The following is a 72089-nucleotide window of genomic DNA, read 5'->3' on the forward strand; positions in this document are numbered from 1 at the left end:
CAAAATAAGCATGCAACTCAATTCAGATAACCATGCAATTTAAATCAAATCATATAAGCATGCTGTCATAACTGAAAGCAATAAACATGGGTTTCATAGTCTATGAAACTACAACCATAAACGCATGCAGTTCTAGTCAAATCATGTCTAGACTCGACTCAACTATAACTCTAGGGATCCCGGGGTGAATAAGACGTCACTGTCTGTCACCTACCCTCCCAATCGAGGTGACGTACGTCTTATTCCTAGACTTCGGTCATATCTGTATCGAATAATCTACAGTAGGAGGGTGTCTGCTCCTATGTAACGATACCCCGAACGTCTAGAAGTCTGACTATCTGTCAAACTTTTCTATCTCAAATGCAATGTATAACAATCTGTAAACAACGCATGTTCATTTCACAAGATTTGAATATAAAGTCTATAAACAAATCATAATCATATCAGAAGATAAACAATAATCAAGTATGTGATTTTATTGGGAAACTCAAATGAAATCTAATTTGAGTTATATCTTCCCAGATATCACATGAATTATACCTTTGTCGTCCCGGTCTGACGAAGACGAAGTCTCGAAGTCAAATCTGTCCATATCAATCTGATAATGACAAATCACATAAATACAATATCAGTATATATCTCAGTTCAGAATCTGTTCTGATAAATACTCAACTCGGTATATAATCTGATCCAAGTCAACAATATAACAATGAATCTCAATCAATATCATATCTGATCAATCTAAATCAATACTGATGTTTCGATGGCATAACAATACAATCTGAATAACTCCGTCAATTCTGAACATCACAGATATAAATCTAGAACCCGTAATCTGTGTCAATACAATTCATAATCTAAATATTAACGCAATTCTGATATAGAATCTCAGTCAATATCTTTCAAAAATCATAACAATTACAGAAACAGTCTGTTCTTTAATCTGACTTCAGTTCTATAATGTCTACGATAGCAGAAACATCATATCCGAATCACATGCAATTCTAGCAACATCATATTTCCAAAACATCTCAAAACGTAATAAAACTTACGTCCTTGTGTATCTCGTGTCGAGAGGAGCACGGTACTGCGTTCGGATTCGAATTCTGATGCACGGATTCTTCGAAACCTCAAATCTAAAAGGCGTAAGGATTTTCTCTCCAAAAGCTTCGACCCTTTGATGAATTCTGAGAGAAAACACGTGTAACTATCATATATATACTGCATGCAACCATATAAAACGTGGCATAGCTTTTCTTGTTGCACGTAAGACCGCGGGTGCGGTAACTCAATGAGCGCGGGTGCGCCATGCTCTCGGCAGCACTACCCATTTTCTAGAATCGTCGACCGCAGGTGCGGTCTTGGTTAATACCGCGGGTGCGGTCACCCCACTGTAGCTGCACCGCGGGTGCGGTCCTTCTAGCACCGCGGGTGCGGTGTCGCTACGGCCTTGCTTACAAAATTCCACAATTGTATGACCGCGGGTGCACTCTTGTTCTGAGCGCGGGTGCAGTCTTGCAACACCCAACTTTCTCATGTCTTTTCTTCCCTCATTGCATGTCATGCATTCTCATATCTTCCGAGTCTTACGTTAACGAAGATTAATACTCTTGGTTTATCAATTCTATAATTCTTGGGCCTTACATTTCTCCCCCTCTTAGATCTGAGTTCGTCCTCGAACTCACAAGCAATCAATTCTGATATACTAGAAGAAATGTATAATAGAGTTTAACATCCAAACTCATCTCACTAACATCATTCTGAGGTATATTTCTTCAATCAATCTCTGATTCTAGTCTGGAATCAGAATTCACTAGGTATAATATCCGAATACTTTACATAATAATTCTGACAGAATCAATCTCACATTACTGGTTATACAACATCCGTATATGCCCATCTATAGTTCATAACAAAGCAATACCAGTATTTGTTATCAAATTTGTTTATCCCAATCAAGGACGGTTCTATCTTCGGTATTAAATACCAATCATCATCATCCGATGTTGGTTGTCTTAAATCTGTCCATTCTGAACTGTCTTGCTAGCTATTATCGGATAGTAATTCGTACAATGACCATAAGTCATATCAGCTAGTGTTACCATTCACACCAAAGCTTTACCAATATCTCCCAATATCTGGATAATACACTCTGACTATTTGTCAATCTGTATAACAATCAAAGAGAGAGCTCAGGATCTACTCTGTCACAAGTGCCAAATAATTCAACAATCATGACCCGATATACTCTATTGCAATCTTCTCGTCAATCTGACCATGCTTTGACATCAATCTGTGTCATTTGCTCATGTTTGTACATCATCTTGTACAAACTGATAGATATAGATTGAACAATCTGTCAATCATAATTATATTCTCTTACCATCTGAAGAAAATGGCGGTAATGTCATTACTAAATCCATAGAAAAGTACTCCCATTTCCATTCAGAAGTATACAAATTCTGTAATAATTCTTCTGATTTCTGTCTTTCTATCTTTTCTGTTAGCGATTTCGACATATCAGTACAATTTCTGTACAAATTCTGTCACGACTGATCTAATCTGTTTATATCATATCTGTTTGTTCAGATCTCATACATTCTCAATCAGCAAAATGAACACTGAATCCACTACAATGCATTTCTGACACTATCTGTAATTTCAGATTCAAACTATTCGGTATAAACAAATCCGTTAATAATAAAATTTAAAGAAAAATACCTACCTGGTATTCGGCTCTGATTATAAATATTAACTCTGTTATACAATTCTGAAACATTCTGATATCATAACACAATCAGTCTAATACAAAATACCAAATCACCTATCTGTTTTTATGACCGATACTCTGCTCTGATTATCGAAATACTGTTCTGACCACTTTGATCACGTTTCTGAACTGCTGAAATTCTCGAATTCATTCCTGATACAAGCTGAACTGTATATACTCTCAATGGTTCATAAAATCTGTATCAATACTGATTCAGAATAACCATACTCTATACTAATCTAGTAAATATATATAGAATTGTAGATTCTAACAATACTATCGATTCTGGCAAATCAATCAGATCTTCATGCCATTCTGATCAACTGTTATATATCATCTGCAAATATAATATGCTCCCCAAACAATACAATCTGTATAAAATACTGATCTAGAAGCAATAATTCTCAAGCAGTTCAAAACACAATCATATCAGATAATCTGTCAACTCATATAATATCAATATCTGACAATTCTGACATTTCTGACTTTCTGATCTTTCTGATATCGGTATCTGATCAGTCACTGATCACAATATCAATGGTCTCAAAATCAATCAGTATACTAACATTAGATATCATTTATTCTGAACACAATCTGTTTCAAACACAATACATATCTGAACAATTTCTGTATACAGGAATCATAATTCTCAGAATATTTAATATGATATTTCAAATATTCTTTCAGTTCATTTGTATCATTCTGTACACTCAATATCATTTTGTGCTGAATTCTAAAACAACAATCAGTATCTGATCTGAATTCAATTCTGAAATCTATCTTTCTGATATCAAGCAAATCTAATATCTTATCTAGGCAAACATCAACCAACTCATACATTATTGGCAAATCTGCCAATTCTAGGCTCGATTTCAGTGGATCTACTGAATACATAAGGATGCAATCTGCTCCTTTCTGTACTAATCGAGTCATATATAATACAGATATCAAAGGAATTCCAAATCTAGAATCTTTACTAGGGTATCTCCGCTGATTAGTCAGTCCTCTCTGGTCTGAATCTTACCATTTCTGGAACAATTCTACAATATATCTGTACTTGTTCAGCATATACATATCAATAATGCGTTCAAATCAGAAAACACCAGTACATCATAATCTATCTCTATCTCTATTTCATTCTCATCTTACTGTAGTATACCATATATACAGAAATCTCTGATATCAACATTTCCTCAACAAGCTAGGAAATCAATACTACAGTACAACTAGACCCAAATCAGATACAACATATCTCCATGCTACTCCATCAGATATATTCATATGAAATGCATTAGTATATATCAATACATATGCAATAGAATCATAAAGAATAGTACCTGTCACTATATCTGGGTCTGTTCCAAAATCAGTGTCATCAGATGATTCTGTTCCCTAAAACCTTCGGGAATCTCTTTGAGGACAAACTCTCGCAAAATGTCCCGACTGTTTACAGACATTGCATCTACTAAGTACTCCTTGGCAGTATTCTGTGGAATGTCTTCCTCCGCAAGTCCTGCAGTATACTCCAGTATAACTCGGACTGGAAACACTGGAGCTAGATGAACTACTCTGTCCACCTCCTAACTTCTTAAACTGTTTCTTTTCGATCTTCAATGGTTCTTTCTTTTTACCACTGTTGCTGCCAATCTCAACTCTGGAAGGCAGTTGTTGTGGATTCGATGCTGGAAGATCATACGATGCTCCATGTTGTCCTATCAGAACCGTTTATGCTCTTTTGGTTCTGTTCAATGTATCAGCAAAACTACTCGATTGCTTCACATTTACCAATGTACGTATCTCAGGATTCAATCCCTGAATGAACTGGCTAGACATCGCATCATCATTCCTAGCCACAAGAGGGGCAAAACGTAATAATGTGAAGAACTGTGCCAGATACTCATCAATACTCATCTGACCCTGTCTCAAGTTAGTAAACTCTGCACTTCTGTCCTGTCTATATGATGTAGGGAAGAATCTTTGATAAAATTCAAATTTAAAGATCTTCCACGATATTACTGAACAACTCTGTTCTAAAGTTCCTTTGGTTAGTAACCACCATCTTCTTGCAGTCTCTTGCAATTGGTTCTCAATCAAGTTATCTCTACACTCATCTGTGAGACCAAGAAATTCAAATACCATTTCTGTCTCCTCAAGCCAATTCTCACAATCTGCTGGTGTCTCAGTTCCCTTCAGAATCGGCGGTCGAAACGACTGAAACCTCTTCATCTGTGTTTCTATCTGATTCTCTGATATATCTATCTGTTCAGTCGAAGTACTGCCCTTTTTTTGAAATTCTCCGAGGCGGTATATCTGAATATCAAACCGGTTAGTACACAGTCTACACAATCTGTCTCAGCCCTCCTCTGATCATATACCTCTGATCGAGACTCAGTTCTGATTCAGGCTTAACAATTACATGCAGTAATCAACTCCGATACAAACAACATGTAATAGGGAAAACAGTAAATCATGCTAGCACCCATAATGTAATTCAACATTATAATAAATCTCATGCTAGCAATCATATGCAAGGAAGAAAGTTCAATCAACCCCGCTCCTTCTCTACTATCTCAGTCTAAAAGATCTATCAGTTCTGACTATCTCAATCTAAAGGATCTATCGCTCTGATACCACCTGTTGTGGGGACCCGGACGCTAATCATTTTCTTAATCATCTTTGGGATTCAATTATCAATTCTGATAAACAGGGTCTAAAAATTTTTCTTTTTGGAATATAAATGCGGAAGGTAATGGAATCTAACAATATACATTTCTGTATAAAAACAACTACATTTCAGTATAAAAGTAAAATACTGTACTATTTAATTCTAAGGTTCAGTTACTAAGTTCAAGTAATAAACCAAGTCTGTTACAAGTCCGGAATCACCACGCTAACTCGTCTTCTCTCATCATCCTCATGACCCTGAACCAGCCCCACCTGTTGTCATGCACACATACAAAACAAGACAACAGCCGGATAACTCCGGTGAGAATAAATCCCAGTATAAAACATGGTAAGCATGTATAGAAACAATCTAAATCTTAAAACATGCTATCATGATCATATTCAAAAGTAATAGATTTCATACTCTATGAAATCAACTCAAAATAAGCATGCAACTCAATTCAGATAACCATGCAATTTAAATCAAATCATATAAGCATGCTGTCATAACTGAAAGCAATAAACATGGGTTACATAGTCTATGAAACCACAACCATAAACGCATGCAGTTCTAGTCAAATCATGTCTAGACTCGACTCAACTATAACTCTAGGGATCCCGGGGTGAATAAGACGTCACTGTCTGTCACCTACCCTCCCAATCGAGGTGACGTACGTCTTATTCCTAGACTTCGGTCATATCTGTATCGAATAATCTACAGTAGGAGGGTGTCTGCTCCTATGTAACGTTACCCCGAACGTCTAGAAGTCTGACTATCTGTCAAACTTTTCTATCTCAAATGCAATGTATAACAATCTGTAAACAACGCATGTTCATTTCACAAGATTTGAATATAAAGTCTATAAACAAATCATAATCATATCAGAAGATAAACAATAATCAAGTATGTGATTTTATTGGGAAACTCAAATGAGATCTAATTTGAGTTATATCTTCCCAGATATCACATGAATTATACCTTTGTCGTCCCGGTCTGACGAAGACGAAGTCTCGAAGTCAAATCTGTCCATATCAATCTGATAATGACAAATCACATAAATACAATATCAGTATATCTCAGTTCAGAATCTGTTCTGATAAATACTCAACTCGGTATACAATCTGATCCAAGTCAACAATATAACAATGAATCTCAATCAATATCATATCTGATCAATCTAAATCAATACTGATGTTTCGATGGCATAACAATACAATCTGAATAACTCCGTCAATTCTGAACATCACAGATATAAATCTAGAACCCGTAATCTGTGTAAATACAATTCATAATCTGAATATTAACGCAATTCTGATATAGAATCTCAGTCAATATCTTTCAAAAATCATAACAATTACAGAAACAGTCTGTTCTTTAATCTGACTTCAGTTCTATAATGTCTACGATAGCAGAAACATCATATCCGAATCACATGCAATTCTAGCAACATCATATTTCCAAAACATCTCAAAACATAATAAAACTTACGTCCTTGTGTATCTCGTGTCGAGAGGAGCACGGTACTGCGTTCGGATTCGAATTCTGATGCACGGATTCTTCGAAACCTCAAATCTAAAAGGCGTAAGGATTTTCTCTCCAAAAGCTTCGACCCTTTGATGAATTCTGAGAGAAAACACGTGTAACTATCATATATATACTGCATGCAACCATATAAAACGTGGCATAGCTTTTCTTGTTGCACGTAAGACCGTGGGTGCGGTAACTCAATGAGCGCGGGTGCGCCATGCTCTCGGCAGCACTACCCATTTTCTAGAATCGTCGACCGCAGGTGCGGTCTTGGTTAATACCGCGGGTGCGGTCACCCCACTGTAGCTGCACCGCGGGTGCGGTCCTTCTAGCACCGCGGGTGCGGTGTCGCTACGGCCTTGCTTACAAAATTCCACAATTGTATGACCGCGGGTGCACTCTTGTTCTGAGCGCGGATGCAGTCTTGCAACACCCAACTTTCTCATGTCTTTTCTTCCCTCATTGCATGTCATGCATTCTCATATCTTCCGAGTCTTACGTTAACGAAGATTAATACTCTTGATTTATCAATTCTATAATTCTTGGGCCTTACATTTCTCTCCCTCTTAGATCTGAGTTCGTCCTCGAACTCACAAGCAATCAATTCTGATATACTAGAAGAAATGTATAATAGAGTTTAACATCCAAACTCATCTCACTAACATCATTCTGAGGTATATTTCTTCAATCAATCTCTGATTCTAGTCTGGAATTAGAATTCACTAGGTATAATATCCGAATACTTTACATAATAATTCTGACAGAATCAATCTCACATTACTGGTTATACAACATCCGTATATGCCCATCTATAGTTCATAACAAAGCAATACCAGTATTTGTTATCAAATTTGTTTATCCCAATCAAGGACGGTTCTATCTTCGGTATTAAATACCAATCATCATCATCCGATGTTGGTTGTCTTAAATCTTTCCATTCTGAACTGTCTTGCTAGCTATTATCGGATAGTAATTCGTACAATGACCATAAGTCATATCAGCTAGTGTTACCATTCACACCAAAGCTTTACCAATATCTCCCAATATCTGGATAATACACTCTGACTATCTGTCAATCTGTATAACAATCAAAGAGAGAGCTCAGGATCTACTCTGTCACAAGTGCCAAATAATTCAACAATCATGACCCGATATACTCTATTGCAATCTTCTCGTCAATCTGACCATGCTTTGACATCAATCTGTGTCATTTGCTCATGTTTGTACATCATCTTGTACAAACTGATAGATATAGATTGAACAATCTGTCAATCATAATTATATTCTCTTACCATCTGAAGAAAATGGCGGTAATGTCATTACTAAATCCATAGAAAAGTACTCCCATTTCCATTCAGAAGTATACAAATTCTGTAATAATTCTTCTGATTTCTGTCTTTCTATCTTTTCTGTTAGCGATTTCGACATATCAGTACAATTTCTGTACAAATTCTGTCACGACTGATCTAATCTGTTTATATCATATCTGTTTGTTCAGATCTCATACATTCTCAATCAGCAAAATGAACACTGAATCCACTACAATGCATTTCTGACACTATCTGTAATTTCATATTCAAACTATTCGGTATAAAAAAATCCGTTAATAATAAAATTTAAAGAAAAATACCTACCTGGTATTCGTCTCTGATTATAAATATTAACTTTGTTATACAATTCTGAAACATTCTGATATCATAACACAATCAGTCTAATACAAAATACCAAATCACCTATCTGTTTTTATGACCGATACTCTGCTCTGATTATCGAAATACTGTTCTGACCACTCTGATCACGTTTCTGAACTGCTGAAATTCTCGAATTCATTCCTGATACAAGCTGAACTGTATATACTCTCAATGGTTCATAAAATCTGTATCAATACTGATTCAGAATAACCATACTCTATACTAATCTAGTAAATATATATAGAATTGTAGATTCTAACAATACTATCGATTCTGGCAAATCAATCAGATCTTCATGCCATTCTGATCAACTGCTATATATCATCTGCAAATATAATATGCTCCCCAAACAATACAATCTGTATAAAATACTGATCTAGAAGCAATAATTCTCAAGCAGTTCAAAACACAATCATATCAGATAATCTGTCAACTCATATAATATCAATATCTGACAATTCTGACATTTCTGACTTTCTGATCTTTCTGATATCGGTATCTGATCAGTCACTGATCACAATATCAATGGTCTCAAAATCAATCAGTATACTAACATTAGATATCATTTATTCTGAACACAATCTGTTTCAAACAAAATACATATCTGAACAATTTCTGTATACAGGAATCATAATTCTCAGAATATTTAATATGATATTTCAAATATTCTTTCAGTTCATTTGTATCATTCTGTACACTCAATATCATTTTGTGCTGAATTCTAAAACAACAATCAGTATCTGATCTGAATTCAATTCTGAAATCTATCTTTCTGATATCAAGCAAATCTAATATCTTATCTAGGCAAACATCAACCAACTCATACATTATTGGCAAATCTGCCAATTCTAGGCTCGATTTCAGTGGATCTACTGAATACATAAGGATGCAATCTACTCCTTTCTGTACTAATCGAGTCATATATAATACAGATATCAAAGGAATTCCAAATCTAGAATCCTTACTAGGGTATCTCCGCTGATTAGTCAGTCCTCTCTGGTCTGAATCTTACCATTTCTGGAACAATTCTACAATATATCTGTACTTGTTCAGCATATACATATCAATAATGCGTTCAAATCAGAAAACACCAGTACATCATAATCTATCTCTATCTCTATTTCATTCTCATCTTACTGTAGTATACCATATATACAGAAATCTCTGATATCAACATTTCCTCAACAAGCTAGGAAATCAATACTACAGTACAACTAGACCCAAATCAGATACAACATATCTCCATGCTACTCCATCAGATATATTCATATGAAATGCATTAGTATATATCAATACATATGCAATAGAATCATAAAGAATAGTACATGTCACTATATCTGGGTCTGTTCCAAAATCAGTGTCATCAGATGATTCTGTTCCCTAAAACCTTCGGGAATCTCTTTGAGGACAAACTCTCGCAAAATGTCCCGACTGTTTACAGACATTGCATCTACTAAGTACTCCTTGGCAGTATTCTGTGGAATGTCTTCCTCCGCAAGTCCTGCAGTATACTCCAGTATAACTCGGACTGGAAACACTGGAGCTAGATGAACTACTCTGTCCACCTCCTAACTTCTTAAACTGTTTCTTTTCGATCTTCAATGGTTCTTTCTTTTTACCACTGTTGCTGCCAATCTCAACTCTGGAAGGCAGTTGTTGTGGATTCGATGCTGGAAGATCATACGATGCTCCCTGTTGTCCTATCAGAACCGTTTATGCTCTTTTGGTTCTGTTCAATGTATCAGCAAAACTACTCGATTGCTTCACATTTACCAATGTACGTATCTCAGGATTCAATCCCTGAATGAACTGTCTAGACATCGCATCATCATTCCTAGCCACAAGAGGGGCAAAACGTAATAATGTGAAGAACTGTGCCAGATACTCATCAATACTCATCTGACCCTGTCTCAAGTTAGTAAACTCTGCACTTCTGTCCTGTCTATATGATGTAGGGAAGAATCTTTGATAAAATTCAAATTTAAAGATCTTCCACGATATTACTGAACAACTCTGTTCTAAAGTTCCTTTGGTTAGTAACCACCATCTTCTTGCAGTCTCTTGCAATTGGTTCTCAATCAAGTTATCTCTACACTCATCTGTGAGACCAAGAAATTCAAATACCATTTCTGTCTCCTCAAGCCAATTCTCACAATCTGCTGGCGTCTCAGTTCCCTTCAGAATCGGCGGTCGAAACGACTGAAACCTCTTCATCTGTGTTTCTATCTGATTCTCTGATATATCTATCTGTTCAGTCGAAGTACTGCCCTTTTTTTGAAATTCTCCGAGGCGGTATATCTGAATATCAAACCGGTTAGTACACAGTCTACACAATCTGTCTCAGCCCTCCTCTGATCATATACCTCTGATCGAGACTCAGTTCTGATTCAGGCTTAACAATTACATGCAGTAATCAACTCCGATACAAACAACATGTAATAGGGAAAACAGTAAATCATGCTAGCACCCATAATGTAATTCAACATTATAATAAATCTCATGCTAGCAATCATATGCAAGGAAGAAAGTTCAATCTACCCCGCTCCTTCTCTACTATCTCAGTCTAAAAGATGTATCAGTTCTGACTATCTCAATCTAAAGGATTTATCGCTCTGATACCACCTGTTGTGGGGACCCGGACGCTAATCATTTTCTTAATCATCTTTGGGATTCAATTATCAATTCTGATAAACAGGGTCTAAAAATTTTTCTTTTTGGAATATAAATGCGGAAGGTAATGGAATCTAACAATATACATTTCTGTATAAAAACAACTACATTTCAGTATAAAAGTAAAATACTGTACTATTTAATTCTAAGGTTCAGTTACTAAGTTCAAGTAATAAACCAAGTCTGTTACAAGTCCGGAATCACCACGCTAACTCGTCTTCTCTCATCATCCTCATGACCCTGAACCAGCCCCACCTGTTGTCATGCACACATACAAAACAAGACAACAGCCGGATAACTCCGGTGAGAATAAATCCCAGTATAAAACATGGTAAGCATGTATAGAAACAATCTAAATCTTAAAACATGCTATCATGATCATATTCAAAAGTAATAGATTTCATACTCTATGAAATCAACTCAAAATAAGCATGCAACTCAATTCAGATAACCATGCAATTTAAATCAAATCATATAAGCATGCTGTCATAACTGAAAGCAATAAACATGGGTTTCATAGTCTATGAAACCACAACCATAAACGCATGCAGTTCTAGTCAAATCATGTCTAGACTCGACTCAACTATAACTCTAGGGATCCCGGGGTGAATAAGACGTCACTGTCTGTCACCTACCCTCCCAATCGAGGTGACGTACGTCTTATTCCTAGACTTCGGTCATATCTGTATCGAATAATCTACAGTAGGAGGGTGTCTGCTCCTATGTAACGTTACCCCGAACGTCTAGAAGTCTGACTATCTGTCAAACTTTTCTATCTCAAATGCAATGTATAACAATCTGTAAACAACGCATGTTCATTTCACAAGATTTGAATATAAAGTCTATAAACAAATCATAATCATATCAGAAGATAAACAATAATCAAGTATGTGATTTTATTGGGAAACTCAAATGAGATCTAATTTGAGTTATATCTTCCCAGATATCACATGAATTATACCTTTGTCGTCCCAGTCTGACAAAGACGAAGTCTCGAAGTCAAATCTGTCCATATCAATCTGATAATGACAAATCACATAAATACAATATCAGTAGTTCAGAATCTGTTCTGATAAATACTCAACTCGGTATACAATCTGATCCAAGTCAACAATATAACAATGAATCTCAATCAATATCATATCTGATCAATCTAAATCAATACTGATGTTTCGATGGCATAACAATACAATCTGAATAACTCCGTCAATTCTGAACATCACAGATATAAATCTAGAACCCGTAATCAGTGTCAATACAATTCATAATCTGAATATTAACGCAATTCTGATTTAGAATCTCAGTCAATATCTTTCAAAAATCATAACAATTACAGAAACAGTCTGTTCTTTAATCTGACTTCAGTTCTATAATGTCTACGATAGCAGAAACATCATATCCGAATCACATGCAATTCTAGCAACATCATATTTCCAAAACATCTCAAAACGTAATAAAACTTACGTCCTTGTGTATCTCGTGTCGAGAGGAGCACGGTACTGCGTTCGGATTCGAATTCTGATGCACGGATTCTTCGAAACCTCAAATCTAAAAGGCGTAAGGATTTTCTCTCCAAAAGCTTCGACCCTTTGATGAATTCTGAGAGAAAACACGTGTAACTATCATATATATACTGCATGCAACCATATAAAACGTGGCATAGCTTTTCTTGTTGCACGTAAGACCGCGGGTGCGGTAACTCAATGAGCGCGGGTGCGCCATGCTCTCGGCAGCACTACCCATTTTCTAGAATCGTCGACCGCAGGTGCGGTCTTGGTTAATACCGTGGGTGCGGTCACCCCACTGTAGCTGCACCGCGGGTGCGGTCCTTCTAGCACCGCGGGTGCGGTGTCGCTACGGCCTTGCTTACAAAATTCCACAATTGTATGACCGCGGGTGCACTCTTGTTCTGAGCGCGGGTGCAGTCTTGCAACACCCAACTTTCTCATGTCTTTTCTTCCCTCATTGCATGTCATGCATTCTCATATCTTCCGAGTCTTACGTTAACGAAGATTAATACTCTTGGTTTATCAACTCTATAATTCTTGGGCCTTACAGATATTCAGACAGGTTAGTACACAATCTATTCAAGCTGTCTCAGCCCTCCTCTGATCTTATACCTCTGATCCAGAATTGGTTCTGATTCAGTATTTGCGAATACATGCTGTAAATCAATTCAGATAACAATACAACATGTAATAGGGAAATCAATAAATCATGCTAGCATATCAAAAGTAAGGAAGATGACTCGATCTACCACGCTCTTTCTAACTATCTCAATCTACAGAACCTACTTGTAACGAACCGTACTTTTTACCATTCAAAATTTGCGGAAAAATTAAAATTTTTCTTTAATATAAAATAATCTTCAATATTTTCCATAAAATACCACAACCAAATCCCCCATAAGAAAAGGTTGTCAAAAGAGTCGTTCATAAAATATTTGAAATTCAACATCACCAATAAAATCTGCTAACAAAATACTTGCTCAAAACATCTCTCATCACATCATATAAATCAGAGTAATTTTAAACTTTGCATATAAACGTAAACATGGCGGTCCTCGGGTTTAGCCTCCCGCTCAGTCCAAGCCTGCCACTTGGTCGCCACCTCCTGTCTCCTCATCAACATAAGCACCTGCATCGATCAAGTCTAGTGAGTCTAAAGACTCAACACGTATAAACTGGGAATAACGAGTATTATATAATAAAACCACATACAACTTCAAAATATAACATATATACTTGAAACTTAAACTTTGCGTAATAAACTTGAACTCTTAATAAACTTAAACTTTCATAATAACTTTGAACTCTCATAAACTTCTTTGAACTTGAACATACATACTTTGAAACTTGAACTTGCATAATAACTTTGAACTCTCATAAACTTCTTTGAACTTGAACATACATACTTTGAAACTTGAACTTGCATAATAACTTGAACTTTCATAAACTTGAGCTTTGCATAAACTTTGAACATACATGCATACATAATATGACGTGCCATCACATAAACTTTTCTTTAAACATGCTTTCATACTTCAACATACTTAACTTCATCATTTTGCGTAGAGGATGTTTCAAAGCAAGTGACCCATAACATAATAAATATCTGATCAGACAAACCACAGTACTGGGCTGACAGGGACGTATTCACTGCCACATACATGAGATCCCTGTTCATAATTTAACAGGCCAGTTGATCCACGTTCATAATTTAACGCTTCACAACCACGATCTAACCCGTTCATAATTTAACGGGCGCTTTGGTCCCCGTTCATAATTTAACGCTTTCCAATCCTAACTTCAAACCCGTTCATAATTTAACGGGGTGGAGAGGTCCTCGGCCACGTTCACCGACTTCCAAACCCATTCACTTTTGGTCACAAGACATTTAGCATACCTCAAAAACTTCAAATATTTTCTTTGCACGTCATACATACTTACTTTGCATTGAGGGATTCGTTGGATGTCAATCGGGTCGTTGCTGCAACATACTAATATGAAGACATAAACTTAACTTGTACAACTTAAACGTAAATGTCATGCTTAATCCCAAGTTAAATAAATTCTTAGGACATTCTATAATTTCCCATGACATAACCTTGTAAAACATCATATTAAACCATAGCATAAAACCTCAAATCAAACCTTAAATAATAAAAGAATATACCTAAAATCTGAAGGTACACGGATCCCGTCCCTAAGTCCGTATCATGGTCCGTGTCCGTGCGCTTAAAAATTGTTGTGACGAAATAAGAAGGTACGAACACCGTTCCTACCTCCGTGTCCGGGTCCGTGTCCGCTCTGTTCGACGAATTATTATTATTTTTTTTTTTGAAAATTTTGCGACATGTCTATTATCCCAATTAACACATAAGGCATCAAGATTCATCACTATGAGACCATTCTAGGACACCATAACAATGAACTAAACTTTTATAATCACCTTACAATTCATACGACCCAAAATATTGTCATTTATATTAAAGTTTATTTCTTACGACTTCATAATAATTCAAGCTCTTAACGACATGAATCGAAACCTCAAAAATACTCTAAATATCATTACTAACTTTCTTATATGCAGCAACGATCACCCATCGATTCTCAACCAAGCCTGCAACATAAAAACTTCAAGAACACATTAAAATTCATAACTTTCTTGAAACACGATTTGAGCAGTCATACGAAAAATATCATAACTCACTCGTTTTTAATCCAAATAACTCGAATTTTATATCAAATCGAACGTATTGAAAAGATCTACGTTTTTGTAGTTAAAGGTTTTCTCAAAATCTTTACTGAAAAATCGCACTATTTTTCAGAACAACAAAAACGTTTCTAAAAAAATGCAGTTTGAGCAGTCCTACGAAAAACATCATAACTCACTCGTTTTAATCCAAATAACTCGAATTTTATATCAAATCGAACATATCAAAAAGATCTACGTTTTTGTAGTTGAAAGTTTTCTCAAAATCTTTACTGAAAAATCGCAGTATTTTTCAGAACAACAAAAACGTGAATTTGGTGATCCAAAATTGTTTCAAACTTGATCTAGACGTGATTGCTCAAACTTCTACGCATCGCACATATAATTTTCGCATAAATAACAACACAACACATAATATGACATGATCGATGCAGCAAGAACAGAATATACGTGCCTTTTGATATTTAAAAATACCGTAACGACGATACCGAAGCGGAGACGGAGCGAAAGTTGATTCCGGATGATCGTGGCTTGATTTTCTTTGAAGAAAACTCACTAAAAATGTGCTGGAAAATTGCAAGGCTTGGACGTGCTTGTTGAAGGGAAAAAGGAAAAGAATTAATGGAGATTATTGAGAGGGAAGAGTTTTAAAAACACTTCCTTCTCTTAGTCAAAAGATGGATAGAAAATTTTGTTTTATGTTTTGTTTGGTGTGTGTTTGTGTGTGTTACGTGTAGTTGTGTGTGTAAAGTGTGAGTCAATGTGCAAGTTTAATTATTTAAAGGAATATAATATGCTAAATTAATAATTAAAAATACTATTAAAATTTAATCTTTTCTATTTTACAAAATCCTCAAATTTAACAAAAGAAGTAGGAGAAACGTGTGGGTGTGTCTAATTAGATATCATTTGTGCTAACTAATAAATAAAATACTAATAAAAATGCTAACCCAATTTAATTTAAAATAAACTCTTCAATTAAAATAACACACACAAAAATACAAATTTTAAAAATCTTAAACTTTTAAAATTACTAATTAAATGATTTAGGTTTAAAATTACTAAACCTAAACAAATCATTTAAATTGCCCCTATCTCAACTTAAAATAAAATGTCACAATTAGAATCACTAAAATCCACATTTGATAAACTTTTAAAATTTAAACTCCTAAAATAACTTAATATTTAAATTAGGCTTTTAAAAATATTAAAACTTCATAAATCATTTAAAATGTCTCATACCTAACTTAAAATAAAATACCACATTAAAATTTACTAAAAATCATCACGGTCTCCTTTCCTCGATCTCGCCTCGAATAATCGTCTGAAACATAAAACTCAAGAAACATGTTAACATACATTAAATAAAATAAATAATTAAAATAATAAATTTCATAAATTAAATGAAAGCATACATTAAAATCATTTAATAAAATACATAAGAAATTTAATAACTTGCACTCACGTGGTTCATGTGGACTTCTAATTTTCGAGACATCACAATCTATCCCCCTTAATTTGAATTTCGTCCTCGAAATTTGCTTATCCTCGGTAATCCAAAAGTTTAGATTCTTAATTCTAGTATCCCAACAATCCATGCTACCGCTGCGCTACTCTGATAAATTAAGTTTTATGTTGTCCTTACGTCTCTTCAATCCGAATTAAATTTCCTACCAAAAACCTCATTTTCGATTCACAACTTATGGTAACTTAGTTTACTTTACTAAAATCCCGAATTCTGACTTTTCTCGTCGTTCTCAATATTAGAAATGGAGGTTCAACCTTATCGTATCTTACCTTCTTTATACTATACTTGTAATGTCAACGACCTATTACATTAGCATTTATGCAGTCCATCTTAAGAATTCTTTGCACCAAAAAAATTTACTGATCAACTCCTATCCTCGGCAATACACTTATAAGTTGAACATTTTTCTTACCTCATAATAATTTTGGCCTACAACTCTTGAATCAATTCTTTACCTTACAATACCACCGGATGTAACTTAGTTATTTACAAATACGTCCCAAATATAAAATTTTTGCCAACCTTTAATTTCGAGTAAGGGATACGACAAGTATAAAAGTCTATAAGATTTTTAAACAAAATAAATTATGACATCTCATTATAATAATGAGATATGATATACATAATTATTTAAACATATCTAATATTATATACACCATATTTTTACCATAAAATAATACAAATACATACATATACCAACGGTCATAAAACGGTAACAAACGGCTAGTTTTTTTTTCTCTCTCTATAAATACCATCTCACAAATACATTCAATCACTCCAACTTTCTCTTCTCTTCCAAAACTTATTCTTCATCAAAAATTTTTTTTTCTCGAAGAAAAAGAAGATGGCTTTTGCAAAGTTATTTTCAATTATTTTAGTTATTATATTTGCGATTCTTGTATTTATCGGAGAATATCCTCCTCATGTTTTTTCTTTATTTTTACGATTACTTGTAATTGTTGTTTATCCATTACTTTGTATTGCAATATTCATTAATTAATAAAATGCATCGTGATTTGTCGTACCACCATGGCAAACTTTTAGATTTCTTACTCAATAAAAATCTTAATATTCATTGATTGATAATTTATGTTGAACACCACTAATTCTCTTTTGTATTTATTTCACCCACAAAAATTTCTGTATGAACAGAAATCATCTAAATTTGAAATTCAAACTCACTCAACCCAAATAGTTTGGATAATATAATTCCAACACACATATTCACTTATTCCCAAGTTTTCTTAATAACTTACAAAAAAAATTTCTTAAGACCAGATGTCTACTTAAATCTTTTCATACATCTATCGAGTAACCTAACCATCGATCATACTTAACTTTCTAGAAAATAAAATTCCAACAAAAGTATAGTCTTAGCTGTTAAGATCATTGATAAAAACTTATAATACATAAATCTTAAGTTCCCAAAAATTTTGTTAACTCATTGTCTACTCTTATAACTTAGTTAATTGAGCAACTTTTACCTCAAATCGTTATCATTCTAAATTCTTAATTTGCCGCAACATTAATTCACTAGCGCCTAACTTTCGAGCCAAATATCAATTCATCTTACAACTCCCTTGATTACCATTTCTTATAATATTATAACCCAAATACTTCAAGGTTCTAATAATTCCTTTGAGCTTAAATCCTCGAGAATTCCTATCATTTAAACCATTCAGTTATCACTTACCAATAAACTAGTTCTCCCAATTTCTTAAAATTGTAGCATAAATTCTTAATTTCCTCGAAAATTATACAATTTGTCCTAGTTTCAAAAATTCCACATTTACTCATAAGTTCTTGGAGTTCTTAATTCCATTGAATATATTTCTCACAACGTAAAATTCAAAAATTTTAAGCTTATTATACCCAAATTCAATTCTCATAGCTTCGAAATTTACTGATTTAACCCAAGTGTTCCTCAAAGATTCGAATTTAATTCCCAAAAATTTTGCAGACTTTAAAATTTGACCCTTAAAATTCTCGAAAATTATCATTTTGGCCCTACAACTACACGAAATTTGTATTTTTGTCTTCATAAAATTTTCGATTTAACCCCATTAACCTTGAAATTCTCAAACTCAAAAAAAAAAATATTAAATCCCAAATTTAGTAAATTCAAAAATAATCTCTTAGAATTTTTTGTTTTGCACTTAGGTCCTGAAATTATTGGTCAATAAAACTAGATCTTTAAAATTCTCGATTCGTGCAATTCAATCCTTAAATCCAACTGGGAAGACATGCATCCTAAATAAATTCTACGTCTTTATATTTCTAAAGATCGTCGTAGTCCCGAACCATTAATCCTTTAATGGAGTTCTAAAAGAATCAACTCAGCTAACAACCATGAATCATCAGAAATTTCTTATAAAATCTACAAGTCCCAAAATCATTCATCATTGTCAAGTTTAACTTATGACCCACAAGTATAACATCAGTACTACTAACCAAAAATTAATATAGAAAAATCATTTTCAACTTTTCCTGATGTCCAAAAGAAAAATTCTTACTCATGTCCAATTCTACCACACTAGCGTGCAAGGAAATTAAATAGTTTGTCATTTCATGTCGTAACATGCATAGAGATTTTAAAGATTCAATCTCGAATCATAACGACAGGTCAGCCTGTAAGGCTCGAGAATTATCAGTTTCCATTGATGCTAGAATCATAGAGGTAAGAATGCATGAAGTTTAAATGAGATTTTTGAAGGCATGGCCGAAGCCACACCGCCCCTGCGGTGCTAGGACTACCGCCCCCGCGGTGTAGGTGATAGAAAATTGAGGGAAATGTGCGAAGCAACACCGCACCCGCGGTGCGTGCAAGACCGCACCCGCGGTGGTGAGACCGCACCCGCGGTGATGCAAGCGCCGCACCCGCGGTCAGTGAATTTCAGGAAATAAAATGTCGCCGTGAGCACAGCGCACCCGCGCTCCTGAACTAGCGCACCCGCGGTCTGCATGCGAGATTGCCACTTTTGAATTTCGTGATGACACATGGCATGCTATATAAATACCTTGCATTGACACTTCATCCCTTCATTTCCATCAGCAGAATCGAGAGCACCTTGGGAGGAAAGTTTCATTCTTTTGATCTTTAACTTGAGAGTTTGAATGATTTAGCCATCCGATTTATATTCCGAGTTAAGATTTGTGATCCTTGCATCGTTGGCTACGAAAGGATGTAAGTTTTATATAATTCCAGCATGATTCGAAATTCATATGTTGGGGAAATTATGTTTTGAGTTGAGAAATGTGTTCTTGATATTATGAGCATCGTAGAAACGTTACCGGATTGATTTTCGGATATTGTATGCTATGGGTTCGAATTTCCAGCATATGTGGATCGAGTAGATACAGATTTCAGTATGTATATTGATGTGTTGATGAGATTAGAAATGAATTATGATAGATTATTATTGTTTGAGTTGATCGGTATCGCGAAACTACGCCGTTACGCCGTCGAATTGTATTGAAACCGATTTCAGCTATGTTTATTGAGTTGTTTGAGATGTATATTGATAGAGTGCACCTCGACTATGCCATTTCAGATTTGTGTTGGCTATTGTGAACTCGAGACTTCGACGACGACACCGACGATTCGGCAAGAAAGGTATAATTCATGTGGTCTTGGGATTGCACAACTCGATTCAGATTTGATACGAGTTTCCCTAAATCACATACTAGATTGTTATTACATTGATTATGTAATGTTTCGTTTATTGATTTATATTCGAGTCCTGAGATAGGAGATATTGGCAGACTTGCCAAAACTAGACGTTTCGGTGTATCGTCGCATAGGAGCAGATTTGCTATATGTGTAGACCCTCGATACAGAGTTGACCGAAGTCTAGGAATAAGACGTACCGTTGCCCCGAGTGGTTGGGTAGGTGACAGACCGTCTTATTCACACCAGGATCCCTAGATTAGAAAAGAGTCGAGTCAAGATTTAAATGTTGAATACAGATTTGTATTCTCTTACATGTTTAGATTTCATTCATGTTACTTGATTTATGCTATGCATTTGAACATGATTTATGACATTGCATGCATCCATGTTTTATACTGGGATATGTTCTCACCGGAGTTATCCGGCTGTTGTCGTGTCTGTATGTGTGCATGGCAACAGGTGGGGCAGGATCAGGGTCACGACGAGGACGAGAGAGTTGATAGCGTGGTGATGCCGGGTGTAGCAGCAGACTTTTTATGTTGTACTAGTAGTTGTATGTTGATACTAGAGATGTTATGTTGTTCTTATGACATGTATAACAAGTAAAGCTACTAGATCACGACATGTAATGTTTGTGGACTGATGTTTGTTTAAATAAAAATGAAACGCTTTATGTTAACATTCGATTTAATGTTAGAAAGCGAAAATTTGACCCACATTTTATTAATAAGATCCAATTAAATCCCAAAAGAATCGAGTTAGAGCCCGGGTCACCACAACAGGTGGTATCAGAGCTGTAGGTTCTGTAGACTGAGATAGAATAGAATGAGCGGGGTAGATCGAGTTATCTTCCTTGCTTTTGGGATGCTAGCATGCTTTATTGCTTTCCCTATTTTATGTTGTGTATTATCTGAATTGATTTACAGCATTTCAAGGCCTGAATCAGAACCGATTCTCGATCAGAGGTATATGATCAGAGGAGGGCTGAGACAGATGATATTGATTATGTACTAATCAGTTTGATAATCAGATTTATGCCGCCTAGACGAGTACCACAGCCAGAGCAGGGTAGCACATCAGGTGCACAGATGGATGTCACCGCTACGCCGATGGAGACCTTACTGAAGAGATTCCAGTCTTTCCATCCGCCTACCCTGAAGGGTACAGAGAGTGCAGTAGAGTGCGAGAGTTGGCTGGATGATATCGAGATGTTGTTTGAGTCTTTGGCTTATACTGATGAGCGACGTGTGAAGCTGATAGGCCATCAGATGCAAGAGGTTGCAAAGAGCTGGTGGTTGACTACGAAGAGAGCCTTGGAGCACCGAGGCATTGACATTAAGTGGAAAGTCTTCAAGGATGAGTTCTATCAGCGCTTCTTCCCCGTCTCCTACCGGAAAGATAAGGGAGCTGAATTTGCGAATCTGAAGCAAGGACAGTGGAACATCGAGGAGTATGTCGCTAAATTTTCTGCCTTGCTACGATTTGCACCTCATGTGGCCGGGAACGACGAGGCAGTGGCCGATCAGTTCATCAACGGATTGAATCCGGATGTTTTTACTTTGGTGAACACGGGACGGCCTAACACTTTTTCAGAGGCACTGAACCGAGCGAAGGGAGCAGAGGCTGGCTTGATCAGGCAGCGCGGAGCTTCTTACGGTGTTCAGGGGCAGAGACCGCCACAGCCTATCACCGTGCAGTTTCCACCACCTCCTCCTCGTTTTGACAGTGGAGCTAGTGGTAGTGGCAAGAAGGAATTTCTAAAGGCTAAAGGCAAACAATTTAAGAAATCTGGGAGTAGTTCATCGAGTTCGAGTGGATCTCGACAGCGAGGTCAGGGGTCAGAGTATAGTGGTGCATACTGTGGTTCATGCGGAGGGCGACATGCGACGGAGCAGTGTCAAGGAGTTCTGGGACGCTGCAACATCTGCAGACAGCAGGGGCATTTCGCCAGAGTGTGCCCACAGAGGAGTTCTCAGCGATTCCAGAGTGCAGGATCGTCTGCTGCAGTGCCTCAGATGGAGAGACAGGCATCTTCTGTACACTCCTTTCAGCCACCCTCTACACAGACCCAGCAGAGACCCGGAGGTAGTCAGACGGTGAGTCAGCCTCCTCGACAGCAGGCACGTGTTTTTGCCCTGACAGAGGAGCAGGCGCAGGAGGCGCCAGATGACGTCATTGCAGGTAACTGTTTTCTTTGCGGTTATCCTGCATATGTGTTGATAGACACAGGGGCATCTCATACATTCATATCTGAACATTTTGCATTGAGACATGCATTGCCTGTTGAGTCGTTGTCGACAGTAGTGTCTATAGCTTCTCCGTTGGGAAGTGGTTTGATATCTGTGACTACTGTTAGACATTGTATGCTTCAGTTTGAGGGGCATGAGATTGATCTTGATTGTGTCGTACTTGGTTTAGCTGATTTTGATTGTATAGTTGGTATAGACATGTTGACCAAGTACAGGGCCACGGTAGATTGTTTCCACAAGATTGTCAGATTCAGACCCGAACTGACAGGCGAGTGGAAATTCTACGGCAAGGGTTCCAGATCTCGGATTCCCTTAGTATCTGCTCTGACTATGAGTAGATTGCTTCAGAGAGGAGCAGAGGGCTTTCTCGTATATTCAGTAGATCTACTGAAGACGAGCCCAGCATTGGCAGATCTGCCAGTGGTTTGCGAGTTTGCAGATGTTTTTCCTGACGAGATCCCAGGGTTGCCTCCGGTTCGAGAGGTTGATTTCAGCATAGATCTTATGCCCGGTTCTGTTCCTATTTCGAGAGCTCCATATAGGATGGCACCGATAGAACTGAAAGAGCTGAAAGCACAGTTGGAAGATCTTCTGTCCAAGGGATATATCAGACCCAGTGTATCTCCTTGGGGTGCTCCGGTGCTTTTTGTCAGAAAGAAAGATGGCTCGATGCGACTGTGTATTGATTATAGGCAGTTGAACAAGGCGACCGTGAAGAACAAGTATCCGTTGCCTCGCATCGACGATTTGTTTGATCAGTTACAGGGATCTTCGGTATACTCGAAGATTGATTTGAGATCAGGGTATCATCAACTCCGAGTTAGAGATGTTGATATTCCGAAGACTGCATTCCGAACCAGGTATGGACACTACGAGTTTGTTGTTATGCCTTTCGGTTTGACGAATGCACCTGCGGTGTTTATGAGTTTGATGAACCGCATTTTTCAGAGATATTTAGATGATTTTGTGATTGTGTCTATTGACGATATTTTGGTGTATTCGAAGAATTTGATTGAGCATGCAGATCATCTGAGAATCGTACTGAAGACCTTGCGACATGAGCAGTTGTATGCCAAACTGTCCAAGTGCGAATTCTGGTTGAAACAGGTTGTCTTCTTGGGGCACATCATATCTGGAGATGGTATTGCAGTAGATCAGAGTAAAGTTGAGGCTGTTATCAGTTGGCCGAGACCGACTTCAGTGCCTGAGATACGCAGTTTCATGGGTCTAGCCGGGTATTATCGTCGTTTTATCCGAGATTTCTCCAGTATAGCGAAACCTATTACCCAGTTGACACAGAAGAACATGCCATTTGTGTGGTCGGAAGATTGTGAGGCCAGTTTTGTTGAGCTGAAGAAGAAGCTGACTAGTGCGCCTGTCTTGACGATTCCTTCAGGTACAGGTGAGTTCGTTGTATATTGTGATGCATCTCACAGAGGGCTAGGGTGTGTTCTTATGCAGCGAGGACACGTGATAGCGTACGCCTCTAGACAGTTGAAGCCGCACGAGACCCGTTATCCGATTCATGACCTTGAATTGGCGGCGATTGTCTTTGCACTCAAGATCTGGCGTCATTATCTGTATGGCGAGAAATTCGAGATCTATTCTGACCATAAGAGCTTGAAGTATCTCTTTTCTCAGTCAGAATTGAACATGAGGCAGAGACGATGGCTTGATCTGCTGAAAGATTTTGATTGCGAGATCAAGTACTACCCAGGGAAGTCGAATGCAGCGGCAGACGCCTTGAGTCGAAAGGTATGTTCGTTGTCCTTGTCGACTGTAGGTGTATCGAGTTTAGTAGAAGATTGTTGCTTGTCTGGATTGACATTTGATACAGAGAGTAGACCGTTGCGACTTGCTGCGATTCAGATTGAGCCAGATTTGATTTTAAGGGTCAAAGAAGCACAAAGAACTGATCCGAGTGTGCAGAGATCAATTGATATGGTCAGAGCTGGTCATATCTCAGAATATCAGGTCAGAGATTCTGTTCTGTATGTGAATAACCGTCTAGTGGTGCCAGATGTTTCAGATTTGAGACGACAGATTATGTCAGAGGCACACTGTAGTCGGTTCAGCATTCATCCTGGTGGCAGGAAGATGTACAACGACTTGAAGACACAATTCTGGTGGAAGCAGATGAAGACAGACATTGCAGAATTTGTGTCTAGATGTCTGAATTGCCAACAGGTGAAGGCCGAGAGGAAGAAACCCGGAGGTTTACTTCAGAGTTTGTCTGTTCCTGAATGGAAGTGGGACCACATTTCCATGGATTTCGTGACGAAGTTACCTCGATCTTCGCGGGGCTGTGATTCGATTTGGGTCATCATTGACAGATTGACCAAATCTGCCTGTTTCATTCCGTACAAGATGACCTATCGACACGATCAGATGGCAGAGTTGTATGTCAGAGAGGTCGTCAGATTGCACGGTGTGCCGAAGTCGATCGTATCAGATCGTGATCCACGATTCACTTCTCATTTCTGGCACAGCTTGCAGCAGGCTTTGGGTACGACGTTACACCTGAGCACTGCTTATCATCCCCAGACAGATGGACAGTCAGAGCGGACTATCCAGACTTTAGAGGATATGCTGAGAGCTGTAGTACTAGATTTTGGTACTAGTTGGCAAGATTCATTGCCGTTGTGTGAGTTTTCATACAACAACAGCTATCAGACGAGCATAGAGATGGCACCGTTCGAAGCTTTATACGGAAAGAAATGCAGATCTCCGTTATACTGGGATGATATCTCTGAGGTACCAGAGTTAGGGCCTGATATGATTCGTGAGATGACCGATAAAGTGAAGATCATTCAGAAGAGAATGAAGACGGCACAGGATAGGCAAGCGAAATACGCCAATATCAGACGCAGACCGTTAGTATTCGAACAGGGAGACAGAGTATTTTTGAAGATTTCACCTTTCAGAGGCGTTGTCAGATTTGGCAAGCGTGGGAAGTTGTCTCCTAGATACGTCGGTCCGTACGAGATCCTTGAGAAGATTGGCGATCGAGCTTACAGACTTGCTCTTCCTCCTTCACTGTCCGGTATACATGACGTTTTTCATGTATCGATGTTGCGCAGATACATGCCGGATGATTCTCATGTCATTCAGCCTGACGAAACCGAGTTAGATCAGACTTTGAGCTACGTCGAGCAACCGATACAGATTTTGGATCGGAAGGAAAAGAAGCTTAGAACCAAGACCATTCCACTTGTGAAAGTGCAGTGGAGTCGTCATGGCATCGAGGAAGCGACTTGGGAGACAGAGTCTGAAATGAGACAGAGACATCCCGAGTTATTCTTATGATGTGAGTCTTTCTTCCCATTGTGACTTTACAGTTTTGTATATAATTGCATGATTACTTGCTTATGAGTTCGAGGACGAACTCTTGTCTAAGAGGGGGAGAAATGTAAGGCTCGAGAATTATCAGTTTCCATTGATGCTAGAATCATAGAGGTAAGAATGCATGAAGTTTAAATGAGATTTTTGAAGGCATGGCCGAAGCCACACCGCCCCTGCGGTGCTAGGACTACCGCCCCCGCGGTGTAGGTGATAGAAAATTGAGGGAAATGTGCGAAGCAACACCGCACCCGCGGTGCGTGCAAGACCGCACCCGCGGTGGTGAGACCGCACCCGCGGTGATGCAAGCGCCGCACCCGCGGTCAGTGAATTTCAGGAAATAAAATGTCGCCGTGAGCACAGCGCACCCGCGCTCCTGAACTAGCGCACCCGCGGTCTGCATGCGAGATTGCCACTTTTGAATTTCGTGATGACACATGGCATGCTATATAAATACCTTGCATTGACACTTCATCCCTTCATTTCCATCAGCAGAATCGAGAGCACCTTGGGAGGAAAGTTTCATTCTTTTGATCTTTAACTTGAGAGTTTGAATGATTTAGCCATCCGATTTATATTCCGAGTTAAGATTTGTGATCCTTGCATCGTTGGCTACGAAAGGATGTAAGTTTTATATAATTCCAGCATGATTCGAAATTCATATGTTGGGGAAATTATGTTTTGAGTTGAGAAATGTGTTCTTGATATTATGAGCATCGTAGAAACGTTACCGGATTGATTTTCGGATATTGTATGCTATGGGTTCGAATTTCCAGCATATGTGGATCGAGTAGATACAGATTTCAGTATGTATATTGATGTGTTGATGAGATTAGAAATGAATTATGATAGATTATTATTGTTTGAGTTGATCGGTATCGCGAAACTACGCCGTTACGCCGTCGAATTGTATTGAAACCGATTTCAGCTATGTTTATTGAGTTGTTTGAGATGTATATTGATAGAGTGCACCTCGACTATGCCATTTCAGATTTGTGTTGGCTATTGTGAACTCGAGACTTCGACGACGACACCGACGATTCGGCAAGAAAGGTATAATTCATGTGGTCTTGGGATTGCACAACTCGATTCAGATTTGATACGAGTTTCCCTAAATCACATACTAGATTGTTATTACATTGATTATGTAATGTTTCGTTTATTGATTTATATTCGAGTCCTGAGATAGGAGATATTGGCAGACTTGCCAAAACTAGACGTTTCGGTGTATCGTCGCATAGGAGCAGATTTGCTATATGTGTAGACCCTCGATACAGAGTTGACCGAAGTCTAGGAATAAGACGTACCGTTGCCCCGAGTGGTTGGGTAGGTGACAGACCGTCTTATTCACACCGGGATCCCTAGATTAGAAAAGAGTCGAGTCAAGATTTAAATGTTGAATACAGATTTGTATTCTCTTACATGTTTAGATTTCATTCATGTTACTTGATTTATGCTATGCATTTGAACATGATTTATGACATTGCATGCATCCATGTTTTATACTGGGATATGTTCTCACCGGAGTTATCCGGCTGTTGTCGTGTCTGTATGTGTGCATGGCAACAGGTGGGGCAGGATCAGGGTCACGACGAGGACGAGAGAGTTGATAGCGTGGTGATGCCGGGTGTAGCAGCAGACTTTTTATGTTGTACTAGTAGTTGTATGTTGATACTAGAGATGTTATGTTGTTCTTATGACATGTATAACAAGTAAAGCTACTAGATCACGACATGTAATGTTTGTGGACTGATGTTTGTTTAAATAAAAATGAAACGCTTTATGTTAACATTCGATTTAATGTTAGAAAGCGAAAATTTGACCCACATTTTATTAATAAGATCCAATTAAATCCCAAAAGAATCGAGTTAGAGCCCGGGTCACCACAAAGCCTGTACTCTATAACGTATATCATGTAAACATACAGGTGATTGCATTAAAACATGCACATGCTGAACTCATGATTTGAATACTTAATACATGAAATAATTTAAAATCTTAAAACTTACAGACTTGAGGTGTGACTTCGTGAGCTTCTTGCGACTGGCAGTAGGCATAACCCTTTACAAGAACCTCGCTCTGATACCAACTGTAACGAACCGTACTTTTTACCATTCAAAATTTGCGGAAAAATTAAAATTTTTCTTTAATATAAAATAATCTTCAATATTTGCCATAAAATACCACAACCAAATCCCCCATAAGAAAAGGTTGTCAAAAGAGTCGTTCATAAAATATTTGAAATTCAACATCACCAATAAAATCTGCTAACAAAATACTTGCTCAAAACATCTCTCATCACATCATATAAATCAGAGTAATTTTAAACTTTGCATAAAAACGTAAACATGGCGGTCCTCGGGTTTAGCCTCCCGCTCAGTCCAAGCCTGCCACTTGGTCGCCACCTCCTGTCTCCTCATCAACATAAGCACCTGCATCGATCAAGTCTAGTGAGTCTAAAGACTCAACACGTATAAACTGGGAATAACGAGTATTATATAATAAAACCACAAACAACTTCAAAATATAACATATATACTTGAAACTTAAACTTTGCGTAATAAACTTGAACTCTTAATAAACTTAAACTTTCATAATAACTTTGAACTCTCATAAACTTCTTTGAACTTGAACATACATACTTTGAAACTTGAACTTGCATAATAACTTTGAACTCTCATAAACTTCTTTGAACTTGAACATACATACTTTGAAACTTGAACTTGCATAATAACTTGAACTTTCATAAACTTGAGCTTTGCATAAACTTTGAACATACATGCATACATAATATGACGTGCCATCACATAAACTTTTCTTTAAACATGCTTTCATACTTCAACATACTTAACTTCATCATTTTGCGTAGAGGATGTTTCAAAGCAAGTGACCCATAACATAATAAATATCTGATCAGACAAACCACAGTACTGGGCTGACAGGGACGTATCCACTGCCACATACATGATATCCCTGTTCATAATTTAACAGGCCAGTTGATCCACGTTCATAATTTAACGCTTCACAACCACGATCTAACCCGTTCATAATTTAACGGGCGGATTGGTCCCCGTTCATAATTTAACGCTTTCCAATCCTAACTTCAAACCCGTTCATAATTTAACGGGGTGGAGAGGTCCTCGGCCACGTTCACCGACTTCCAAACCCATTCACTTTTGGTCACAAGACATTTAGCATACCTCAAAAACTTCAAATATTTTCTTTGCACGTCATACATACTTACTTTGCATTGAGGGATTCGTTGGATGTCAATCGGGTCGTTGCTGCAACATACTAATATGTATACATAAACTAACTTGTACAACTTAAACGTAAATGTCATGCTTAATCCCAAGTTAAATAAATTCTTAGGACATTCTACAATTTCCCATGACATAACCTTGTAAAACATCATATTAAACCATAGCATAAAACCTCAAATCAAACCTTAAATAATAAAAGAATATACCTAAAATATGAAGGTACACGGATCCCGTCCCTAAGTCCGTATCATGGTCCGTGTCCGTGCGCTTAAAAATTGTTGTGACGAAATAAGAAGGTACGAACACCGTGCCTACCTCCGTGTCCGGGTCCATGTCCACTCTGTTCGACGAATTATTATTATTTTTTTTTGAAAATTTTGCGACATGTCTATTATCCCAATTAACACATAAGGCATCAAGATTCATCACTATGAGACCATTCTAGGACACCATAACAATGAACTAAACTTTTATAATCACCCTACAATTCATACGACCCAAAATATTGTTATTTATATTAAAGTTTATTTCTTACGACTTCTTAATAATTCAAGCTCTTAACGACATGAATCGAAACCTCAAAAATACTCTAAATATCATTACTAACTTTCTTATATGCAGCAACGATCACCCATCGATTCCCAACCAAGCCTGCAACATAAAAACTTCAAGAACACATTAAAATTCATAACTTTCTTGAAACACGATTTGAGCAGTCATACGAAAAACATCATAACTCACTCGTTTTTAATCCAAATAACTCGAATTTTATAACAAATCGAACGTATTGAAAAGATCTACGTTTTTTTAGTTAAAAGTTTTCTCAAAATATTTACTGAAAAATCGCAGTATTTTTCAGAACAACAAAAACGTTTCTAAAAAAATGCAGTTTGAGAAGTCCTACGAAAAACATCATAACTCACTCGTTTTTAATCCAAATAACTCGAATTTTATATCAAATCGAACGTATCAAAAATATCTACGTTTTTGTAGTTAAAAGTATTCTCAAAATCTTTACTTAAAAATCGCAGTATTTTTCAGAACAACAAAAACGTGAATTTGGTGATCCAAAATTGTTTCAAACTTGATCTAGACGTGATTGCTCAAACTTCTACGCATCGCACATATAATTTTCGCATAAATAACAACACAACACATAATATGACATGATCGATGCAGCAAGAACAGAATATACGTGCCTTTTGATATTTAAAAATACCGTAACGACGATACCGAAGCGGAGACGGAGCGAAAGTTGATTCCGGATGATCGTGGCTTGATTTTCTTTGAAGAAAACTCACTAAAAATGTGCTGGAAAATTGCAAGGCTTGGACGTGCTTGTTGAAGGGAAAAAGGAAAAGAATTAATGGAGATTATTGAGAGGGAAGAGTTTTAAAAACACTTCCTTCTCTTAGTCAAAAGATGGATAGAAAATTTTGTTTTATGTTTTGTTTGGTGTGTGTTTGTGTGTGTTACGTGTAGTTGTGTGTGTAAAGTGTGAGTCAATGTGCAAGTTTAATTATTTAAAGGAATATAATATGCTAAATTAATAATTAAAAATACTATTAAAATTTAATCTTTTCTATTTTACAAAATCCTCAAATTTAACAAAAGAAGTAGGAGAAACGTGTGGGTGTGTCTAATTAGATATCATTTGTGCTAACTAATAAATAAAATACTAATAAAAATGCTAACCCAATTTAATTTAAAATAAACTCTTCAATTAAAATAACACACACAAAAATACAAATTTTAAAAATCTTAAACTTTTAAAATTACTAATTAAATGATTTAGGTTTAAAATTACTAAACCTAAACAAATCATTTAAATTGCCCCTATCTCAACTTAAAATAAAATGTCACAATTAGAATCACTAAAATCCACATTTGATAAACTTTTAAAATTTAAACTCCTAAAATAACTTAATATTTAAATTAGTCTTTTAAAAATATTAAAACTTCATAAATCATTTAAAATATCTCATACCTAACTTAAAATAAAGTACCACATTAAAATTTACTAAAAATCATCCCGGTCTCCTTTCCTCGATCTCGCCTCGAATAATCGTCTGAAACATAAAACTCAAGAAACATGTTAACATACATTAAATAAAATAAATAATTAAAATAATAAATTTCAAAAATTAAATGAAAGCATACATTAAAATCATTTAATAAAATACATAAGAAATTTAATAACTTGCACTCACGTGGTTCATGTGGACTTCTAAATTTCGAGACATCACACTACTGCTCTGATACCACATGTTGTGGGGACCCGGGCTCTAACTCGATTCTTTTCGGGATTAATCGGGTCTTTATTCAAAAATGTGGGTCAAAATTTTGTTTTTTAACATTAAATCAAATGTATATAAACTAAGCATAAGATCTTTCTTTATTTAATTACAACAAGCATAAGTACATATCTTGTTCTAATACATTCATCCAAACTAGTGTTTAATACAAACTACAAACACACGTACTACAAGTCTAGTAAAAACCACTAGAAATCTTCTGCGCCCGAAGTCTCCACTCTATTTCGATCTCATCTCTGTAGTGACCCTGATCCTGCCCCCACCTGTTGTTATGCACACATACAGACATAACAACAGCTGGAAACTGCGGTGAGAACAAATCCCGGTATAAAACATGTTATGCATGCATATACACAAAATAAATCATGAAGCATACTATCATGAATCAAATCAAAAGTAATAGGTTCCATATTCTATGAAACCAATCATATAAGTATGCAATTCAATTAAATCCTGTCTTGACTCGATTCAACTCTAACTCTAGGAATCCCGGTGTGAATAAGACGTCACTGTCTGTCACCTACCCTCTCAATCGGGGTGACGGTACGTCTTATTCCTAGACTTCGGTCATGTCTGTATCGAATATCTACAATCGGAGGAAGTCTGCTCCTATGCGTTGATACACCGAACGTCTAGAAGTTTGACAAATCTGCCAATGACTCTCCTATCTTAAATGCTTGAATATAAATCAATAAACAAAGCATAATCATATCAAAAGATTTGAATATAAATCTATAAACAAATCATAATCATATCAAAAGATAAACAACAATTCTAGTATGTGATTTTTTTGGGAAACTCAAATTGAATCTCATTTGAGTTGTGTCTTCCCAAATCAACCATGAATTATACCTTTCGTTTGTAGTCTCGGTCTGAAGCAATATCAGTTCTGAACTCAAGACTGTCTCTATAAATCTGAAACGACATATTGAGAATCATAATATCAATATTCCATTCTCAATTCAACACTGAATCTGATTAATCTGGATTTAATTAAAAATCAGCGGCATAACGGCACAATCCCGATATTCCCGTCAATAAAATATCAACAGATATCAATTACCAATCATAACTCATCTCAGATATAGTCTGTAATCAATCCATAATTCAAATCTGTCCAATGTCAATTGATATAATCAGAAATTCATAAAAATTTCATAATCAATCTGTTCTTCGATCTGGCTTCAATTCTACGATGTGTAGTATTCCCAAAACACATAATAATGATCAAATAATAATTTCTCCAATATAATAATTTCTCCAATATAATAATTTCAAATGATAACAAAACTCAATAAAACTTACGCTCAATTGTAGCTGTAGACGAGAGGATCACAGAACTGTGCTCGGATCGAAATTCTAACAGACGGGTCTCGCAAAAACACAATTATAGTATTTGAAGAAAACTTGAAGCCTTCTCCTGTAGCTCTCGATTTTCTCCCAGCCGAATTTGAAGGAATGAAGACCATTTATATATCAAGTTGTCTAGTAGTGACAAGTGTCCCACTCAACATTCCATATTTGCACTTTAGTCCCTTAACGTTTCACTATTTGCAAATCAGTCCCCCAATAATTACAAAATTGCCATCAAATTTAAATCAAGTATTTTTCCACTTAATTACAAAATTGCCATCAAATTTAAATCAAGTATTTTTCCACTTAATTACAAAATTGCCATCAAATTTAAATTAAGTATTTTTCCACTTAATTACAAAAATGCCATCAATAATAATATTTTCTTCTCGGGGTCTCATAAAATTGACAACATCTCGGGCCTTACAACCATAATCTTCACACATGTAAGGATGGAACTCATCCTAGGGTTCTCGAACTATTGTTGGTTGACAGAACACCAGTATGGATACAAATAACCTTCTCAATGAAGATGACATTCTAACAGAGCATGCTTCTTGCAGACATTGTTTTACATAATCATCCTGTTGGAGAAGCCCTCTCATTTGAGCAGACTCTTTAAAAGTTGAATATGTTGCCCCATTCACAGTCATCAGATTTTCAAAAGATGTTGGGCCCCTAACATGATTTAAAAGGATCCGAAGATAAAACCTCTAACCTTCAGATGGCGACACAACATATATTCTTCCAACCACTTTATTGATGCTTCTTCGACGAATCCATTTTTTTCTAGATTTTATCCATGTGTAATATTGAGGAAATTCTCGATAGAAATACTTTCCAGTCAAGTCAGGATCACAATTTATTTTGAAAAATTCCGTAAGCATAGTCTTCGAGTTCTCATCATCTGCAAGTATATCATTTACATGTTGTTGTGGGTCGAAATAAATCAAATGTTGGTCTGGTGTATGTATTTGTAACCTAATGACTGAAGGATACATCCTACTGAACTCAAATGAGAAAATTCGCCATAATGCTTCGGGTGCTCAAATCCACCTTCCATCCACATATTGTTGGATTTCATCACAATTTTACCTATTTTGTAACTCTAGTGCGACTCGATCGGGACCTTTATGGATGTACTTTGTGTTTGAGTGGATGTATTAATAATTATATATACTATATATGTAGATATAAAGATGTGTGCATAAAATATAAATATATCATGTACTATCAAAAATTGATAAATATAGAATATAATAAAAATATGAGAGTTTTATTTAATGAAAATTAAGAGTCCTAATGAGATTACGATTAAGAATCCTAGTGACATACAACTTGTATAATTTTAATAAATATATTATCAAATTTTGATAACACAGAACAGACATTAAAAGCACAACAAAAGTTCCTTCTCATTCCCCAACAAGTATTGGCCATAACAAATTTTTTTTAAAAAAAAAAATTCCCCTGACACCAGCTTCCTAGCGCCACGCCCCGTTGTTGTCGCACTGACTCCGTATTCTTTAAATCCGGTGTCCTAATTTCAATGCACAAATTTTTTGTGATTATTAGTGAAATCAAAACAAGGAACGTAGCCTCCGATTTTGGACTTGATTTTACTATCAAATGAGGGAGATCTGTTCGAAAGGAGATACATGAAGAGTCATCTCCGCTAATCTCAGACTGGTTTGGAGTCCAACGTAATATATATGAAGGTAAAATTTCTAAAACAGCCTACGAATGTTTAAATACATACGACACTCAAGGAAAATTTCGCTCATTGAAATTAAAATTTTTAAACCTAAGCTGCACAAATTGGGTGCAAGAAAACTGTTCCCCAACACTTAAAGGTTGTCCGAATCGATGAAGTAAGTAAATATTCGTCAGTAGTCATGAGTTCTATCCACCGTACCGACATCTTCTCTGGTTATCTTGTTGCACATGGTTTGATCAATGAAGTTTATCTGACTAGAGTGATTTGCTAGTTATTATGTTAGTTCATTATTTTACCTATATATATATATATATATATATATATATACACACATATATATACTCACCTTCGTTGGAGAATTAATGTTTTCCATAATATATATATATATATATATATATATATATATATATATATATATATATATATATATATATATATATACTCACCTTCGTTGGAGAATTAAAGTTTTCCATAAATTCCTATATTTCATCATAACGTGGAATTTTATGTTTGACCATATGTATGGCCTCACTTTTCAATCACTCTATATATTAATAATTCAAGAATTAATGTTTCCCATAAATTCCTATATTCCATCAGATCGTGGGGATTTTATGTTTGACCATATATGTCGCCTCACTTTCAACCACTCTATATATTAATAAGGGTAAATTGCTCATAAATCTCCAAACCCAAACTCAACTTTACCCAAACTCCCTACACCTCAAAACCTTTCTTTAAACTCCCTAATACCTTGAAATGGACAAAAATACCCTTATTCCTATTTTAAGTTTAATTGATCCTCACGCTTTCTAAATGGTATCAGAGCGAATGGTTAATTTATTTCAAACACAAGTTTTATTATTACTAGTAACTAATTGTATGAGAAGGAGAATTTTGAAAAAATTATGAATCCGAACTACGATTCGAGAAAAATAATTTACAAGGAATATTCCAATATTTTGGAATATATACAAGTGCATCTAACTATTGTTAGATATCAGAACCAGAAAGAGAAGCTACTGCACCTTCAGGTAAATTTGTGATTCAAACAAATAAGTTTCTGGAGATAGTTCCAGATTCGTCTAAGCTTTCTTCAGATCTTAGAGAAATACAGAAAACAGTACAAAATTATGGAAATATGATATACTTTGTACCTCAACGAGTTGAGAAAATCCTTGAAACCCAGGAAGAAATTCTTGGAATATTAAAGGATATTCAAACAAGAATTCAGAAACTAGAACAACAACCAAGTTCTAGTAAAAGAACTTCAAGAGGATGGTTACCACCATCATTTGGAATCGAACCTTTGTTACATCAACAAGGAAAGGCCAGAGTGATGTCAAAACCTTTGACTGAAGAAGAAAAGATGATCAATCTAATTAAGTCTGTCTCAGAAAAGAAATTAATTTGATGACAACTTTAGAAAGGATTGGTCTGGAGGATCTACAAGAGCTTGCGGAATCTTTCGCAAATCTCAAAGTAGTAGATATAAAGATGAACACAGCATTAGGTGAAACACCACCTGCTATAACTTGGTCATCTTCTCAGGAACCACCAAGGGAAAGTATGGGATCTCATAATATAAATATGAGGGAATCTCAAATTGATTTCCATACTGGTGGAGGATCACACCCAGCGGGAACAAGGGCAAGGAGAAATCAAATTCTTTGCACCAAACACCCTATGGGAAAACTGTTTAGGATCCTATACATCCTTATGGGGTTATGCTTAACCTTGATGTATTAGACTTCAAAAACAGAGAAGATCTCATAGACGATTGGACATCTGCTATGAGGATTGCAGTAGGAACACTTGATCTCAACAAAGAAGGATTTATTAAACTGTTAGAAATGAGTCTTATGGAATCAATGAAAATTGCTTGGGACATGACTTCTTTAGACATGAAAGAGTCAGTCCTAGCTGGTGAATCTCTTAGTTAGATCGCTGGAAAAATGGCTACCCTATTTAATGCACACTTTATAGGAGTAGACTATTTCAATAGTCAAGATACAGAGAAGAAGAAGAAATACACTCAAGCTCTGTACAGTCTTGAATTGCATGATATATGTTTGGTGGATGAATACATTATGCTATTCATCAAATATAGATGAAATTCAGGGGTCGAAGAAGATATAGCTATGCAGCTTTTCTTCGCAAAAATGTCAAACCCTTGGAGAGAAATGCTCATAAGGGAATACGTACCAGGTAATCCAGATACGTTGGCAAGAAGAGCCTCTTTCCTTAGAGGAAAATTGGCAGAATGGTGTCACTTGGCAGCATTACAGAAGAATTACAAACGACTAAGGGGTATCAACAAAAGAACTCCTTTGTGTTGTAAGGAAAATGATTTTCCAACAATTATTGGAAGTAAACCACAGAAGCATAAAAAGAAAAGTTTCAGGACTCATCCTTATGCCCGAAGAGGAAGAAGTTCTTGGAAACCAAGAACTGTTTGGTCTAGACAGAAAGCCAGATCTTAGAAATATGGACAAAGAAGCGGACCATCAAGAAGTAGGATATCATCCCAAGCATCGAGTACATCTCGAAGCACGGGAAGGACACCTACAAAGAAAAATTTTAGAACAGATCATACTCGAGCCAATGAAAGTTTCAAGTAATGTAATTGCTGGACATGTGGAGCAAGAGGTCATATCTCGACCAACTGTCCAGAAAATGAAAAGGAGGTACTAAACGTTTTGTTCCTACCCCGGATATTGAATAAGCAGTTTATTACCAAGATGAAAGTATACAGGTTTGAGATATTGCCTCAGATGAAAGTATATATGAAGAAGAAGTAGTCTTAAGTCAGGAAGAATCTGATGGAACAGAATCGGAATCTGACTGAATACGAGGTGTTTCGAAACGAAACACAAGAAGATCTATCTGGATTTTTCAGCCAGACTACAATATCTCATAACATGGTTCAAAGAATTATGAAAGAAAATCCGAGTCTACAGAGATATCATGGTTTCTCTGCAGGACTGGTAGAAAAGTTCTTAGGAAGTCTTGGCCTAAGAAACAGAAAGCATCATCTAATCTATAAAGTTTCTAGAAGGGAAATGGCAATCCCGATGGAACTTACAGGAAATAGAATGGAGATGCAGTTAATTCCTTCCGGAGAAATTAAGGAGGAATTACAAATAATGATAAAAGCTACTTTCAAAGAAGGAATAGATTCACCTATTAAAATTGCTATATGCGATAAAAGAATGGGGAATCTACAAGATTCATTACTGGGAACAATCTCAGGAAACCTCTGTGCAGGAAAGGTTGTAGGAGTAATCTATCCAATGATAGCCTACAACCTGGCAGATCGAGATTTCAGCCAAATCTTGACATTGCATCAGAACTTCAAGGAAAAGAGGTTGATGAAAGAAGGTAATAGACCATATTCTACTACCTATCAGATTTCATATGTTCTATATAATACACATCATTCTGAATTGTTTATTAGAAACGAGGTTATTGAAATACCAGAGATATTTGGAAAAGTTGCTCAGACAATTTATCCAGAAAGAATTGAGTTTCCTTTAATACAGGAAACAGATATCCAAATCCAAGACAACCCGATTCTACAAAGGAATCAAAGTCTTAGATTGGAATCAAGAAGACTATCTTTTAAAGGAGATAGAATTACAAGTTACAGATGGGGAAAAACGCATGTCATAGAAACCCAACAGGAGCTGAAAATTTTCTCTACAATAGGAAAACTTAGATGCCCAAAAGGGTGGAAGGAAGTAGAAATAATATTTGATATTACAAAGCAAAGGAATCAATTTCCTTGTAATACCATATACTATTTGGAACAACCTACGATAGGAACTTACCAAGGACTGATTAAAATCGGAGAATTGGAAGTCCATATCCAAGGGATTCCAGAGAAAGAATCAGATCGACTGATTCTTGGACTAGAGTTTCTCGAGGAACACAAACCTTGGAAACGTCTAGAGTATGGAATGGAGTTTATGGTAGAGGATAAAATGTGGAAAATCCAATGACCACAAGTCCATTTTCCATATACATTCCAGTAGGAATGTTATATGAACAATATAAGGCAGAATACTTTGCTGCTTTTATTGATTCAGGGGCTGGAATATGTACAACAAAACAAGGAGTTTTTCCAAAAAATTTGGAAGAAGAATTACCCAAGATTGCTGGGAGAGATTTTTCCAGAAGAATATCAATCCTATATAAAGGGATTAAGATGACTGAATTCATGATTGACGGTGCTGGACAAACAACTTGGTACAAGGTAAAGACACCACCAATTTATTTTCATGATACCGGAGCTGACATATTGTTAGGGAATAATTTCCTACAATGTTCAAGTCCTATACACAAGAAAATGAGACTAGAAGATTAGTGTTCACAACACCATGTGATCACAAAATCATAGTCCAGAGACTATGAGAGGCATTTTTACAGAAAATTTTCAATCCAGTTTCGCATCAAGCGTGGTGATTCAGCAAAACTTCTGAACCAAAAATGAAAGATTCTAGAGGGTTTGGAGAAACAATGCTCCAGTTAAGAGCAGATAAGGAACTCCAACCAGAAGATATAGAATTCCTTAAGATAACTCTACAAATGAATGAAGTAGAGTTTGAATCCAAGGTATCACTGGAAGATGTCAAGAAAAGGACCAGAGAAAATTATAATGAAGATCCCTTGGCATGGTGGGATAGAAATCAACTCAAGGTTTGCCTTAAGATCAAGGAAGGCAAAGAGTATGAATTTTGTAAACCCATCCCAATGAACATCATTGATCAAAGGGATATGCAGATGATAATCAAGGAACATTTGGACCTTGGTTTGATCAAAGCAGGTATGTCACCATATAGTAGTCCAGGTTTTCTGGTAAGAAATCATGGTGAGATTAAACGAGGAAAACCCAGATTGGTTATTAATTATCAAGAAATTAATAAAATTCTGGAGTTTGATGGGTATTTTATACCTAGTAGAGAACACTTGATTAGTTGCATACGCAACGCCAAGATATTCTCTAAGTTTGATTGCAAGTCCGGATTCTATCAGATTCAGATGCAGGAAGAAAGCAATAAGTTCACAGCTTTCTCCACACCTCAAGGACATTATATTTGGGAAGTATTACCAATGTGATTGGCTAATTCACCCCAGATATTTCAAAGAAAGATAGATAATCTTTTTAAAGATTATTTTATGTTTATGTTTTTTACATTGACGATGTTTTAATAACATCTAAAAATATGAATGAACATGTTAAACATTTGGAGATTTTCTCTAATGTTTGCAAGAAAGAAGGACTGGTTTTATCTGAAAAGAAAGCAGTCATTGCTATAAGGAAGATTGAATTCCTCGGAATTGAAATCGATGAGTCAAGAATAATTCTGCAAGAACACATAGTGGAAAAAGTGCAGAATTTTCCAGAAAATCTCAAAGACAAGAAGCAACTTCAAAGTTTCTTAGGAGTTGTTGATTTTGCTGGGATGTTTATCAAAAACCTAGCAAAACACAGGAAGGTGTTCAGTCCATTATTGAAAAAAGATGCAAGATTTATATGGACAAAAGAACACACAGAAGGACTTATCCATTTAAAGGAGGTTTGTAAAAATATTCCAAAAATGGCTAACCTCAAGACGAAGATGATCTGTTATTGTATACCGATACCAGTGATCATTGGTGGGCAGAAGTTCTTTCTAAGCTCACACCAGATGGAGAACAACCATGTAGATACTGTAGTGGGTTATTCTCAGATGGCATATCAACGAGAAAGAATTTTATGCAGTAAAAAGGGCTTTTGAAAAATGACCATTATTCTTACTTGCAAAGAAATTCATTTTGAAAGTTGATAATACACAGGTGAAAGCTTTTTTAAGGAATAGAATTGAATCTAAACCTGAGAAAGCCATATTATTAAGATGGCAAGCATTATGTCCGAATTATATTTTTGATATTGTGATAATAAAATCTCATGAAAATATTCTTGCAGATTTTTTAACAAGAGATGGACAACATTGACATTGATGCTATTATCAAGATGCAGAGGCATTTAAGGAACACCTTGAAATGCTTCAAACCGAGTTCAACAAGTTGGACGTTAACGCAGAAGTTGCGGGAAGACTACAACAAGCTGATAACAGAATTGTCTCTGATCGAATTACAGGTTGTTTACAGGCTTATACTCAGTTATGGTCTGTAATGCAAAGGCCTATCCTCCAAGGCATTGAGAAGCCATTGGTTTCCCAAATGGAGAGTTTTCGAGTACAGGACTCTATACCTGTAGCGTGGGATTTAAATACCCCTTGCACAAGTGTTAAGTCGGGATCATCACCAGATGAGTCGACTGAAACAAAAATTGAGACTCCTGATCCTTATCTTGAGTCTTCAAGTCAACCCTTCTGATAGACATAAATTAATTGTGGCGATGAAAATAAAAACCAGCAGACCAGTAGCAGTAGACAACAAGAAAATCAGAAGCTACTAGTCTAGTAAAACAAAAGCAGTAGAAAGGATAGAAAAACAGAATCAGTAGAAGATGTTGCCTAACGTGACCACTTTAAATGTTACCGTTAAAGTTACCAAGTAGTAGTATTAATTGCAGCATTAAATGCTATGCGGAGTCATTTAAATTCACTTTACCGAGTTTAGTATAAAACTGAACTGATTGTTTTATAGCTTTTCTGCAGGAACTTTTTTTGGTAATAAAGCTGACTCTATCAGAAATCTGGAAGACATCTTCTGATTATGAACGTTGAACTCAGTCGCTTATATATACATGGAACAAACCGTTACACAGTACCTCACGCATAATATCTTTTCAAGGATCAACGCTATTTCACTCAACGAGACAACCTCGAAATTCCTCGATAACTTTGAGTTCAACACAAAGAAAAGTAGCACACGCTTCATAGCAAATATCTGATCTTTTGAAGATCATCTTGTGCTAACTGATTCTTACACTCTTCACAATCTTTTACAACACTTATACTTTATCAAGAAGAGCTTGTAATCTGAAAAGAGTCTTTTCAGAACTTTTTTTTATCACGTTCTTTGTGAGTCGAGTAACTAAGAGTTTCAGTAGGCAAAGGTGTAAGTCGTTCTGAAGTGGGTGTGTACAAGAGTTGTACTGTAATATCCCAAGTCTTTTAGTTATGCCTTCTGGAAACAGGAGAAGGGGAGACGTAGAAGATTTCATCTTCGAACTTCCATAAACAACTACTGCCTACTGTTATTATTGTCTTTCACTTACTTCATCAGATTGTTTCCGCACCTATTAGGCTGCGTTTGGTTGGAAGGATAGGATAAACTAATGATTAGTACGTAAATGATAAAGAAAAGATTTTGGTAGGATTGTAATATATGGTAGGATAATTTTGAATTTTTGGATGAAAAGACGAAATTGCCCTTCCCCTTCGCGACGGCGGCGGCCGGTCGGAAATGGTGGCAGTTTCCGGAAAAATAGCGACGGATTTTATAAACCGTCGCTATTAGCGACGATTTTTGAGAAACCGTCGCCGATCTGGTTTTGAATTATTTTAGTTACTAAAAAATTTGACATTTAGCGACCGTTTGAAAAAAAACCGTCGCTATTTGCGACGGTTTTGTAACAAACCGTCGCTAAACAGCTGTCGGCCGGCGGTCCATCGCCTGTCGGCCGGTGCTCGGCCGCGGTTTGCGGTCCGTCGGCGGTCGGCCGGCGGCGGTTGTGGAGGCGGCAGTCGGTGGCGGGAAGTGGTGGTAAGTTTGATTTTAGGCGGGAAGTGGTGGTGAGTTTGAATTTAGGAGAAGGGTAAAATTGGAAAAATAGGAGGTATTAAGAGTGGGATAAATAATCCTATGGGGTGAAAAGGTATTATTTTAACCTACCTAATATAACCTAATCATTCATATGAGGGATTGATATCAGAGCCAGGTTATTCTTGTTCGTGAAAAACTACAACAGATGGCACACTTTAGCAAGATCCCTATGTTTTCTAAGGAAGATTTTGATGATTGGAAGATTAGAATGCAAGCTCATCTTGCAGCACAAGATGATGACATGTGGTATGTCATCACAGATGGTCCATTGAAAATATTAAATCCTAACACATCTGTTGCTGTTACTGATGGTGCACCACAGATGGTTGAAAAATCAAGAAGTGAATGGACCAGCGAAGATAAGAAGAAGGCCAACCTTGATAATGTTGCAAAGGATATATTATATAAAACTCTCGACAAGAACACCTTTAGCAAGATCAAAATGTGTTCTACTGCAAAAGATATTTGGGAAAAGCTCATCCAGATATGTGAGGGAAATGAGCAAACGAAAGAAAACAAACTGTCTGTAGCAATGCAGAAGTTCAAAAATCTAAAAATGAGAGCTGGTGAAACTCTAAATGAGTTCGATGAAAGATTCAGTAGCTTGGTAAATGAGCTAACAGCTCTGGGTAAAGAGCATAGCAACAGAGAAATAGCTCTCAAGGTGATGAGAGCCTTACCCAGAAAATGGGATGTTAAAACAATGGCTATGAGAGTGTCCAAAGATTTAAACAAGTTGGACCTGCACTACTTGTTTGCAGAGCTGAAAGCATATGAGTTTGAATTGGAAGTAAGAAGTGGAGAAGAGCCTTCAAGTCTACCTACCAAGGCTCTTGTTGCTACTGCTACTGCTACTACCTCCTCTACTGCTGCTACAGCTGTACCTCAAGCTTTACCCATTGTGATCATTGACAGTACATTGGAGAAGACTACTGAACAAATCAGTAGTGATGCTATGTCCTTGTTTGTAAAGAAATTCTCCATGTTCATGAAAAAGAACCATCGAACTTATCAAGGTCCCAATCGCAACTTCAAGAAAGATTCACCATCTGGTGATACGGGATGCTTTAACTGTGGAAAAATAGGTCACTTCATTGCTAATTGTCCTAAACCAAAGAAGGATGACCAGAAAGAAAATATCACAAGAGGAATGACAAAAAGTCTAGAAAAGATCGAAAAGCAATGATTGCTGAAGAAAGCAAATCCAAATGGGCGGACTCCAGTTCTGAGTCATCTGATTCAGAAAGTCATTCCAGTGACAGTGATCCAGAAGAAGTTAAATGTCTCATGGCAGACACTGATTCAACCTCGACATCTGAAGATGTATTTGATTTTGATTCTAACGAATTCACACGAATTGATCTGGTTAATGCATTACATGACATGGTAGAAGAGTATTCTAGACTTTCTCAATCATTCAAAGAAGTTAAGATCGAAAATCAGAACTTAAAGGATCAGAACAGTAAGTTAACTTGCTTGCAAGTAGACAGCTGTAATGATTTACAAGTTGAGATGAGTAAATTAAAAACGGAGAATGAAAGAGCAAAAGCAGATTACCAGAAGATGCTTTCTGAAAACCAGAAGTTATCACTACTGTAAATGCTTGGAACAAGTCTTCTATTTCACTGGAAAAGACGCAAGAGTTACAAAAACAATCTGGAGACAGGAGTGGTCTCGGATTTTGTAATAATGAAGGCATCTCTGAAACAAATACTAAGCCAAAACTGGACATGTACAAAGGGAAGTATATTCACTTTGTGAAATCCAGCGTGGTACAGGAACCAGAAGTACCTACTGCTTCAGTAGAAAGGAAAGTAAATCAGATGAACAGAAGAATGCACTATGGTCTGGGTTATGTTAAACCTAATGAAAAAGTTGACCAGAGTTCTAGAATCATAAGTGGATTCAACTCAGGAAGACAACCTCCTATGAAGGTTAAAAACTACCAGTACTACAATTCTAAACCTGTTCAAAAGAGATACAGGCTGGACAACAGAAATAGAAGGGAAGAACAACATACTAGGATGCACAATGTTAAAAACAACAGACCCTTTGTTGCACACACTTCCATGGATACCCGAAGTACAAAAATTGTACAAATGTGGGTCCCCAAAGGAGTGATAAGGCTTGGACCCAAATAGATTTGGGTACCAGATACTAAAATTTGTGTTTGCAGGAACAACAGAAGAAATCATAAATCAGTAACTCTACATGGTATCTGGACAGTGGATGTTCAAGACACATGACTGGACAGAAAAACCTACTTACCGAGATAATGAGTTGCACTGGACCAAAGATAACTTTTGGAGACAACTCGAAAGGTAAAACCGTGGGTAAAGGTAAGATTATCTATGGTAACATAACCATTAATGATGTGTTATTAGTTGACAACCTTTGTTACAATCTAATCAGAATTAGTCAACTATGTGATAATGGTTATTCTGTAGCTTTACAGAAGCACTCATGTGTAGTTAGAGATTCTGCTGAAACTACTGTATTAACTGGAAAGAGATAAGGCAACACCTACAGAGTCTCTTGGAACTCAAATCATGTCAACACTCCTACATGCTTAGTTGCCTCTCTTAGTAATAAACACTGGCTATGGCACAAGAAATTGAATCATCTGAATTTCAAGTCAATCAATCATCTCAAAAAGCAGAATATAGTTGATGGCTTACCTGATATTAACTTTGTTAAAAATCATGTTTGTTCTGCCTGTCAGCTTGGGAAACAGATAAGATCTAGTTTCAAGAACAAAGATAGCAAATCAACTTCAAGATGTCTGGAATTACTGCATATGGATCTATTTGGTCCAATCCCTATCATGAGCTTAGGGGGAATGAAATATACTCTTGTTGTTATTGATGATTTTTCTAGATTTACTTGGGTAATATTTCTCGCAGGAAAAGATCAAACCAGTAGCCTCCTGATCAAGCTTCTGAAAAGGATTCAAAATGAAAAATCTTCTTCCATCATTAAAATCAGAAGTGATCGGGGTACTGAGTTCACTAACAAAAATCTTGAGTTATATTTGGATGAACAGGGGATTCATCATGAATACTCAGCTGCCAGAACACCTCAACAAAACCGAGTAGCTGAGAGGAGAAATAGAACTCTAAAAGAAACAGCTAGAACAATGCTAGCAGATGCAGACATCTCTCAGCGCTTCTGGGCTGAAGCAATTAACACTGCTTGTTACACGCAAAACAAAACTATGGTCAACAAAAGGCACAATCAAACTCTGTATGAAATATGGAAAGGGAATAAACCCAACGTATCTTATTTTCATGTGTTTGGTTGCAAATGTTTTGTACTAAATAATGGCAAAAATCATTTAACTGCATTTGACTCAAAATCAGATGCTGGACTATTTCTTGGTTACTCTGCTGTAAGCAAAGCCTTTAGAATTTTCAACAATAGAACTCTTAATGTTGAAGAGTCGATTCATGTTGTCTTCGACGAAGACAGCAGTGCTCCTGAAATATCTAACACGTCAGATTTAAGTAACAGGCTCTACATGATCCACTTGGAACTGGACAGTGAAGATGATGTAGAAGCAAACATCAAGGATCTTCAAAATCCAGAACCAGACATTCCGATAGTGGAACTAGAAGAACAGACATTAGATCCGCCAATACCAGCAGAAGAAACTCAAGAACCTTCTACTGGTTCCGTCGAAGACAATCTCAACATATCAAATCAAGAAGATATCCTTTTAAATCCTTTTATTTGGAGAAAATCTCATCCTCCATCATTAGTTATTGGTAATCCAGCAGCGCCTTTGAGAACCAGAAGGCAAATGATTAATGAATACATGCATGCTGCTTTTATCTCTCAGGACGAACCAAAGAAAATTGAAGAGGCTCTTCTGGATCCTAGTTGGATTGAAGCTATGAAAGAAGAGCTGAATCAATTAAAACGAAACGAAGTTTGGTTTCTAGTACCTAGACAATCTCACCAAGCTGTCATTGGAACTCGGTGGGTATTCAGAAACAAACTCAATGAAGAAGGCACAATGATCAGAAATAAAGCAAGACCGGTAGCTCAAGGTTTTAGACAAGAAGAAGGAATAGACTATGATGAAACCTTTGCACCAGTATCTAGGCTCGAAGCTATCAGAATATTCTTATCCTTTGCTGCTTTCAAAAATTTCAAAGTATATCAAATGGATGTGAAGAGTGCTTTTCTGAATGGTCTCTTACAAGAAGAAGTCTACGTTAAACAACCTCCAGGTTTTATCGATCATTTCTCACCTCATAATGTATTCAAATTACACAAAGAATTATATGGTCTAAAACAGGCACCTAGGGCGTGGTATGACAACTTATCGCAATTTCTTATTAATCATGACTTTACAATTGGAGCAGTAGACAAAACTCTATTTACCTTAGTCAAGAATAAGCATATACTTTTAGTACAGATCTATGTTGATGATATTATTTTTGGGTCATCTAACCCCAAATTGTGGGCAAAGTTTGGAAAATTGATGCAGGATAAATTCGAAATGAGCATGATGGAGAATTAACATTCTTCTTAGGATTACAAATTAAACAACTTGATACTGGAATTTTTATAAATCAAGCCAAGTACACCAAGGAGCTTCTGAAAAAGTTCGGTATGGAAGCATGCTCTGCTGCTTCTACTCCAATGAACTCATCTATTAAACTTGATAAAGATGAAACTGGAATTCCAGTAGAGATAACTCAATATCGCGGTTTGATTGGTTCACTGTTATACCTTACTGCCAGTAGACCAAATATCATGTTTGATGTTTGTATTTGTGCGAGATTTCAATCTAACCCCAAACAATCACATTATATTGCTGCTAAACGTATTTTAAAATATCTTAAGGGTACTCAAAATGTAGGCCTCTGGTATCCCAAGGACTCGTCGTTTAATCTTATTGGATACTCAAATGCTGATTATGGAGGATGTAAACTAGATAGCAAAAGCACAAGTGGTTTTTGTCAATTTCTGGGTGATAGGTTGATCTCCTGGTTTAGCAAAAAGCAGACTTCCATAGCCACGTCTACTGCAGAAGCAGAATATCTAGCTGCTGGAAGCTGCTGCTCTCAAATATTATGGATTCAGCAACAGTTAAAAGACTGTGGAATTCAAGCCTCCGAATCACCTATTTTCTGTGACAATACCAGTGCCATTGCAATCACACAAAATCCAGTACTTCATTCAAGAACGAAGCACATAGACATCAGACATCATTTCATCAGATATCATGTGCAGAAGAAGAACATCCGTCTGGAATATGTTTCTACTGATCAACAAACAGCAGATATCTTTACAAAACCTCTGCCTGAGAATAAGTTTTCATACTTTCGAAATACACTTGGATTGATAGATTTAACTTGATTATTTATCATCATCTGATATTTTGGCTTAAATTTTCCTCTGTGATTATTCAGTTTTTAATTTTGCAGAAGGTAAAAGCTGAACGATAGAGACAATCAGTAGACATAATATTTCATTAAAGATAATAGAAACGGGGGCGTACATTTCTCACTTCTGTTTTAATGTAAGCTTTCCAGGATGCCAACCAAGCGGTCAGCTCTCCAGTAGAGGTACGTAAAAACTCATCTGAAAAAGCAATCTTTCTCAAAGTCTTAAGCTCTTTTAAGAGCATAAGAAGGTAGACACCATCATCAGAGACAACGTCAGCACTATCAGCACTATGGAGACGTCGATAATACTTCGACATCATCATCAACTCCTTAGTAGAAGATGTTCGCCCACTCTCGAAGGAAGACCTAAGCTGTAAGGACCGTGTATCGTATTATCGTAAATCTGATATGATTATCGATAATTAATGAATTTGATATGTGATTATGTATTTGATGTTTCTCGTGACAATGAAATTGAGAGAATGAATATTGTATATGAATTGACGTTGTAAAAGCTCGATTAGAAAGGCCGGACGCAAAAATAGTACAAAACCAATATGTTGTACTGAACATGTGGCGCCCGAGCGGTAGGAAATTACCGCCCGAGCGCCAAAGTATGAAAAGTTAGTGTTCGGACAGAACTTGCGGCGCCCGAGCGCTAACTTTCTACCGCCCGAGCGCGGCATAAATATTTCTCAGGGCAGAATGTCTCGCGCTCGGGCGTGAGAATTCTACCGCCTGAGCGCGAGAGCGGTGGAAGGATAAGAATGTTTTGCTGATCGTTTTTCTCATTTTATCATTTCACATCTTCGAGAAACACGAGGGAATTTAATTTTCTTTCGTCCAAATCGACTTCGAAACGTCGTCTAAACGTGAAACAAATTATATATTTGTTATCTACGCGTTGAGGGCTTCAGACTGAGGTAATTTTCTTTCAGTTCCAGCAGCTATAAATATCAAAGTGCTGGAATAGCATGTATTTGAAGTTGAATTTCTGATATGTAGTAAATTAACCGACAAGAAACTCATATTCGAAGTCGGAATTGAATTATGATAAGATTTGAATTTGATATGAATTTTTGAAGTTTCAAATGATATTTGAAACTCATATTAATGATTTTGGAGTATGTTATTGATTGAAATGAGTATGTAATTGATGTAGATAAAGTGTATCTTCAGACTACATCAACTGGAAACGAAGAATTGAGGTATGTTGCGACCGGGTAACATACGACAGGTATCTGTATTATATGATATATGATTGGATTGATTGGATTGGAATACGTGTCTATATGCCTATTTGTTGATTTGATGTGGCATACATGACATATGATTTGAATATCGGTGTATAAAATAAATGTTTTGTTAACACACATCATTTTATGCATACATCGATACATGACATGCACGTTGAGCTATGATCCTTGGATACCCTGATATGATTTGATTGGATTCCGGGGTTTGTGAACACAATCGCTATGCCGGTATTATATGACCCGTAAAGCATAGACAATTGTGGCCCCATATGATTGGATATGAGATGTGGGATTGATGGCGCTTCGTCGACGCTATCATACGTGTATTCCCATATCGGTCGGTGTGCCAGCTCGAGCATTGATTTGATTTGATAGCGATTCGATTGATTCTGACATGTGCTCAGTGGATGGGCATTTGACCTGATACCTCCACGACATACATGCATTGCATACCATATATCATTGTTTAGATATCTGTGGTATATATGATTGGTTGTTCCATACGGAGCTTTGCTCACCCCCAAGGGTGGCTGTTGTTGTCTTTGTGTGTGGACAATGGCAGGTACTCCAGGTTACCAGGAGACCGGAGATGGTACTTCTGGAGGGAGCCACAGCTTGGGCTGAGGTTTTATGTTTATGTCTTGTTCCCAGTATATATGTATATGTATCTATATACCGGGGCATGTCCCGAGGATATGAGTTGTTTGTATGTGATTGGTTTTGATTATGTGTGGGCGTGTTTTATGATTTGAATTTAGATACTATTTTTAGTATTTAAATATCAGAAGAGATATTTTGGGCTCGTCGTAAAAGAAATTTTAAACCCGTTTTCCGCTGTGATTACTTAACCCTAATCAAATTGTGTTGTAATAACGATTAGGAGCTAAGGGCCCCACACTAGATGGTATCAGAGCATAGCTGGGAATGCTCTATTGAGTCTTGTGTACACTTGAATAGACACAAATGAAGTGTGCGTATGTGTTTGATTTATTTGTATTACTTGCTCTTACTTGATTTGATTTGAGTAAGTATCTGATGAGATTGATGATATGAGATGATGTGAAATTGATATTGATTTGTGATATTCATCATTGATCTGTAGATGGATCACACAAATGAAACTGCGAGTAGCAGTACTGAGAGGATTGTTGGGCAATTTGAAGGGTTGTCCATGGATGTTGTGATGGCTCGATTCCAGGATCTGAAACCACCGAGGTTCTTTGGCACCGAGAGTGCTGAACGAGCTGAGGCCTGGCTGAAGGATATCGAGCACTTGTTTAATATTGTTGAGTATTCCAAGGCTCGGAGACTGAAACTTGCTTTGTATCAGCTGAAAGACCGAGTTAAATCTTGGTGGGAAGCCGCTGAGATTGGACTGAAAGAAGCCGGGACTGAAGTCACATGGGATGTCTTCAAGGCCCAGTTTTTAGAGCAGTATTCTCCTCCTTCTTATTATACTACACAGGAGAATGAATTTAATAATCTGCAGCAGGGAACGATGTCTGTTGCAGAATATGCTTCGAAATTTTCTACTTTATTGAAGTATGCACCTCATGTAGCTGGGAATGCGAGGGCAAAATATAACAGGTTTGTAAATGGTTTACATCCTGCTTTGTATACATATGTTGTTTCTGGATTGCCTACCAGCTATGCAGAGGCAGTTGAACGAGCCAAGGAAGCCGAGGCTGGACTTAGGAGAGGATCACAGTATACTCCTCCACCTTAAGTGTCAGCTCAGCAGCCTGCCCTACGTCCCAGAAGCAGGAAAGATTATTTTGTCTGAGAAAGTTGTGCATAATTGTGTATTGATATATGAGGATAATGTGATATTTTTGAATTTGATTGTCCTCCCAATGCACGACTTTGATTGTATTGTTGGCATGGATATCTTCACGACAAATCGAGCTACTGTTGATTGTTGTCATGGAGTGGTTCGATTTCGACCGATCGATGGACCCAAGTGGAATTTTTATGGCAAGGGTTCCCAAGCCAAAATTCCATTGGTATCTTCCTTGGAAATGTCTCGACTTTTGAATAGCGGAGATGAAGGTTATCTTATCTACACTATTGATATTTCGAAGAAGGAGTCTTCTTTATCTGAGATTCCAGTTGCGAAAGAGTTTCCGGATGTATTTCCCGATGAGATTCCTGATTTTCCTCCTCGTCGAGAATTTGAGTTTAGTATTGATCTTGTGGCGGGGACTGCGCCTATTTCTAAAGCTCCTTATCGCATGGCACCTCTGGAATTGAAAGAATTGAAAGAACAATTACAGGATCTTCTCGATAAGGGATATATTCGACCGAGTGTATCACCTTGGGGAGCTCCAGTTTTATTTGTTCGAAAGAAAGATGGTACTATGCGAATGTGTATCGATTATAGGCAGCTGAATCGGGCTACTGTGAAAAACAAGTACCCACTTCCTTGTATTGATGATTTATTTGATCAGCTTCAGGGTACTTTTGTTTACTCGAAGATTGATCTTCGTTCTGGGTATCATCAAGTACGAGTTCGAGACGAAGATGTGCCTAAGATTTCTTTTTGTACCAGGTATGGCCATTATGAATTCTTGGTTATGCCTTTCGGTCTCACGAATGCTCCTGCTATTTTTATGGATTTAATGAATCGTGTCTTTCGAGATTATCTTGACCGATTCGTTATTGTATTTATTGATGATATTCTTGTCTATTCGAAATCGAAAAAGGAGCATACCGAACATCTGAGACTTGTACTTAAAACTCTTCGTAATAGACATTTATATGCTAAATTGTCTAAATGCGAATTCTGGATGGATCAAGTAGTATTTCTGGGCCACGTCATTTCGAGACATGGCATATCTGTTGATCCTGCGAAGGTCGAAGCTGTATTGAATTGGCCAAGACCTACGAATGTTCCTGAGATCCGTAGCTTCATGGGTTTAGCTGGATATTATCGTCGATTTATTGAAGGGTTTTCGAAGATAGCTAAACCTATTACTCAACTGACACAGAAGAATCAGAGATTCATTTGGTCAGATGAATGTGAAGCTAGTTTTCTTGAATTGAAGACGAGATTGACCACAGCACCTGTGCTTACTATTCCCTCAGGTACCGGAGGATTTGTGGTGTGTACAGATGCCTCTGGCAGAGGTTTGGGCTGTGTTCTGATGCAACATGGCAAAGTGGTTGCTTATGCATCTCATCAATTGAAATCTCATGAAACTCGTTATCATGTTCATGACTTGGAATTGGCCGCCATTGTATTTGCTTTGAAGATTTGGCGCCATTACTTGTATGGAGAAAAGTTTGTTATCTATTCGGACCATAAAAGTCTGAAATATCTCTTTTCTCAATCTGATTTGAATATGAGGCAACACAGGTGGATGGATCTCTTGAAGGATTTTGATTGTGAGATTCAATATCACCCTGGATCGGTGAATGTTACTGCGGATGCCCTGAGCCGTAAAGTTTATGATTCTGTTTTGGCTTCTGTCAATGTCGTCAAGGTACATGAGGATATTTGTACTTCTTGTTGGACTTTTCACTCGAATTGGAATTCTGTCACTGTCTCAGCATTACAAATTGAGCCGAATTTGATATCGAAAATACGAAAGGCCCAACGAAGCGATGCTCAGATCCAAAAGTCGAAAGAACTTGTATCTGCAGGACATCAGTCTGGATTTCAGATTTCTTCTGATGGTTCTTTACGACTTAATGGTCGGCTGGTAGTTCCTAATGATTTTGATTTGAAATCTGCCCTTCTTCGAGAAGCACATTGTAGTAAATATAGTATTCACCCGGGAGGTCGGAAGATGTATTTGACATTGAGACCTCAATTCTGGTGGAGACGTATGAAGAAGGACATTGCTGAGTTTATTTCTAAATGTCTGGTCTGCCAGCAAGTGAAAGCCGAGAGAATGAAACCTGGAGGTTTACTCCATAGTCTCGAAATCCCAAAATGGAATTGGGAGCATATTGCTATGGATTTTGTGACTCATTTACCTCGTTCGCCCAAGGGCTGTGATGCTATTTGGGTTATTATTGATCGGCTTTCGAAATCTGCGCATTTCATTCCGTATGAGCGGACTTATCCTTATAAGAGAATGGTCCGTTTATACATTGAGAATGTTGTGAGACTGCACGGTGTGCCAGTCTCAATTGTATCTGACCGAGATCCCAGATTTGCTTCTAAATTCTGGGGTAGTTTTCAAGAAGCGATGGGTACGCGTTTGGCTATGAGTACTGCCTATCATCCTCAAACTGATGGCCAAACTGAGCGTACGATTCAGACTTTAGAGGATATGTTGCGTGCTGTTGTAATGGACTTTAGAATGGGATGGCAAGATGCCTTACCATTGGTTGAATTTTCTTATAATAATAGCTTTCAGACGAGTATCAGTATGGCACCGTTTGAAGCTCTATATGGGAGACGATGTAGATCACCGTTATTCTGGGATGAAATTGGTGAAAGACAATTGACTGGACCTGAAATGATACAGGAAATGAATGATAAGGTTCAGTTGATTCGGCAGCGGATGAAAGCTGCTCAGGATCGTCAAACGAGTTATGCGAATAAGCGAAGACGACCCTTAGAATTCCAGAAAGGTGACAAAGTGTTTTTGAAAATATCTCCCTTTAGAGGCACTGTTCGATTTGGCATGCGAGGGAAGTTATCTCCTCGTTATGTTGGTCCATACGAGATTCTTGATCGAGTTGGTGCTCTTGCGTATCGATTGGCATTGCCACCAGCTCTATCTGCGATTCATGATGTGTTCCATGTTTCTATGTTGAGGAAATATGAACCTGATCCATCACATGTACTTGCACCTGATGAGGTTGAATTGGATCCTTCTCTTTCCTATGTTGAACAACCTGTTCGCATTATGGATCGAAAGAAAAAGATATTGCGAAATAAATCGATTCCTCTAGTTTGAGTGCAATGGACGCGACATGGTGTTGAAGAATCAACGTGGGAATTGGAGAGTAAGATGCGAGATTCGTATCCGCATTTGTTTGATTCTACGACGTCTGTTCCATTGTATTCGATGTATTCTGATCCTTTTACTGATTTTAGTTTTGATATGTACTATAACTGGTGACATATGTATGCTTACCAATGTTATGTATATAGAGATGTTTGAGATTTCGAGGACGAAATCTTTTAAGAGGGGGAGAAATGTAAGGACCGTGTATCGTATTATCGTAAATCTGATATGATTATCGATAATTAATGAATTTGATATGTGATTATATATTTGATGTTTCTCGTGACAATGAAATTGAGAGAATGAATATTGTATATGAATTGACGTTGTAAGAGCTCGATTAGAAAGGCCGGACGCCAAAATAGTACAAAACCAATATGTTGTACAGAACATGTGGCGCCCGAGCGGTAGGAAATTACCGCCCGAGCGCCAAAGTATGAAAAGTTAGTGTTCGGACAGAACTTGCGGCGCCCGACGGTAACTTTCTACCGCCCGAGCGCGGCATAAATATTTCTCGGGGCAGAATGTCTCGCGCTCGGGCGCGAGAATTCTACCGCCCGAGCGCGAGAGCGGTGGAAGGATAAGAATGTTTTGCTGATCGTTTTTCTCATTTTATCATTTCACATCTTCGAGAAACACGAGGGAATTTAATTTTCTTTCGTCCAAATCGACTTCGAAACGTCGTCTAAACGTGAAACAAATTATATATTTTTTATCTACGCGTTGAGGGCTTCAGACTGAGGTAATTTTCTTTCAGTTCCAGCAGCTATAAATATCAAAGTGCTGGAATAGCATGTATTTGAAGTTGAATTTCTGATATGTAGTAGAATAACCGACAAGAAACTCATATTCGAAGTCGGAATTGAATTATGATAAGATTTGAATTTGATATGAATTTTTGAAGTTTCAAATGATATTTGAAACTCATATTAATGATTTTGGAGTATGTTATTGATTGAAATGAGTATGTAATTGATGTAGATAAAGTGTATCTTCAGACTACATCAACTGGAAACGAAGAATTGAGGTATGTTGCGACCGGATAACATACGACAGGTATCTGTTATATGATATATGATTGGATTGATTGGATTGGAATACGTGTCTATATGCCTATTTGTTGATTTGATGTGGCATACATGACATATGATTTGAATATCGGTGTATAAAATAAATGTTTTGTTAACACACATCATTTTATGCATACATCGATACATGACATGCACGTTGAGCTATGATCCTTGGATACCCTGATATGATTTGATTGGATTCCGGGGTTTGTGAACACAATCGCTATGCCGGTATTATATGACCCGTAAAGTATAGACAATTGTGGCCCCATATGATTGGATATGAGATGTGGGATTGATGGCGCTTCGTCGACGCTATCATACGTGTATTCCCATATCGGCCGGTGTGCCAGCTCGAGCATTGATTTGATTTGATAGCGATTCGATTGATTCTGACATGTGCTCAGTGGATGGGCATTTGACCTGATACCTCCACGACATACATGCATTGCATACCATATATCATTGTTTAGATATCTGTGGTATATATGATTGGTTGTTCCATATGGAGCTTTGCTCACCCCCAAGGGGGGCTGCTGTTGTCTTTGTGTGTGGACAATGGCAGGTACTCCAGGTTATCAGGAGACCGGAGATGGTACATCTGGAGGGAGCCACAGCTTGGGCTGAGGTTTTATGTTTATGTCTTATTCCCAGTATATATGTATATGTATCTATATACCGGGGCATGTCCCGAGGATATGAGTTGTTTGTATGTGATTGGTTTTGATTATGTGTGGGCGTGTTTTATGATTTGAATTTGGATACTATTTTTAGTATTTAAATATCAGAAGAGATATTTTGGGCTCGTCGTAAAAGAAATTTTAAACCCGTTTTCCGCTATGATTACTTAACCCTAATCAAATTGTGTTGTAATAACGATTAGGAGCTAAGGGCCCCACACTAAGCTCCTGGATTTTAGTCCAAGTAGCAAGTGTCTTCTTCAGCACCTTGACCTCTATTGCCTCCTTTCTTGCAGCAGTCACCTCTCTCATGAACTCTTTAGCCAAATCAGGACTATTATCTCTTACCATTTTTTTTCTTAAAAATGACTATCTGGTTTAACCCATGTTCATATTTATAGATGAAAACCAGGGACCAAAGCTCGAGATAGTCTTGACTACAGTAAATATATGAAACATCACATATCTAGCTCTCATCGGATTTGTTACCATATATTGCACTAATTTAGGAACAACTTTATTCTGATATTCTGTGATTTTGTGTCAGAAGCAAAAGGTATTTTGTCTCTTTAACAAAACAACTCTTATTTTATCTTCCAGTAGAAGTTATCAAGACGACTTCTCCTCTTCTGAATTTTATTCATTCATCAGTTATTTATCTTATTTAGCCAACAGTAAGTTATTTGCAGGAAAGCAGAAGGGAATATCAAGTACTTAAACTGAAATTTCATTAGAAACCATTCCAGTACATTAAACGATGCAGAAGTAAAAGCAGTAGATCAACAAATGCTGTTTAACAAGAAGCTTTACATTAAACTTTTTGCATTCAGTAATATCAGCAGATCGTAGTATCTTCAGCAGGAAAAGGATGGTCTGCTTCGAAAAGATTCCAGCAAGCTTGGGTCTAGTAAGAATCTAGCAAGCTTGGGTCTTGTTAGCACTAATGTATGATCAGATACTTTACAGGGTATCAGCATCATCGATCTACCAGCACTCTCTTATTGCATTAGCAAGCCTCTGGAATAGATCGATGCTACATTTCAGACTAAATGAAAGCAATAAATCTTTTTGATTGTTGACATTACAACTCCAGGAGTTTGATCCAAGGATCATTACGTAAAGAATGACATCTTCAAACTTCCTTCTGAGAATTTTTGCTTCGGCTCCTGGAACAGACTCTAACTCTTCTTTAACTTGAGACTTCATTTTAGATTATGAATGTTTAACTTCGTTTAAGTTGTGCAGGCATTTATAGTAATCCTCGGAAGAAACGAAGACTCTTGTGACTGTTCATTTTCAACGGTTCAGATTAAGAGATTGCCAAGATTCGCTCGGTGTTTAATTGCCATTTATTAGTTGCATTTACCGAGGGGGAACAATATCTTAGTCAGACTAAGATTTTTTTCCGGAAAACAGATAGAGTATTTGTCGTTTCGATAAAACAATGAGTCTGCTGGTTTTGTCAAAGTGCTCAAATATTTCAGCACTCTGAAACTTCCAGCAGACGTTATCATAAAACGACAAATCTTCTTCTGTTTATTCTTAGTAACCGTCTGGACAGCCCGCCTATTTCAAATTTTTAAAATCAGTCGTGTCTCTGACAAACTGTGCAAGTCTTTTCAAATATTCAACCATAAACATAATGACACGTGTCCTTATGTTTACTTGACGGCTGTATATTAATTTTAAAATATCACCTTTTCACTTTTCACTTTTACCGTTTCAAAATTGTTGCTACTCAGCTACTGCTTTCTCTTCATCGTTTCCTATCTACTGCAAATTTTATCTGATCCTTTCATCGTACAGAAATGGCCGGAGCATACACTCTTAATGCATATCAAGTCAACTTTTCTTCAGTTCTCAATGTCAAAGATGAGAATCTTGTTAAAATGTTTCAAGACCTTGAGAAATTAGGGCTTCAAAACGTCTTGGAAGCACCAGCTGTGATATACAAAAATGCTCTTCTGGATTTCTACGCTAAGGAAACTGTGCATGAAGGAAAGATCGTTCACTCTCAAGGAGACGCATCCATATCCATTGATGCCGCACTATTGGGAGCAACTTTCCTCCTCCCACTTTCAGGTATTTCTGAACTATCTGATATTTCCAAGCTTGAAATGTCTATTGCTCTCAGCACTTTCTCAGCCACTGGAGAAGAATTGTCTCCTTCTTGCCACAAAAAGTTACTCAAAATGGAATATCAAATTTTGGCTGATATTGTGGCGAAAGCTATATTAATCAAAGCTGGCACGTTCGACAAGTTAACAAAGGAGAAAGTTCAAGTGATGGCTGCCATCACTAAGGGAACTAAATTGGATTGGAGTCATTTCATATTCAGAATCATGAAAAACATGGTCATCAAGAAAAGTTCTGGATTTGCCGTTCAGATCAGCACAATGCTAAAGGATGCTGGTTTCGCTTCTACAAGTGAACATGATGTTGTTTTGGTAACAATGATTGATGCTGAGAATGTACTTGCTTTAAGGCCCAAGCCAACCGTGGCTGAATTTGTTGCCTTGAAAAAGGAGATTGGAGAGACTCTTTCTGAGGCTCAGAAACCTCAACGAACGATTAAAAGGAAAAGAGTGATCGTCTCTACTGATTCTGATAAAACAGTATCAGAAGAGTCTGCTGTTTATGTTCATCCATCCCTACCAACTCCAATAAAAAAGAAAGCACGGACTGTTCTTAAAATCAAGAAGACAGCAGCAATTTCTTAAATTGAGAACGTGCCAATTAGACAGGTGTTTCCAGAACTGGTTCCATCTGTACGATCCACTGCTCCTACTTCAGTGCAAGCTACTACATCTGTTCCAGCACCATCTACTGCTTTTTCTTTCAAACTGATGTCTGGAATAGTGATTCGAGAACCAACAAGGGGGTCTTCTGCATTTCGACCCATTTTGCCTACTTCTTCAACCGATAAAGGCAAAGGAAAGATGACTGAAGAACCACACATTTTTGGACTCAGAACAACAGTGACCATAGGTGTCGATCTTCATTTGGTAGAAATAGAAAGCTCTGCCAATGATGACATGGAGTTCTTTGACGAATGGCACAAGGTCCGAATTTTTCATTCTTTTGCTTACTTCCAGAAGAAAGGATCCTATCGGAAAATAATGAACGCTGAGAAGAGGGTCTTTCAGCTTGCCAAAACAGAAAATGTAATCGAGGCCTTGCGTAGAAGAAGCTACATCCTCGAACAGCTGAAATGTCAGAAATTGGAATCGGCTCTGAAAATTCTTAAATCAAATTTTGATCCTACAATTCATACTGCTGTTCAGGATCAGAACGTCATTCTAATTCTAACTGACAAATTGAAACAGATGAATGAGCAACTTTTTGATCAAGAAAAGGGCTTTGGCGAGCAAATTGAATATCAAGTCAGCCTTGTTCCAGACTTTCCACAGATCCAGACAGTTGAGGAACGGAATATAGCTTCACTAAAAGCTTCTGTTCTCAGTACTCCTGCATCACCAACAAGGCCTATTCAGTCATCATCTCTTTTGTCTGTGCATGAACTGGCTTCAGTTGAAGAAGTCATTGAGTCCATTGTTCCCACGTTCCCTACTACTCAGGAAGCAGTTCCAGTTACTTCATTGCCACAATCACCCTCTCCAACCACAGAACAACATATGGCAGAATCAGATGTTGTATCTCTTTTGCCAAATCTAAAGAACTTTTCTGCTGCTCATCAAGCTGAAATGAAAGTTCTTCTATACCAGCAATCTGAACCCATAACTACAGAACAATCAGCTTCACCTATTGCCGTTGCTCCAACAGAAGAGAACTTGGTCTCCAACTTGGTTGCTCCTGATGAAGAGATTGTTCCTACCATAATTGCTGCCGAACCAAATGTCTCTGCTATTCCAGATGTAACCTCTGCTGACCCTGGTCCTTCTACTGCTGTGATGGACACCACTTCCCTCACCACCAATCAAGTCTCTACTGCACCGATTGTCACTGATCATGTTCAAACTCTCACGAACACTCGCGCTGCTGAAATGAGGCAACGCATGCTTGCACGAACCCCCTCACCTGAATCAGAAACATTCAATTTCGAGTTTCAGATTGACGTTCTTCAAAGGGAACTCAGTAACCTGTCTGATTTAGTCAAGCGGATGTCCTGTGAGAGCATATCAGAATTTAGTGGTGCTCAGTCCTTCAGAGAACGAATGAGCAAACACATATACAACACGGCGGAAACCATGGACAAAATGTATGTTGAAACCATTGTTTTCAGACAAACTGTAACGAGAAATCATAGTCACATCGTGCTTGCTCAAAATGATATACTCAATCGACTCACCGAGCATGATGATCTCATTCGATCATTTTCCACCTCCTTGGAAGTAATGGATGCCAAGATTGATTCTCAAACTCAATCTCTCACTACTCTCAATGATCATATCTCTACTCAAGCTCCGTATCTGTAGATGTTAACTAATGGCATTCAAAACTTGTCTGGGAGAATGAATGATCTTATGGTCCATGTGATTGTCGCTGATGCCAAAAAAGGGGAAGAAAAACGACCACCATCTGAAGCAGAACTAAGGCAATCAGAAGCTGAACCTTCAGATAGAAGATTTCAGGATCCTCAAGATGAAGAAGTCATTTACAGGGACATTGGAACTGATTGACAATTTACTGTATTAATTTCATTGATATTATCCTTTTGCTAACTGATTATCTGTTATTTAACGCTTTCCTACTGTTTAGGTTTTGGCATCACCACAAAGGGGGACATTGATAGACATAAATTAATTGTGGCAATGAAAATAAAAACCAGCAGACCAGCAACAGTAGACAACAAGAAAATCAGAAGCTACTGGTCTAGTAAAACAAAAGCAGTAGAAATGATAGAAAAACAGAATCAGTAGAAGATGTTGCCTAACGTGACCACTTTAAATGTTACCGTTAAAGTTACCAAGTAGTAGTATTAATTGCAGCATTAAATGCTATACGGAGTCATTTAATTCACTTTACCGAGTTTAGTATAAAACAGAACTGATTGTTTTATAGCTTTTCTGCAGGAACTTTTTTTGGTAATAAATCTAACTCTATCAGAAATCTGGAAGACATCTTCTGATTATGAACGTTGAACTCAGTCGCTTATATATACATGGAACAAACCCTTACAGAGTACCTCACGCAAAACATTTCTTCTAGATTTATAATACTAAAAATAGTATTTAATCTTAAATCATAAAACACGCCCACACGTAATCAAAAACCAATCACATACAAACATATCATATCCTCGGGACATGCCCGGTATATAGATACATATACATATATACTGGGAACAAGACATAAACATAAACCTCAACTCAACTATGACTCCCTCCAGAAGTACCCTCTCCGGCCTCCTGATATCCTGGAGTGCCTGTCATTGTCCACACACAAAGACAACAACAGCCCCCCTTGGGGGTGAGAAAAGCTCTGTATGGAACAACCAATCATATATACCACAGATATCTAAACAATGATATATGGTATGCAATGCATGTATGTCGTGGAGGTATCAGGTCAAATGCCCATCCACTGAGCACATGTCAGAATCAATCGAATCGCTATCAAATCAAATCAATGCTCGAGCTGGCACACCGGCCGATATGGGAATACACGTATGATAGCGTCGACGAAGCGCCATCAATCCCACATCTCATATCCAATCATATGGGGCCACAATTGTCTATGCTTTACGGGTCATATAATACCGGCATAGCGATTGTGTTCACAAACCCCGTAATCCAATCAAATCATATCAGGGTATCCAAGGATCATAGCTCAACGTGCATGTCATGTATCGATGTATGCATAAAATGATGTGTGTTAACAAAACATTAATTTTATACATCGATACTCAATCTCAATGTCATGTATGCCACATCAAATCAACAAATAGGCACGTAGACACGTATTCCAATCCAATCCAATCAATCCAATCATATATCATATAATACAGATACCTGTCGTATGTTACCCGGTCGCAACATACCTTAATTCTTCGTTTCCAATTGATGTAGCATGAAGATATCGGTATAATACTTTATCTACATCAATTACAGACTCATTTCAATCAATAACACACTCTAAAATCATAAATATGAGTTTCAAATATCATTTGAAACTTCAATAATTCATATCAAATCATAATCATATCATAATTCAATTCCGACTTCGAATACGAGTTTATTTTCGGTTATTCTACTACATATCAGAAATTCAACTTCAAATACATGCTATTCCAGCACTTTTATATTTAAAGCTGCTGAAACCAGAAGAAAATTACCTCAGTCTGAAGCCCTTAACGCGACGATCACAAATATATAATTTGTTTCGCGTTTAGACAGCGTTTCAAAGTCGAATCGGACGAAAGAAAATCGAAATCTCTCGGTTATTCTCGAAGCTACGGTGAAGAAATGAAGGAAGAATAAAGAAGAAGCCTCGTTCTTATCACCACCGTTCTCGCGCTCGGGCGGTAGAATTCTCGCGCCCGAGCGCGAGAAGTTCTGTCCCCGAGCTATGCTTGTACCGCGCTCGAGCGGTCACAATTTACCGCTCGGGCGCGACATGTTCTGTCCCATGCCACTTGCTTCGCGCCCGAGCGGTAGAACGCTATTTCACTCAACGAGACAACCTCGAAATTCCTTGATAACTTTGAGTTCAACACAAAGAAAAGTAGCACACGCTTCATAGCAAATATCTGATCTTTTGAAGATCATCTTGTTCTAACTGATTCTCACACTCTTCACAATCTTTTACAACACTTATAATTTATCAGGAAGAGTTTGTAATCTGAAAAGAGTCTTTTCAGAACGTTTTTGTATCACGTTATTTGTGAGTCGAGTAACTAAGAGTTTCAGTAGGCAAAGGTGTAAGTCCTTCTGAAGTGGGTGTGTACAAGAGTTGTACTGTAATATCCAAAGTCTTTTAGTTATACCTTCTGGAAACAGGAGAAGGGGAGACGTAGAAGATTTCATCTTTGAACTTCCATAAACAACTACTGCCTACTGTTATTATTGTCTTTCACTTACTTCATCAGATTGTTTCCGCGCCTATTATTGTAATCTAGGTGAAGGTATACGCAACAAGATAAACTACTATCTCTAAAAGGATTTTAGTACCTCATCAAAGAAAGAAAAAGAAAAGGGAGCCGATTTTATTCACCCCACCCTCTAAACTCAACTTCGATCCTCAACACCTTCACCTCGGGATTGAAGAGGGAGAGATCAACCTTAGGCCTCGTATGTACAAAGGCAAATCTAAGGTTGGTACTAACGAGGCAACAATTTCTCCATTTCAGGATTATCAGCAGAATTGGGAGAAATTGAAAACAAGACTTGGAATTAACCCAGCTACTAACATGGTTGATGTTTCAAGAAAATATCCCAGGGTATGGATGAAACCAAATTCATAACCAAAAGAGGTCAAGACATGGTATGAATTCGGAGCACTTGCCTAAGTTTATACTACATCACCAAGCTTTCCGGAAATTTCAGGACTACCAAAATGGATCCAGGAAGTTGTTCATGAAGCTTGGGCAAATAATGATTATTTGTCCAGAGGAGATGTTTTGGAGCTATACTTTTTCAGTGCAGCACCAGAACCAGCAGGGAAAGGTTTTCACGAAGCCTTTCATTTCATCAAGTTAAGGAGGCCGGATACAAATATTCAAAAGTTTATCAAGGACCCTCCAACAGAAGAAACACCCCTTGCTTCAATTTCTGAAGATGATATTTCTACACGAAGAGCATGGGGTCTATGGGTCTGTCTCACTGAGATGGACAAAGTCAAGTTTCCGTTCAAATTTTATAATCATTCCTGTTAAATACCATGACAGGAAAAACAACAAGTTTTGCAGAAGATTTATTCGAGAAAAAGAGAAATCTTTTGTGGAACAGCAAGCTGCCGGCAAGTAAAGAAACTCGTCGGAAATTCTGTAACATGGCACATGTAGGAAGATGGTCTGAGAACATCTGTCCAGAATGCCAAAACCAGAAGGAACTTGAATTCGGTAAAGGATTAAAACCGAGATCTGATCGGAAACACTTTACCGACACAAGCACAAGTGTGGATGGACCACATGCACGTTTTCCTCGAGGACTCCGAAAGCCAAAGATTCCTAGAGAAAGTTAATTGTGGACATGTGACTAGTCCACTAAGAAAAAGAAAACCCACCATGTGAGTGGAAGGACAGGACCACCAATAATCGGTGGAAAAGGACACAAGGACCACTAATAATGAGTGGTAAAAGACAAAGTAACATTGGATACTTTATTTAAAAAAGGAATCCAATGAAGAAAACAAGAAAAACTGGATCCAAACTTTATACTATAAATAAAGAAAAATGGAATCAGTTAAACACACCGAAAACTTAAAGATGTATCGGGTATATATGAAATTCTTGAAAAGAAGAATCAATTATAAGAGAAAAGAGGCGGATGCTCTTAAATGGCTAGTCCAACGTTTCCAGGAAAAAGGAGATGAGATTACCGTAGATCTCTTATATACTCATCGTCAATGGTATCTCAGAGAGATAAAAGAAGATGATAAATTAATCTCTAGATTAATAATCTAGAAAAAGACAGGTCAAGAAGGGACCACTCAACTACTACGTGGTCCATATGCAAGCTGTAAAGGTTTATCAAGATTTGAAGTCCGAGTTTCAAATCCGAAGAAGCCTTCTATAAATAATGAAGCAGAAGGAAGATGAAGACATCGATCAACCTCTTCATTTTTCTTCAAACCATTTGTAATATTTTCAAGTTTATGTGTGTAGTGAGTTCAGCTACTGTGAGTAGCTAAACAAGTTTCTCCTCCTCTACAGGAGGTTACTATTGTAGAACCCGTAAATTGGATTGCGTATAAGCCATGCATAATTCTAGTATTTAAAATTAAAATGATTTTTATCGTATGAGTATTTAAATTCTTTTCTTTAAATTTATTTATTTTACGCTGCAGTTTAATTGTTATCTTTTCAGTTAAATAAGTGAGGCCGGACTGGAGATGGAGTATTGAGATAAGATAATAAAGACTTATTTAAGAAGTGATAATTTAGCATGTTAGTAAATATATTTTAAAAAGTTGGCACGCATGCAAGTTATTAAACTTCTTTGATATTTTGTTTAATTGTTTTTAAAGTATTAAATGCGGGTTTATTTCATTAATTTATGTCTAATTATTTTTATGCATTTTAGGCATATTTCATGCATGATAGGATTTAATTCATGAAATTCATGCATTAGAATTTCTAGATGCATTTCACGTTCAAACGAGGATCGGAGACCGGAGAATTTTCAGGAAAATTATTTTATTATACGATTTATTTTTATAAATTAAGTTAAGGTATTTTTAAGGGTATTTCTCAAAAATGGGATTTTATTTGGGTATTTTTACTCGCAGGACTTTATTTTTAACGGTACACAAATTTTATCGAATCGGGAGACTTTTAAATGGTTTGGCTAATATTTTCAAAATCTTTACAACTCGAAATATTTTTCGGGAGCGTGTTTGGATCTAATGATCCTATTTTTAAGCTTATTGGGCTTACATATCTTTTAATCTTTTAATTACATAATTTAAAGCCCATTAACCATTTATTTATTATTTAATTAAACTCCTAAACACCCATTTAACCTAAATCTATTCTCCCATCAGCCGACACCCCTTATCCCCACAGCATACTCTCGTTTTCAGCAACCCCAGCAACGGAAAGGCTTCGGCCAGTATTTGTTCTTGCTGGAATAATTCCCCGGCGCGTTCGATCTTCGTTACCCTTGCATGAAACATCATCAGGCACGCTTTTACTTTTGTTTCTCATCACGTACGCCTTAATTATTCTGTATGATATGTATATGTGTTTTCAGTTTGTGATCTTGCATGTGAGTGCGGTTTTGAGAGCGTTTTATCATGAAACACACATCATTTTGTTCAAACCACTCACGTTTTCTGGATTTGTGCAAGGGACCGTTGTTTTGTTGAAGTTAAGGGAACGTACAGGAGGGTAGAGCGAGGTTGTCAAGCTGGCGCAATGTTTGGACGTGTTTGAGAGAGGGCCGAGAGGTGTAGGAGTGAAGAGCTTTCTCGTTTGGGGTAGTGATCGGGATCTACGTATGATTTATTGCAGCAGCATTTCTCTTTGGTTTGGATTAGTTTAGGAGGTCCTTACTGCCTTAGGGAGGAGATTTATAGGTTGGATAGGTGGTGGGATTAGAGAGGACCGTAAGATTTGTAGAGTTGGGTGACGTGTTGTGATGAGTTTTTGGGAGATTTGTGTGCATGAGGTGGGGTGACATGAGAGGGCCGAGAATTTTGGTTAAGTGCTGGAAGCTTCAACGTGAGTTTAGGGGCTTACTATCATGCTTAAGTCCGGTCCCCAGTATCGGCTCGGTCACCAGTTACCGGTTAGTTCAGTTGTTTCTGTTAGAGTAGATGCCCTGCAAGCCAACGGTTGGCTAGAGAATTTATTGACTCAAGTGAAATAGACAGTCTTTATTTTAATATAATTTAACTTTTAATGGTTTCGTAATACTTTATCTGTATACCCATGCAAGCAGCATAGATAAAGTCCTTGATTATGCTTTAATACAAATGAATCGTAATTCGATGTTGAAACTCATTTGTAAACACTGCATATTCTAAATTCGTTCCTAGTCGATTCAGCCGCCTAAAACATGGATAAAGGTCGCTTGAGCTCGAGACTAGCATCTGTGATGTTGTGTACTGCGTTTCTTGGTAAGGGCATAGAGATGTCCAAACATACATATGGGTAGTCATATGATGATTATACCGAACAACCCTCCCTCGGACTTTTCAAGTGGTTATCATTCATCGAGAGGATAAGTCCGTGGTTATGATTGTACAACATTAGTCCTTACGACCCGGGACAACACTGAGGCTCTATATGCTAGGGCTGTGCTTTGACTCGTTTACCGGCTCCAGGAGAGTCATCAGGTGGCGAGGTTGGGTACAATTGCGACACATATAGGAGCCAGTGCATTGTAGTCGGGGATTCACCGCTCACCTACGGGTGTGGATATCCTATGTGATCTAATGAAATAATAGTGCATGGAATCTCTGGCCAGAGTACGAGATGTACGTTAGAGAAGGAGTTCTCAAATAGTACACGCGATGCCACTATTATAGTTATCACATAGTTATCGAATTAATATGCAACCCTCGATGAACCAATGGTTGCAGATTCGATCGGGATATATGAGATGAAGGGACCGTACTGTACGTTAATCATAATCTACTGGTTCTTGCAGGCACTATCAGTGATACCTAGGGGATCATGGGGCGATGCTACTAGACGCTCTTACCATGATCCGATGGGTGTAATCAGAAATGAGTTCTGGCATTCTTGATCAAGGTGTTGGTGAAAAGAATGGGGCTAACTAGGGTAAACCCGAATAAAGGATTATGTCCTGAATCACAAAGAGTTGTGAACCCACGGCTAGCTGTATCCCTGAACCATTGAGGGTCACACAAGCACTGGATCGTTTGTTCCCGTTGAGAGAATAAATTCAAGGAGTTGAATTTATATTATAATATAGTAAATTCAAGGAGTTGAATTTATGATAATTACATTTTGAGAAAATAAATTCAAGGAGTTGAATTTATTGATATAGTAAATTCAAGAAGTTGAATTATGAAATTTTGAGAGAATAAATTCAAGGAGTTGAATTTATAAAATTGATAATTTAATTTATTAAACTCAAAAGTTGGGTTTATTAAATATTAAATTTTGGAGGTGATAAATTCAAGGAGTTGAATTTATAATTTAAATATTAAATTCAAATGTTGAATTTATAATTGATTTAATTTATTAAAGCTCAAATGTTGAGTTTATTAATTATTAAATTAAATATAGTGGAAAGTATGTTTAATGGGCTTGTAGGAGTACAAGTCCAACATACTAAATAATTAAAGTTCTTAATGGATTTTGATTAATTAATTAAATTAGTTGGACTAGCCCAATTAATTAATCAAGCCCATTAATGTTAATTATGGTAATTAGGTTATTGAGTTTTCTTTGACCTAAAATGAGAGCCTCCACAAATTTGGATTGTGAGATTTTGAGAATCACAACCATAATTGTAGTGACCCGTTCCAGAATCACCTACTAATCAAGAACTAAGCATGCGATTAACTTAATTAACAAAAACTCAGAGATAACAGCGGAAAAGGTAACAAACTAAATTATACAACCCAACTGAAATCAGAATAATCTTAATAAAAGTATTCGGTACAACCATATCGAATAGAAAAGTACTGAAAACTAAACCAACCAGCTACTCACTGTCCTCCTCCTGCTCCTCTCGAGCCGTCCAACCTGAAGCCTGCCCCGTGGGAATGGGGTGTCCAAGAACAAAACCGAGGACGTGAGCGATAAGAACGCCCAGTACAAAAGTATGAGTATACAAACCTATATGAAATGCACATGCTATGATCATGATACCAGGGTAGTCAAGAAACAGGAGTCACAAAAGGATCTCAACAATGCTCAGTCTAGAGGCGCCAAGTGGATAGTGCCGCGCGGTCCAACCTCTGGGTCACTGCATCCACTACAAGACAGACGTGGACCTAAAATGTCCCGGACCACCGAAGCCCTCCCGACCCGTCGGCCACTGTGTACTCTCGGTGTCCATGCGTCCACAAGACAGGGCTGAGCGGCCCCAAGATATAGCTTATCTCGAAAGAGATACAGCTCAACAGTAAAGGCTATCTCGAAGGAGAATACGGCTCAACATGAAATGCAACGTGCAGTAATAACCGTGACATAATAACATGCATCATATGACATATAACAATGCACCACATAATCATGCAACACATATATGAATGTATACTCAACCAGGATATCTCGGATAGTACTTTCGTACCTCTATCACTGCAATCCTAATCCACTGGAACAACCAGACCACAGGTCTAATCCAAGCCTATTCATCAAGTGAAAACCATCACTAAAACTTAACTACCAGACTTAACTAGATAATCCTGAGATAAATACTGATAAAATTCCAAACCTTCGTCCGTCGCTAGCCCGCTGATGCCGCTAGCTCCCAACTAGAGCACAGCTCTGCTACAAGACCAGCAGCTCCCCGCTAGTGCCCAAATCTTGGAACAAGACTAGAACCTGTCAGAAACGACTGAAATGCTATGGAACTCTCTGAATTGGCGAGTCAAAATGAGGAAATCCGAGCACTATTTATAGGCCATGTTCGGATCCTCCGAACCCTCTTCGGAACGTCCGAACTCCTACGTGTCCATCGGCTCTTGACAGCTCATGTTCGGATCCACCGAACATACACTTCGGACCGTCCGAACTTGCACGTGTCCAGCTGCTCTTGACACCTCATGATCGGATCCACCGAACTCACTTAGGACCTTCCGAACTCTTCGGTGCTTCCGAACCATCTTCAGACCTTCCGATCATGATTAATCACCATTAGTCCGTTAATTACCCAATTTGGAATTCGGGCTACTACATTCTCCCCCCCTTAAAAAGATTTCGCCCTCAAAATCAGGCTTATCGGATGAACAAAACGGAATAACAACAAACATACATCCATAGTACAACTACAGTACTACTCAAAAGAGCTCTGGATGCTTTGAACGCATACGATTCTCTAACTCACAAGTGGCTTCTTCAGTACCTCGACGCTGCCACTGCACTAAGACAAGAGGAATGATCTTATTCCTCAACACTTTGTCTTTCCGGCCTAAAATCCGAACCGGTATTTCCACATAAGACAAGTTAGTATCAAGCTGGACTTCTGAAGGATGCAATACATGCGATTCATCTGCTAAATACCGTCGCAAAAGGGATACGTGAAACACGTCATGAATCCCAGACAGATACGGAGGTAATGCTAACCTGTAAGCCAAATTTCTCACACTTTCTAGAATCTCAAAAGAACCAATAAATCTCGGAGATAGCTTACCCTTGAGACCGAATCTCAGAATTCGCCGAAACGGTGACACTTTGAGAAACACTTGGCTACAAACTGGTAACCACTTCTCTTCATACCTTTCCACCAAAACTTGGTTTCCAAATCCTTATACATTTTCATGCTTCCAGGGTGGATACTCAACTTACTCCTATGAGCTTGAGATAAAATCTCGTCTCTCAATTTAGAATCTTCTGGAACTACGATTCTTCCTGACAGACACAAGGTTCCATCTGTTTGGATTGCAAAACCAGATGTGTTGTCTCCGTTAGCTAACCTTGCTAACTGTTGTTTCAACTCTTTGATCTCTGTTGGTGCCAAACTTCATTAAATCCATAATGTTGACACGGTTCCTACGTCTCCTGTCATCATGATCTCGGTGACGTCTTCCGTCACGATCTCTACGACGATGTTCTCTGCCAGCCTCATCGTCGCCATAACGGCCATGTCCCACACTACCGTGACTGCTTCCATCTCCTGATATCTGAAAGGAAACTAAAATCAACTCATAAATCCTCAAAACAGAATTACTAATGTCCCAAAAATCTTTGCATGCTCTGATACCATAAATGTAGTGACCCGTTCCAGAATCACCTACTAATCAAGAACTAAGCATGCGATTAACTTAATTAACAAAAACTCAGAGATAACAGCGGAAAAGGTAACAAACTAAATTATACAACCCAACTGAAATCAGAATAATCTTAATAAAAGTATTCGGTACAACCATATCGAATAGAAAAGTACTGAAAACTAAACCAACCAGCTACTCACTGTCCTCCTCCTGCTCCTCTCGAGCCGTCCAACCTGAAGCCTGCCCCGTGGGAATGGGGTGTCCAAGAACAAAACCGAGGACGTGAGCGATAAGAACGCCCAGTACAAAAGTATGAGTATACAAACCTATATGAAATGCACATGCTATGATCATGATACCAGGGTAGTCAAGAAACAGGAGTCACAAAAGGATCTCAACAATGCTCAGTCTAGAGGCGCCAAGTGGATAGTGCCGCGCGGTCCAACCTCTGGGTCACTGCATCCACTACAAGACAGACGTGGACCTAAAATGTCCCGGACCACCGAAGCCCTCCCGACCCGTCGGCCACTGTGTACTCTCGGTGTCCATGCGTCCACAAGACAGGGCTGAGCGGCCCCAAGATATAGCTTATCTCGAAAGAGATACAGCTCAACAGTAAAGGCTATCTCGAAGGAGAATACGGCTCAACATGAAATGCAACGTGCAGTAATAACCGTGACATAATAACATGCATCATATGACATATAACAATGCACCACATAATCATGCAACACATATATGAATGTATACTCAACCAGGATATCTCGGATAGTACTTTCGTACCTCTATCACTGCAATCCTAATCCACTGGAACAACCAGACCACAGGTCTAATCCAAGCCTATTCATCAAGTGAAAACCATCACTAAAACTTAACTACCAGACTTAACTAGATAATCCTGAGATAAATACTGATAAAATTCCAAACCTTCGTCCGTCGCTAGCCCGCTGATGCCGCTAGCTCCCAACTAGAGCACAGCTCTGCTACAAGACCAGCAGCTCCCCGCTAGTGCCCAAATCTTGGAACAAGACTAGAACCTGTCAGAAACGACTGAAATGCTATGGAACTCTCTGAATTGGCGAGTCAAAATGAGGAAATCCGAGCACTATTTATAGGCCATGTTCGGATCCTCCGAACCCTCTTCGGAACGTCCGAACTCCTACGTGTCCATCGGCTCTTGACAGCTCATGTTCGGATCCACCGAACATACACTTCGGACCGTCCGAACTTGCACGTGTCCAGCTGCTCTTGACACCTCATGATCGGATCCACCGAACTCACTTCGGACCTTCCGAACTCTTCGGTGCTTCCGAACCATCTTCAGACCTTCCGATCATGATTAATCACCATTAGTCCGTTAATTACCCAATTTGGAATTCGGGCTACTACAATAATCCTCCAAATATTTAGTTTACTTAATTAATTTAATTAATTAAGTAAATGATG

The 72089-nt window shown here is 37.6% G+C and overlaps 1 long non-coding RNA gene across 1 annotated transcript; it reads right to left on the minus strand.

Annotated features, from left to right (window-relative positions):
• Nucleotides 1-28535: 28535 nt before the first annotated feature.
• On the minus strand, nucleotides 28536-30924 carry LOC140820266 (uncharacterized). The gene is made up of 2 exons (XR_012115395.1): nucleotides 30787-30924; nucleotides 28536-28756 (listed from the first exon to the last, which is right to left on the minus strand). It is a non-coding gene; the product is annotated as an uncharacterized lncRNA (long non-coding RNA).
• Nucleotides 30925-72089: the final 41165 nt, after the last annotated feature.

Source organism: Primulina eburnea, chromosome 18 (genome assembly GCF_022965805.1).
Source record: "Primulina eburnea isolate SZY01 chromosome 18, ASM2296580v1, whole genome shotgun sequence".
Taxonomy (NCBI): Eukaryota; Viridiplantae; Streptophyta; class Magnoliopsida; order Lamiales; family Gesneriaceae; genus Primulina; species Primulina eburnea.